At 28.4% G+C, this 55,791-nt stretch overlaps 5 protein-coding genes across 7 annotated transcripts; 2 read left to right on the top strand and 3 right to left on the bottom strand.

The window, feature by feature from the left end:
• Positions 1-5,126: 5,126 nt before the first annotated feature.
• LOC132941776 (phosphoserine phosphatase) lies at positions 5,127-21,021 on the bottom strand. Of its 3 annotated transcripts, none has more exons than XM_061009943.1 (6): positions 20,372-21,021; positions 10,636-10,774; positions 7,101-7,235; positions 6,801-6,946; positions 5,741-5,902; positions 5,127-5,534 (listed from the first exon to the last, which is right to left on the bottom strand). In XM_061009943.1, the coding sequence occupies exons 2-6, from the start codon at positions 10,767-10,769 to the stop codon at positions 5,443-5,445; spliced, it is 669 nt and encodes a 222-aa protein (XP_060865926.1). In that variant the 5' UTR covers positions 10,770-10,774; positions 20,372-21,021; the 3' UTR covers positions 5,127-5,442. The 3 variants fall into 3 exon arrangements, with proteins under 3 accessions (XP_060865926.1, XP_060865924.1, XP_060865925.1); XM_061009941.1 differs by having other exon boundaries at positions 20,367-21,020; XM_061009942.1 differs by having other exon boundaries at positions 20,675-21,020.
• Positions 21,022-27,408: 6,387 nt separating this feature from the next.
• On the bottom strand, positions 27,409-41,998 carry LOC132941532 (mutS protein homolog 4-like). The gene is made up of 18 exons (XM_061009629.1): positions 41,879-41,998; positions 40,015-40,100; positions 38,246-38,648; positions 36,848-36,948; positions 36,629-36,777; positions 36,350-36,540; positions 36,146-36,267; positions 34,336-34,556; positions 34,018-34,209; positions 33,763-33,949; positions 32,856-32,998; positions 32,566-32,669; positions 32,263-32,482; positions 31,864-31,965; positions 31,681-31,794; positions 30,194-30,402; positions 29,296-29,479; positions 27,409-27,840 (listed from the first exon to the last, which is right to left on the bottom strand). Exons 2-18 carry the CDS (start codon positions 40,079-40,081, stop codon positions 27,583-27,585), a joined length of 2,967 nt encoding a protein of 988 aa, XP_060865612.1. The 5' UTR covers positions 40,082-40,100; positions 41,879-41,998; the 3' UTR covers positions 27,409-27,582.
• Positions 41,999-42,245: 247 nt separating this feature from the next.
• LOC132942101 (UDP-N-acetylglucosamine--dolichyl-phosphate N-acetylglucosaminephosphotransferase) lies at positions 42,246-44,909 on the top strand. Its single transcript, XM_061010411.1, has 7 exons — positions 42,246-42,628; positions 42,790-42,910; positions 43,163-43,376; positions 43,459-43,690; positions 43,761-43,949; positions 44,451-44,682; positions 44,743-44,909. Exons 1-7 carry the CDS (start codon positions 42,480-42,482, stop codon positions 44,806-44,808), a joined length of 1,203 nt encoding a protein of 400 aa, XP_060866394.1. The 5' UTR covers positions 42,246-42,479; the 3' UTR covers positions 44,809-44,909.
• Positions 44,910-45,469: 560 nt separating this feature from the next.
• On the top strand, positions 45,470-49,247 carry LOC132942100 (actin-like protein 6B). Its single transcript, XM_061010410.1, has 6 exons — positions 45,470-46,470; positions 46,549-46,815; positions 46,894-47,285; positions 47,356-47,607; positions 48,395-48,574; positions 48,645-49,247. The coding sequence occupies exons 2-6, from the start codon at positions 46,566-46,568 to the stop codon at positions 48,858-48,860; spliced, it is 1,290 nt and encodes a 429-aa protein (XP_060866393.1). The 5' UTR covers positions 45,470-46,470; positions 46,549-46,565; the 3' UTR covers positions 48,861-49,247.
• Positions 49,248-49,456: 209 nt separating this feature from the next.
• LOC132942102 (GATOR1 complex protein NPRL2) lies at positions 49,457-55,221 on the bottom strand. Its single transcript, XM_061010412.1, has 9 exons — positions 54,847-55,221; positions 54,503-54,594; positions 53,734-53,890; positions 52,585-52,714; positions 51,700-51,833; positions 51,519-51,616; positions 51,274-51,404; positions 51,041-51,210; positions 49,457-49,763 (listed from the first exon to the last, which is right to left on the bottom strand). Exons 1-9 carry the CDS (start codon positions 54,934-54,936, stop codon positions 49,599-49,601), a joined length of 1,167 nt encoding a protein of 388 aa, XP_060866395.1. The 5' UTR covers positions 54,937-55,221; the 3' UTR covers positions 49,457-49,598.
• Positions 55,222-55,791: the final 570 nt, after the last annotated feature.

Raw genomic sequence — 55,791 nt, 5'->3', positions numbered from 1 at the left:
AGTAATATCATAAAATATATTTAGTAACATTGTCATTAGGATGGCAGATCGTCTTCGCTCAGAAGTCAGAACCGTTTTTCGTATTCAATGTTTTTATATCATTGAATTCAAATTTAACACATCGATCACAGAGACTGGGTCATTTGCCCCACCTTTTTTTCAGTTATATTTTGATGTTCATTATTAATAATACAAAAAATAGAAACCGATATTGAATTATTCGACATAAACATATATTATTTGTAATCAAAGCAATTTCGTGTAGGTATAATACATTAACATAATACATAGGTTAGGTTAATCTAATTAACCTTATCTAATTTTTATACAAATTTACAATTTACATTTTCATTATTAATAATACATGAACATAATACATGGGTAATCTAATTTTAGATTCTGAGTGAAACGATGAATGTATTGATTTTACAATGATGTGTGTTTTTTTTTTTTGTTTTTTTTTTTATTTTTTTTTTATTTTTTTTTTTATTTTTTATTTTTGTGTCTGTGTACACGATAAGTAGTCGAAATAATGCTTCGATTTTCGACTTCAGTATCTTGTTCGATGGGAAAGTGAATATCGTTGGTGCATTGGGGAGGTCAAAATTTTAATTTCCCAGTAGTTTTCAAAAGCGATGTGAAAAACAAAAGAAAAATTAAGGAAAAACGGGAATTTTTACGCAAAATCGATTTTTAACAAAATCGATTTTGGTTATTGGTGTAACTCTAAAACAAATGACCGTAGATGCATGAAATTTTCACTGGTTGTTTATATTTGCATTTTCTATACACAATACAATTTTGAAAATAATTTGACTTTTTTTGAACTGTTTACGGACATTGTCAGTTTTCAGTTTTTTTAAATTTTTTTTCTATAAATATCAATAAAATTTTATTTGTTGGGTAAAAAAGCTTGAAAATTTAATAGAAGGCTCCTAGGTTATTGTTTCAAAGGCAGATGAAAAAAATTAAAAATCCTTAGTCACAGTTTTTTTTTATACACGTTTAAAGTTCAAATCTTGAAAAAATACGGAAAAATCACGAAAATTTGCAAATTATTTTGAGTTAGAAATTCATAAAAAATTTTCTTTTTAAATCTAAGATTTTAAAATCTAATACAAGATTCCTCATAAGTTTGTCTAACTTTATCAAAAAAAAAATTTCTACAAGAAAGTCAAATTAAATTTTTATGAGCGTTTTAAATTCATATTTTTACAACATTAGATATTCACTCGATTTCTCATGTACCGATTTCCTTATTTTCTTGTAATTCAAAAACGAATAACTGTAGATACATGAAAATTTCACTGAATGTTTATATTAGCATTTCCTATACACCATACAATTTTGAAAATATTTTGACACTTTTTGAGCTGTTTACGGGCATTTTCAGTTTTCAATTTTTTTAGTTTTTTTTTCTATAAATATCAATAAAGTTTTATCTGTTGGGCCAAAAAGTGTAAAAATTTAATACAAGACTCCTGATATATTTTTACAATAGCAGTTGAAAAATATTGAAAATACATAGGCACAGTTTTTTTTTATAAGCATTTAAAGATCAAATTTGGACAGAATTTATCAAATTTATAATTTAATAATTATTTTGTAGTTAAAAATTTATAAAATGTTCAACTTTTATAGCTAAGGATTGAAAATTGAAAACAAGGCTCCACGTAAATAGGTTGTTTATAAATTACTTTATTCACAATAATATCATCAAATATACTTGGTAATATCATAGGCTGACTGACCGTTTTCGCTCAGAATCGTTTTTCTTATACAATGATATTATATCATTGAATTCAAATTTAACACCATCCATTACAGTGACCCACTTGTAACCTACTGTACAGCAGAGCGACATCCACTTATCCACCTTTTTAATAATTACAGTTTACAATAATATTATCTAATCTGCAGTAGCTGTACTGCAGCACAACACACGCCCCAAAAATTTTTTGGTGCGAGACCAAATCGTTCGGCGTCTTTCTTTTATCTTTTTCCCGGTGACCTGCACCGAATCCAGACTCCTCGAACCGGACGGCACATCGCTTTCAAATTCGATTGCCGCAATATTCGGCGTAGAATGGTTATGTGTCGCGATACGATTCACGGCCGCGACGCCGTTAAATTCTGCACGGCTCGTGCAGCCCCCATCGTCCGAATCCACGGATCGACTGCCCGAAGTCGAAGCCATTGATCGGCGTCCATCTTGTGCCATTATATCGGTGATTACCGGGTCCACTATTTCGAGAGGCGAATTCTGAAGCGGCAAGTGCTGCACACAAGCCGCGACCAGCTTCCGGATTATCGACCCCGTAAATCGTTTCACCAAATCGGTCGGCACTTTATTTTCCGCCTCGACCGCCGCTCGAATGTCGGCACAATACGTTGTCTGTAGTCTTTTTGCGGCCATGGCGCCGTAATATTTTGCACGGCTCGAGAATCCCCCGTATAAGTCCATTGGCCGGCTCGACGAAATCAAAGGCATGATGTACGCCGCTCGGCGTTTACGACGAACCGTTTTTCCGACGACCAGCGGCAAGTCCTGCACACGAGCCGCGACCAGCTTCCGGAATATCGATTCCGTTATTTGGTCTACTAAATCGGTCGGCGCCTTCTTTTCCGCCTCGATCGCCGCTTCAATGTTGGCACGATACGTAGTCTGTAGCCGTTTTGCGGCCATGGCGCCGTAATATTTAGCACGGCTCGAGAATCCCTCGTATAAATCCATGGGCCGTTTTAACAAAATCAAAGGCGTCATGTACGCTCGGCGTTTACGTCGAACCGTCTTTCTGGCGACCACCATTGCACGGCTCGTGGTACTGCAGACATCATCCAACACAGACTGGTTTGGCGTATTTGAAGACATAATATCTGTTTTAAAGAGACGAAGGCGCAATCTTTAAACAATAAATTATAAAGTGAAAGACAAATGTTATTTTAATAGTATAGTTGACCGTTCTCATGGAAACTATAAATACATTTGAATATTATGGTTACTCTGTATGGAATACATTTCAATACAAATTTTGCAAGTAAATATATTGGCAAAAAAATTAAATACTGGGTATAAAAGGTGATTTACCAACCATGCTCGCCCCCATATTTTTTCTTTTTAATGGCAATTGACGTTTATATTTATGACATTGGCCTTTGCAGGTTTTGGAAGCAAAAAATAATTTGCAAACATGTCGTTATCAGTTTTAGTCTTATCTCCTTAGGTACTATTGTAGACGTTTGACAGAATGAATCTGATCTGTATTTCTGTATATTGAGTTTCTTAAAATACGAATCAAATTTTTCTTTGGTCTGAACGGGCATAAAGGCCAATGAAAATTAGTCAACAGACGTATACAACGTTTGGATATGTTGTGTGAAATATGATGTATCAAAGGCGTATCCTGCAAGAGCTGCTTCTATATCTAAAAAATATATTAATGTTTAACGACATTTTAAATTAGAAATAATTATTTATATGAAAGAAAATTTTAGGCTGCTATTAGTTAATCGGGCATGTTTGTTGATTTGTATTATTATTTTTTGTCAATATAAATGTATAGAATATAGGTAATACACAAGAAGATCTGATAAGTAGTTCTAGAGTTTAGTCTATATAGTTATAGTCTCTGTATTTATATAGTTAGATAAATATATAAACTGATGTTTGTGGGTAGATTAGACCTCTGGGAAGAAGATAGGTTAATTTACAAAGGGTTGAATTTGTTTTTTTTATTCATCGGATTTCAGTACAGTTAGGTTAGGATAGGATTTTTTATAAATTGATTATATTAATCCATCGTATGTGGAATTAAGTAAAAACGACAAACTTGGTATAACTTTGATACTTTAGAGTTAAATCATACACTTACGTACAAACAGCACGGGGTTAGGTTATACCTCCTAAAAGGTGATGACAGACACAAAAATAAAAAATTAAAAAAAATTAAAAAAAAAAAAATAATAAAATAAAAAACACACATCATTGTAAAATCAATACATTCATCGCTTCGCTCAGAATCTAAAAATAAATAAATAACTTATTTATGGCGAAAATATTTTATAATAAGTTCTTGAGAATTGTACATTTGTGATTATTATTACAATATACCCATATACCGCAATATGGTATGGTATATAACTAGTTGTATGTTTAAATTATGACGTACTAAAAAATAACGAGCGTTCAAAACACCGATCACAAACATAAATTAAACAAATCATGTGTTATAACTTGTAGTGTTACATATAATATATTTATACGATATATTATATTGACACGTACTACGTAGTCCATAATGAGTTATTGTCCAAACACTTTAAATATTATATTTGTAAATTTCAATAACTTCGGCTAATAACGAAGTGTATAATTATAAGTGTGGAATAAGTTAAAAATAACGTTTACAAAAAAAAAATTGTTGAAAATACACGTATAGATGTATACAAATAAATAAGAATAAATAAGCGTAATTAGTAATTACCAGCGAACAAACAAAGACTTTAATCATTTTACGATGCGGTGACACACATAGAGTACGCACCGTTTAAATACTAATTTTTCCCTAATACCTATTATACTTGTTAACTTTCGCCGAGTTACATCGTAAATTGATGACACTGGCTCATCAGATTCAAATACAATATGAACCGTTGACAATGATGTACCCTTATGGCCTATCTACGACGCCGTGTAATAATAATTGGGGTTACCTGTTTACGCCACTTGGGACGAAAAATAGAAGTAAAATATTTTTTATAATAATTATTGTTTAGAAAAAAATATTCAATCTAGTATATGAAAATATATAATATTATGCATATCGGCCATAGAGACATAGGTTGTTTTTTACTCTGAATTGTTTGCACTATTTAATAAATTGTTTATGAACTATACAATCACCAAATTTAATCAAAATTACTTTGTTATAGTAAAAAATGGATTACATATTTTTTCTATAGCTATACAAATAAGGACCAACCTAACATTATACAATAAAGATTTGGTAAATAAATTTAATAATATTAAACCAATATTATTATAGGTTAATGGTTAAATAGAAGAACAAGACATTAAGAAGCCATTTATAGAATGTATGGTTTTCAATAAATAAAATACACCCATAGATAAGTTAATATTTTATTAAACTTTATGTACTAGATGTTAGGTATAAATTATTCATTAAAAATAAAAATATAAAACAATTACATAAGGTTCATATATAAAATAAAAAATATATATAATAATTAAGTATAACTGTTGTGTTTGTTACCTCCAAGTTATAAGAGTAAAATTAATAAGTAAGTACCCATAGGGATTAGTGAGTACAGCTCCTGCAGTACTTGTCGTCTCAAATATTTATAAAGGTACATAGTTATTTAGACACAAAACTTAACAGTTATAATTTATTATTATAACAAATTGTGAAGTCTTTTGAAAAATCACTGGAGAGTATCGATAAGCTCTTGAAAACTTTCGGTGTACCATTTTGACTTCGACTTTACTTCTTCTCGAACAACATTGCCGCCAAACCCTTAACAAAATAATTTTACAATATTGATAAATCTACAAATAAAATTAAGATAAATAATGGTATTTGTTGGAAAATACAATATAAAGTTTGAACAAAAAAAAAACAAACAGAATGTTAAAGAACAAATCAAACATAAATATTGGTGGGCCTGTGATATTATATTAATTTTTCTGTGTTTAATGTAATATAATATTTTGGAAATTTACCAATGAATGCGTCAGCTGGTGGACATGCTTCTAAATCAGTAATTCCATCTCCAATCATAAACAATTTTGTATAACCGTATTTTTCTTTTAACATTTGTATGACTTCAGCTTTACCACCATTCTTTGATGTAGGTTCTTTTTCGTCAAAACCTGCATAGTCTCCTATACATACAAATATTATAAGTAAATATTATAATATACATAATGTTCGTTTTCACCATAAGGTGAAAACGATGATTCTACATAATAATCACGTTTATAGAATCCATCAAGATATAAACATGTGTAACTTATTTGAAGGAAATTAAATTTATTTTACAAGAATTTTAATTTACATAGGTACTAAAGTATTTTTTTTTTTTTTTTATTGATCTTGAGCCCGGCAACTGAGGCCATTAGCTATTTTTTTGTTTTTACTGTAGGTTATTAAGTCGGTAGGGGGAACACGTGTGTGTTGGGTTTGGCAGAATTTTTGATTGGGCACCCGTAGGTATCTGCCATGCCCGGTTGGGGGATGGCGGCACTTGTTCTCCAGACACCGTGACTTGCTCGGAGAAAAATGCCGCCCGTAAAGTATTTTATATGGATTAAAAGCGTCAAAAATGGTAAAATGTAATGTAGGTACCTACATTGTAATCACTGACAAAATAAAACAATATGTATTTGTTGTAGATACTTCATATGAATGAAATAACAATAAATATACAAAATATTGATATATAAGTGATATTATAACAGTAGTATATAAAATGTGGAACCCATGAATGAGAATATGATAAATTAAACGTAAAAAAATTATGCAACGTAGAAACGCAATACAAAATAACAATCAATACAATGCGACACTGAATATGATAAATTAAATAACATGAAAATTATTTAACTAAACTTTATATGCAAAATTCATATAATTTATTTCAAAATATAAAAGTTTCAATATTACCCAAAAAAATCTAAATCAAAAATATATTTCATATTTTTTAATTAGATATCAAAATATTTATGTGTGTTTGTTCATATTTAAATAGAATATGTTAACATGGGTACATATTATTCTCACCGTTTAAAAAAAACTTTAATTTATTGGCGTGGATGTGTTGTAGTGGAATGCTTAGTTCGATAGCTATTGGTCCGATGAGGCCACGGAATCCGCCAGATATCAAGTACACGGGAATGTTCTTCTGTTGCAATAATTCAACAAGTTCCCTATAGATGATAAATATTATCATTTAATACTCAATAAATGATTAACTTTAAAGTGGCTAATCTTGACTAACCGTACAAATTCAATTAAAAAAAATACGCCTAAACCATACAATTGTTTAATTTTTTTTTTGTATATTTAATTGATTTAATTTACTTAATGCCTGGGGTCAAATTGAACGGACGGTCTTTGATGAAATTTCGAATTTGTTGCAGCGATGGTTTGATTATCTGAAGTCGAGCTGAAAGTGCTTCTCTAAAGTCCATCTTACCTGACATTGCACTGCTTGTCCTGAAATACGAAGTTCATATTAATATTAATAGACATACAAATTACAAATACAAAATAATATAGGTATATTTTGTATAACGTAGTGTCCACATTGTTCTGTGGTATCATGCAAAGAATAAAGATGTGAATTGAGTATGTAATTTAATAATAAAAAAACGTTTCTCATTAGTTGATGTTAGTGGACATAAAAAAAAGTTGTACGTGAATCCACAATAATAATTAATTATGGGCATCTGAAGTAAAAATGTTGACAAATTTCATAAAAATCACAAGAATTGGCAAATTATTTCGAGTTTGAAATTCATAAAAAATTATCTATTCATATATAGACTTTGTAAATTTAATACAAGATTCCCCTTAAGTTTACCTACATTTAACAACAAAAAAAAATAACCGGAAAGTCAAATTTATTTTTTACAAAATTTTGAAATTAGACGTTCGTAAATATTGGTGAATACCAGTAAATAAACAAATTATTCTCATACAACGGTTTTCTTATTTTATCGTTATTCTATTGTATTCTACATCTACGTGACTACGTTTTTTTAGTGTTGAATAGAACAGCAAAAACTTTTAAAAAGGTGGCGACATCTGCTGTACAGTAGGTTACAAGTGGGTCACTGTAATGGATGGTGTTCAATTTATGTTCAATGATATAATCATAGACTTTATACGTATAAGGTCTATGGATATAATATCATTGTATAAGGAAAACGATTCTGAGCGAAAACGGTCAGTCAGCCTATGATATTACTAAATATATTTGATGATAATATTGTGAATAAAGTAATTTATATATTTACCAATTTACGTGGACCCTTGTTTTTTAAATTTTCAATCCTTAGCTATAAAAGTTGAACATTTTATACATTTTTAACTACAAAATAATTATTAAATTTTAAATTTGATAAATTTTGTCAAAATGTGTACTTTAAATGCTTATAAAAAAATTGTGCCTATGTATTTTTAATACTTTTCAACTACTATTGTAACAATAAATCAGGAGCCTTGCATTCAATTTTCACGCTTTTTTACCATACAAATAAAATGATAAAATTGATATTTATAGAAAAAAAAACTAAGAAAATTGAAAACTGACGATGTCCGTAAACAGCTCCAAAAGAGTCAAATTATTTTCAAAATTGTATGGTGTATAGAAAATGCTAATATAAAAATTCAGTGAAATTTTCAAGTATCTACAGTCATTCGTTTTTCATTCGAGAAATCGAGTGAATATCAAATGTTGTAAAAATATGAATTTCAAACGCTCGTAAAAATATAATTTGACTTTCTTATAGACATTTTTTTTTGATAAAGGTAGATAATCTTATAAGGAACCTTGTATTACATTTTAAAATCTTAGATTTAAAAAGAAAAATTTTTATGAATTCTCAACTCAAAATAATTTGGTAATTTTCGTGATTTTTCCATATTTTGTCAATTTTTGAACTTTAAATGCTTATAAAAAAAACTGTGACTAAGGATTTTTAATATTTTTCAAATATCATTGTAACAATATACTAGGAGCCTTGTATTAAATTTTTAAACTTTTTTACCCTACAAATAAAGTTTTATTGACATCCTTAGAAAAAAAGACTAATAAAATTGGAAGCTGAAAATGTTCCTAATTAGTTCAAAACAAAATATTTTGAAAATTATTGTGTATAGAAAATGCTAATATAAATGTCCAGTGAAAATGTCATGTGTATACGTTCATTTGTTTTAGAGTTACACCAAAAACCAAAATCGATTTTGCGTAAACATTCCCGTTTTTCCTTAATTTGTATGTTGTTTTGCCCGGCGCTTTTGGAAACTATTTGAAATTTTAAATTTTGACCTCCTCAATGCACCAACTAAATTCACTTCCCCATCAAACAAGATACTGTTGAAAAAAATCGAAGCAGTTTCACTGCCCTCAAACCGTGATGGCAGACACAAAAAAAAAAATAAAAAATAAAAAAAACAACACAAATCAATACATTCATTGTTCCACTTAGAATCTAAAATGAAAATAAACAGATGGTTTTTTATACGTTATTATATGAGTAATATATTATATTTGTACATTTGAGTATTTCAATGTGTTGTAAAAAATTATTGCATTTTTGCCTCATAGCCGTTTTAACATAATAAAATCGATTACAGCGATACACTCAAATTGTAAACTTTATGAAAACAGTGATAGTTATTTACAATCTTAGACAAATTAATATACCTACCTAATCTACGATATTTTGGAAATGTAAAATTTGAACGACCCTGTATATACTCAAAGGTAAATCTCGTACCGGTACCTATATAGCAATATATGACGTAGGTGCTTATGCCTTTTATACCTATATAATAAAGAAAATGAATGATGAAACCCAAAACTTTTATGTGGCTTCTTGACCTTGAAACTTTAAGGTGCCTCTAATTTTTAAATGATTTATCACATATGCAGATAGGCTTCTTATTGATTAATTTGATGTAATTTATTTTGTAGTATGTATATAATGTCATCGTATGATTTTTAAAGACATGCATGTAACAAATTAATTAAACATCTACCCGATAAACAATGATATAGATACCTAATTATCCAATTAAATTTTAATCAATTACTAGTAATCAAAACCTAATTTAACAATAAAATATTAGTATACGCAAACAGATGAGACTATTAACATATTTTTAATACATATATAACAATGATGATTTATGAGTGCAAGAGTTCAGCTTGATTACCATTGACAACGGTTAGTATTTAATATCAAATACATTATATATCTGCCCAATATTGTTTCATTTAAAAAAGCATGAAAATAATTATAATATAGAACCTAATATTAATTATTATGGTACCACTTTGCATATTAAATTTTATAATAAGGGGAATGATAAACGGTGATTTTCTGTCTTTGTTTAACAAGTCATGCTCAACATATTATAGGAATTTAGTCTTGTTCTATTTCCAACGTACCGATCATTCTTCTAGTGAAGTGATAAGAACTCTGAAAGCAGATGTGAATTTGTCGAAGTCTACTTAGACTTTCCTACATTTTCGATTTTCACTTCTTCAAAAATGAAAATAATATGACAATCTTTTAATTTATACATTTTAAATTTAACTTTTAGGATTTACGAGGGGTAAAATCAAAAATGTGGAATTTTCAATTTTAATTACACTTGACAACAAATTCAAATCGTTCATTAGAATTCTTATCAGTTCACTAGATTACTCGGTACAGTGGAAATAAAACACGCCTAAATGCCTATATATTATGTTGCGCGCGTGTGTTAGACAAAGACAGAATATGTATCACCGCATCATCAAATCCCCTTACAATAAATAATTTTCTAAATATTTATGCCAATAAAGAGATAAAAAAATTTTTAATTTAATAAACAATATTCTTACAATTTTTGAACCTCCGATCCTTTATTGCAAAATTTAGCAACTTCGTCAATTGCTTCCTCTTGAATAACTGTAGAATCCACGTCGAAACAAACTGCATCTGCCTCGCGCCAAAGATCTTTTATTGTATCAGTCATGCTGCCTATAAATAATAAAACCTTAATAAATTTGACACGTTTACATACTTAGGTACATAAATTTAAGTTCTTGTCACGCCTGGACAGACATTTTAATTTTCTATGTCGGTTGAAGCGTTGGAAATTACATTTTCTCGTCCTAATCGGATTAATATTCATGAACGTATCGATACATTTTGTCTAATATATCAAATACTAACTGGTAAGTAGGTTACTCCCTCGCTGTTCTGTGCAACAATTTGGTAAATTTAGATACCGAGAAGGCGAGAACTGTACAAGAACAGTTAATAATTATGGTTCACCACAATATCGATTTATAGGCGGTTTCGGAAGCTGCAGAGGTGTTACAAAAAAATTATGTGTGGAAATAGCTCACTTACCACCCTTGCCACACACTATACCTAGGTACCATTTTCCATTATCTATTTTGCAAAACACAATAAAAGTGGATAAAATATGTTGATACAAAATATATAGTAGCATGTATAAAAATATTTATACCAAAAGAAAAATAACTAAAATAATATTAAAAGAGTTAATTTGTCTAAAATAAAAAGCATTTTCTTGTGGTTCTTCAATAAGGATAACAAGGATAAAATATATCTATATGTTGTATTAAATGAGCATTATTATAATTTAAATATAACACATAAAATAACTATAACACTACATAAGTAAATAACCTCTTAAAAAGTGAACGACACTTGTAAATTATATTTACAAATTAACAGTAAGATTTTAATAGAAGTGTCGATTAGTAAACAAATGTACATGCATATTATGTACTATATAACTATGTAATAACTAATAATGTACTATCTTATTTTAGGAAAACAAATAATATGTTAAATTAAAACATATTAATTCGAATTATTTAGAGTGACAACTGACAATAAACTCTATAATACACGAATCATACGTTCATACCTATTATACCTAATTAAAAATGATTTTTGTTCCACTGCAAGTAGATTTAGTAAAAATCAAAATGATACATTTATTTTCAGACTAATTGAACAAATCAAAGACAATTAATTTACCATTGCTGGTAAATTGCAGCCCAATGTAAAATTTTCTTTTTATAGCTATATTTTGATGATAATTATAATTATTTATACCAGAATAATATATTATTTATACATACTCGATATCTACTGATAAACACAAATAGCTGGTAGTGGGTACCATTGGTAGATATAATACTAAACAATACCTTAATAATAGATAATTGTAATTACTAATTATACAGTGAATACCAGTGGTACCCATAGCCGCATGTGATCCTTTAATAAATTGTATGCGGCCCGCACTAAAACTGAATTTTACATTCTGAAATCCAACATTCTAAAAACTCGAGTAAATAAAATAAAATACTTATATCAAAATGATATTTTTTTACTTTCATAACTTATAATTATTATTATTCAAAGTATAACTAGGAACTAGGAATCTTTACACCCGGGTCCTGGGAAAAAAATACGACTTCGGTCAATATTATGCGCAATTTAAAATTTACTACATGCGGCCCGCAAGTAATTTTCAAAAATAATACTTGGCCCTTTCCAAAATCCTAGTGGGGACTGCTGGTGTAGACAATTAAACGTTAGTTAAAATGTAGGTATATACTATAAACAGTATTGGGCAAGATAATCAGAAAACAGTAACGCGAGACTAGATACTAAGATACTCGATACATTTGAATAAAATTAGTCACAGGGTTTTTAAAAATTAAATTTATTATTGTGGGATGGCGACTTCGTTGAATAATGGGAACGGCAAAGAAAATAATAAAAACATTATCTAATAAGGTACAGATGTACAGTAAAGACGTTAAGTCACATTCAATGTGTATGTATCACAGATTTATGTATTATGATTAGAGCGCGGATTTGTATGCACTTAAAAGTATTGAAATATGCCATATAATATGCAGTAAAAATCATGAAAATATGCAAAAAATATGCAGTAAAAATCATGAAAATATGCAAAAAATATGGAGTCAAAATCATAAAAATATGCAAAAATTTTTTATTTATTTAAAATTTACAATACAATTTATAATAATTAATTACTTAAATAGATACTTCCTAAAAAAAATTTAGGGAATTTCCTGAAAAACTTAATTTATTTTTAAAATGTTATTTATTATTAAAATGAATAATCATGTGCATTTCAAGTTTTTCTTCTGTGAAGCTGTATCGTTTATCGGTTAACATATTTTTAAAAACTGAGAACGAACGTTGGACGTCAATCGTAGTTGTTGGGGAATATTTGAAGCAACTTAGTATTGTCGGGTCTTCATAAAGATCTTCGAGCTGAACGTTTTCGCGGTATGTCGATAACCGACTGACACTGCAAGAACGATTAAGTTTACGTCGTAATCGATTATTTATCTTATAAAGGTTTAAATAAATATATATATACATTATTATTTAGTGACTATGAAATTTAGTTTTAATTTTTCTACTTGACAAAATATTATTTTATACATTTTTTTAAATTTTCGCTTCAATATGCAATAAATTTTGAATTTTGCCAAAATATGCAAAAATATGCAATAACCTTTAAATATGCAGAGATATGCAAAAAAAATTTTCTCCATTAGCTTCAAATTATGATGATTCGTGGAGATAACTGACAACAATCCAAAAATATTAAAAGGAAAAGAATATGCAATTGCATAGAAATCCGCGCTCTAATTATGATTAATCGGTAATGGGTTGAAAAATAATTTCCAACAACCTACAACTCACAGAAAATCACCTGTGACTAGTAAACTTACCTGAATTTGTATTCGTACAATAAATATTAAATTATATTAAACTCCGCGCACTTCGTTGCCAGTAAAAAATGACAACCCTTAAAAAATTGTGATTGTTCAACTTCTTTTTTGGTTTAATTCGCTGCATTAAGTGCAACTCAGCCACCCTGGTAGACAATGTGCGAACATTCAATTTGATGCATGCTTGTACCTGATTTGCCCGAATAACCAATGGAAACAAATAATAAATAAACAGGTGCTAACTTCTACTAATTATTTCTCCTATAACCAATAGCAATCATTTAAAAACAAAAATGTCCACCGTAATCTCAAATCCCTGTTTGAGCAACTCCCCGGGTTGGATCTACCGGGTCCAATTGTGAACTTAAACCTCCAAGGACCCAATGAAGCACACACAAAAAATGTCATCAAAATCTGTGCAGCCGTTTAGTAGGAGTTTAAATACTTACACACGGACAGTAGAAATATATATGTTATATTAAGATATTAAAATAATAGGTTCTTAATTTAATATTAAATATTAATTTTGATAGTAAAAATCAGAATTGTATTAAGTATCCTTCGATAAAATTCTTTTATGAAATAATCGATACATTTACTAAAAATGTATAGCGATACAAGATACTCGATACTTCATAAATTGTATTGAGATACAAGATACAAGATATAATTGTATATAAGATACTTGTATCGAAGGTACTGTCCAACCCTGGGTATCTAATTTAAAGACCTGCAAGGGCCGGCCTTTAAAAAGCCCGGCCCGTAGTGACATTGGACCGGGCCGGGCCTTTGAAATAAAATAAAGGGTTGGACCTGGCTTTTTAAGTCTTGGAATTTTATTCCGGACCGGGCCTGGGCTTTTTTTTCACAATATTTTTTGGACCGGGCCTGAGGATAAAATTGATGGACCGGACCGGGCCGAAAATTTAAGGCCCTTGCAGGTCTATAGTAACTATATATACGGGGAAGAGAATCACTGAAATCTGAAATTACAATTTATATTTTCATAAATTTGAACGTACCTAAAGTATCCAACCAATACTGTCATTCAAATTTATATTAAACATATCAAAGACAATATTGAATATACCTACACGTTCTACACTACATTAGAATATTTAAATCGTATAGTTAAATATAAATATTCTATGACTAATTCCAATTTTAGCAATATTGCCAATACTAATTAATAATTTCAAATTTGATTAATCAAATAATAATATGTTCAAATTATGTTGTATCATTGATTAGATATGCATATGTATATATTAAATATATTTAATAAATGGTTATACGAACATCGTTTGCCGCCTGATGCTCATTAAACATCGACCATTTATTAATTATCATTGAGACACGCTACAGTTAGTCGATATAATATTTATTTAACCTTGATAGTGATAAAAAAAAGTGTATTAATAAGAGGTTGTAAAATTTAATTTAGTCGTTAAATTAAGATGAATAATTAACAATTATTACACATCGGACTACAAACTGCAAGTTCAACATTCGAAAAATGCATACACGGTATATACCTGACTATTAAGTTAACGAGACGAGAATAAACTCTGTATTAAAATGTATATAGGACAACAATATTATCATACTGTCGGTCACTCAAACATTTAAGTTGTTCAAACAAAGCCAAAGCTTTCATTTTGAAGACAAACTTAGTTAATGTATATTATCGTCTATCGAATTCGATTGAAATATGAATCAAGACCACATTGGCAATTAATTTGCGTGTCTTATGTATTTAACGGGAAAATATATCATTATTTAGGAACGTTTTAAACAAAAATAGATTCATAGTAAGTGTTTTAGATTCTGAGCGAAGCGATGAATGTATTGATTTTACAATGATGTGTGTTTTTTTTTTTTTTGTGTCTGTCATCACCTTTTAGGACAGTAAAAGTGCTTGGATTTTCTTCAACAGTACCTTTTCTGATAGGAAAGTGAATCTAGTTGATACTTTGAGGGGTCAAAAGTAAAAGTCTCAGTAGTTTTCAAACGCGACGTGAAAAACAAAAGAAAAATTAAGGAAAAACGGCAATTTTTACGCAAAATTTATTTTCAAGAAAATCGATTTTGGTTTTTGGTGTAACTCTAAAACAAATGACCGTAGGGACATGACATTTTGACTGAATGTTTATAATTGTATTTCCTATACACCATAACATTTTCCAAATATTTTAACTTATTTTAAGCTGTTTACGGACATTTTCAGTTTCCATTTTTTTTAGTTTATTTTTCTATAAATATCAATAAAATTTTATCTGTTGAGTAAAAAAGCTTGAAAAATTAATAGAAGGCTCCTAGGTTATTGTTTCAAAGGCAGATGAAAAAAATTAAAAATCCTTAGTCACAGTTTTTATTTATAAGCATTTAAAGTTCAAATCTTGACAAAATACGGAAAAATCACGAAAATTAACAAATTATTTTAAGTTGAGAATTCAAAAAAAAGGTTTCCTTTTAAATCTAAGATTTTAAAATGTAATACAAGATAATCCATAAGTTTGTCTACCTTTATCAAAAAAAAAATGTCTACAAGAAAGTAAAATTAAATTTTTATGTGCGTTTGAAATTCATATTTTTTCAACATTTGATATTCACTCGATATCTCATGTAACGATTTTCTTATTTTGTTGTAATTAAAAAACGTATGACTGTAGATACTTGAAAATTTCAGTGAGTGTTTGTATTAGCATTTTCTATACACGATAAAATTTTGAAAATAATTTGACTCTTTTTGAGCTGTTTACAAACATTGTCAGTTTTCAATTTTTTTATTTTTTTTCTATAAATATCAATAAAATTTTATTTGTATGGTAAAAAAGCGTGAAAGTTGAATGCGAGGCTCCTGATATAATGTTACAATTGCAGTTGAAAAATATTAAAAATACATAGGCATAATTATTTTTTATAAGCATTTAAAGTTCAAATGTTGACAACATTTATCAAATTTATAATTTAATAATTATTTTGGAATTAAACATTTATAAAATGTTCAACTTTTATAGCTAAGGATTGAAAATTGAAAACAAGGCACTAAAAAAAAATGAAAAAAAAAAAAAAGGTAAATAGGTTATATATAAATTACTTTTTTTACAAAAGATCATAAAATATACACGGTAAAATCATAGGCTGTTTTCGCTTAGAATCGTTTTTCTTATGCAATTATAATTTATATTATATCATTGAATTCAAATTTAACACCATCCATTACAGTGACCTACTTGTACAGCAGAGTGACATCCACTTACCCACCTATTTTTAGATACAATGACTATTATTCATAAAATCGTTCTACCTTCTTGTACAATTTTATTTATTGGATTCTGGAATCAAAGTATTTTAATAAACAAAAGATTCTTACTTTAAATGCGAGTACCTATTGAATATACATAGTACAAACACAAAGAAACAAGCAATCATACATTTTAAGCTAACATAAATTAAATACAACATAAATGAATCGTTATTACTAGATATATTTGTATTTTAAATAAATGAACAATACTAAATGGTATGTCTTTCTTTTACTTATTTCCTTATATAGTGAGAAAATGATTTATTTAAACATGTTAGATATCGTTCGACAATATCGTACTCTTTTGGGGTGAATATAATTTATGTAATAGGTACCTATAATAATTTTTTTTTGTTACACAATTTGCATTTTCTTATCAATAATACTTGAAAATATAATTCAAGAAATTAACTATAGATTATGGTTAATATTTGACTGGGCTAGTAATATATTATTAGAACTTAAATACTTTTCGCTTTCCTCCCACACAATAGACGCATTCTCTGTTTACTTATGCCTCAGCTAGTCAGCCATAATCTACTAACTTCCTATTCTTATGTACTAAATCCTTCAACACTTCCCCCACATAAGACGTGCACACTCCACCGACAGTCCTTCCCTCTTCGATATAAGATTCTTACATATTCCCTACTTCTATTCCTTTAAGATATCTACTCTTATCTGACCATAATCTCCTCCTCCTCACCACCACCACACTATTAAATTTCCCTTTTAATTTAACTTATAACCTGACTTCCTGATCTAAATTAAAAACGATGATCATTATTTCTTTGTAACTTTACTATTTAATAATTGTTAATTCAATTATTATTACGTATTTTCACTATTAACATAATTGGTTTGCCATCACTACTATACTATTTATGATGGCATGTATAAACATTTTAAAAATGTAGATAATACTATAAAACGTATCGGTACCTATTATGAACTTCTGCATACTGCATGTCCATACGTTTTCAACCATAGTCTTATAATTTATTATATAATATAATAATTAATAATATATAATAGGTAAATTATAACAATATAATATAATAATATATAATAAGTCTATGTTTTCAACAATTTAAATAATATGTACTTCTTGTTATACAGCTGACGTGCGTATTACTAAAAATACAAGATTGCAGTACAAAGAGTATAAAGGAAAATACGTCAATACTCGCAATAGTCAATACCATTATGCATTTTAGTATTACATATTATACACACAAAACCAGCACACACCACATTGCAGGTCATAGGGTATCTACCCTTGTTTACCCTCGTTACTTATCCTTACCCGCTCACTTACTTACATACTCCTCGACCCGGGTTATACCTTATGTCACCTTGACTAGTACAATTGAAAAATTTAGAATTAAAATTAAATAGTTTAAATATTTACATAAGAGAGGTCTAAAAATTGGCAAAGTAAATCAGATTGACATGACAAAAACACGAAAAAAAAATTCCACTATTACCGTATTCCGTGTTCAGAATTTTTTTATTATTTACCAAATTAAAGAATAATGTTTGAGAACGCTATGCGCCGTTTCCGTCTTATAAACGCGTAACATGGCGAATCATATGTACTGAATAATCCATTTAACTCTGCTATGATTAATATTAGAGCAAATTGACCTATTATCAAATTTAGAAATGAAAATATTCTCTAGTGAACCTCATAGGTTTTTTTTTATATTTTAATTTTTAAGCAAGTTATGAGTATTTTAAACAACTTAAACAATTCACAATTTTAAAATACTCACATTTGCTTTAAGAGGACGCCACACCCGCATGTGTTGTATCCGTCTTACAAACGCGAAACATACCAAATTTACGCTTAAAAATTATACCTATTACATCGACCTATTACAAAACTTGATGGTAAGAACATTATCTGTGTTTTGTTGGAAGATTTTTTACGATAATTCAGTTTTTAAGTGAGTAATGAGCATTTTTAGTTTAAATTTATTATACACGCTATAACTTACTTAAAAACTGAATTATCGTAAAAAAACTTCCAACAAAACACAGATAATATTCTTACCATTAAGTTTCATAATAGGTCGATTCACTCTTATTTTTAAGCTAACGGCATAAAACTTAAATTTCTGAGCGTAAATTTGGTATGTTACGAGTTTGTAAGACGGAGAAAACACATGCGGGTGTGGCGTCTTCAGAGTTAAATAGATTATACAGAACGTACAATTTGCTATTTTACATTTGTAAGACAGAAACAACGCATGCAGGTGTAGCATCTTCTTAAGTAAAACGATTTTGCTAGTAATTTGTCATTACTCATTAATAACCAGTGACGCCGAAGCCCGAAGTCCATGCTAGATCCAATGCCCGATCTCTTTTTTGAAAAATATTTTTATCTACACATTTTATTTACATCATAACTTTATTATGAGCATGAGTATAGTCAAGCCATGATTGTGACTTGTGAGTAAATGTATATTAGGGTGCCTCTATATTAAATAATTAAGATATTGAGGCCGCAAAGTTTTGAAATTGCCCGACCACATTTTTTTACAAAAACTTCGGCGCCACTGTTAATAACCTAAGCCTCACTGTTAAGTGGTCGAATATTTTCAATAATTTAATATATTATATTATGATACGTGTTAACATTAGGCGCACAGAGGAGAGGGCTTTAGGGACTAAGCCCTCCTCCAATATGTCCATAGCCCCTCCAAACATTTCCTATATTTTGTTTTAAGCTTATTCAATATTATCAAAGTAAGGCTTTAGCCCCCCCCCCCAAATCCCAAACGTTATTTGTGCCTATGTGTGTTAACCACACGGATTAAAATGGAAAATGGTGACAGAGTTAGTACCTTCATTGTGGCTCTTCACATCAGTAATGACATTCCAAAATAATTTTAATATAAATGAGAAGAAATTCGTTATTGTGTTGTTACTATTATATAGGTACAAGACGTGTACAACCATAGTATACTTTTATAAAGACAAAGAAATACGTTATGCTCGTTTGTCAAATCACCTTGTACTATTATAGTCAGTGGCGCGACGAAGGACTTTATTTGAGGCACGAGCCTCAGCTTTAAGGGTGGTGGGTATCCTGGAGCCTAGGAGCATTTCAAATATAGTAAATAATTTATTAAGTACATACTAAGACAGTGAGACTGAGCCAATCATTCTCAGTTACCATTTACGTAAATAAGTACCTAATTATTTATATATAAGTATTTATAATTAATAATATATATTTTTTTGCGCCTCATAAGTTAATGAAGTTCACCACGCCACTGATTATAGTACTACACATAGCACATGTCACATATCATAAACTAAAATAGGTACAATACTGAATACCTATATAACTACGTCTCGTCGATCTTCTCACAAAATGCATGCAAAAATAAAAAATTGAACAAGCACACGTACGTATACTATTGCTTAATATCATTTATCAATATAAAATACGAAGGAAAATAATAAAGTAATATTCATTGAATTTAAAAAAAATCACCTTACGGATTCGCGATATTCGGCGGCAGCGTATGGACGGGCGGTGCAGTGGTGCGCACGTTATTCCGTACCAATAACAAAATAATATTCTATAATATTATAAATTATAATAGCACAACCGGCGGGTTAACGGTACGTTAGTATAAGTAACTACTGACGACAGGTATCGCGTATACGGTTGACGGCGTACGACTGTCGACAAACGTCGGATACGATAAATATAATACACTATATAGCAATATCGCATATGACGATTAACGAGTAGAAAACCTCACTCCGCGTGTACCAATAATAACGTGTAATACCTACCTGTCGTGTGCGGACGACGTCGCACGTGTAGGATTGCTGCACGCGGTACTGCCCAAAAAACGTTTGGTCTCCGTGGTCCACGGTAGAAGTAGTTGGTCGGTGGCGGTCGGACGGCGAAATATTATTGTCGTAGTGGGGCTCGGCAGCCGCGGTTCGTCGAGTTTTCTGTGTACCGGCTAATCGATTTCGGAATAATAAACAGTTATTCAATAATTCAATTCCGAAAATCGTAATCGGTTGTGGCGCGGCGGCAGCTGCTGTGAGCGCTCGTCTGTCCGCCGGGATGGGTGGGAGAGGCGACCGCGCGCGAACGGAATTCGAGAACAGTCGTTCCGTATCGCGTAGGATCGACGGCGTAACGAGGTCGAGTTCAAGACGCCGGCCGATTTCGTCCCGAATCACACACGCGGTGGATCCCGCGCAGTCGCCGTATCGGACCTGTGGGTGGGAGTGGGTGAGAGTGAGAATAAGCGCCGTATGTGAGAAGGCACGATAATGATGATAATAATATGTAATATTGTTGTATAATATTAACGCCTAACGGTATAGGTATAATTTTATTGTGAGTGTACCTACTAGTATAATAGGTTTATATAGTAGCGTATTAATTGTAATTTGTATCACACAATACTACAAAGGTGCTTTAATTATTATATGTTGTAAAGGGTAAATCTTTTAAAATATGTAAACATTCATTTTCTTGAAAAGTATTATCGTTTTTGGACCTAAACTAAAAAGGTTTGGATCTAACCTTTGGAAATATTAATTTTGAATAAATTTAAAGTCCTTAGAAAACAAAATTATATTTTTACTTACTTATATTTTTACGGCAAACGTTTTTAATTTCAATGTTCATATTCCAAAGCGTGAAAGTTTTCTGAGAATTTTAATACTTCTAAAAATAGAATTTCAGAAGACTTCCTAGGTATAGGACAGAGTTAAAGCCTCACTAGATATACAAACACATATGACGTGTATGCACTTAAAAAACCTAAAATATGCTCTAAAAATATATACTTACATTTTTTTTAAATGTTTAATTAATAAATATTAATAAAATAAAATCGCCTAATTTAAATATATTTCAGAATATTCCCAAATGAATAAAAAATATTTTATATCTAAAGATAGTTTCACCTTTTATTTTTATTGATTAGAAATATAGTAATTACATTGATTGCTTGATGAACATTATGAACTTAATTTATTTGTTAATCAATCTGTACATTCTTTTTATGTACATACTACGTGGTATGCACGCGTTGTACGGGTGCCGTTATGGATTGTCGACTGTCGTCCTGATAATAAACATTATTGAAAAAATGTGCAAAAATAACCAAAAATTAATAAATATATCTCAAAAACACCAAAATATGCAAAAATGTGCAACATAAAATTACAGATTGGAATTCGTCGTAACATGAAACAAATTTGTATCTAGTAGGTCTCTTTTTTAGTTTTAACGATTGCGCAAAACAACTATGAAAATACTTGAAGTCATCTGCCCTATAGTAATAAGTAATAAGTATTTAAAATGTAGATAAGCACTGAAGCACTCCAGTAAGCCGACATTTAATTGGGTATAGGTACCACTTCCCTCCGTACACCTAACTTTTAAATAGGTAGGTACCTATTTTTAAAGTTATAATTATAATTAAATAACTAATTAGCTAATCGTTCGAAATTTAAATTTAAACATGGAAATTCTCAAAAAAAAATTGAATTTTGAAATAAGAAGTTAAAATATTATAAAAAAATAGTTATAACTTATAATAATAAAAAAAAAATTTTTAAAAAATGGTAAAATTAAATTTTTCAAATTGTGTAAAAAATATTTTTTAAATGTTAAATTTGTTTGTTAATGATTGTGAAATTTGCTTAACTACTGGTGCACAGTATTGCCAACACTGTTATAACAACTATAGAATATGGACATATATGGTATTAATACTTAGGTATAGGCTATAAAAGTCAATAAGTCATCTATTATAATGCAGTGCACTTATACCGTTTTAATGTCACGTATTATTATGTAGACTTTGGCCACTGGTCACTGGATGCATATTATAGAATATAAAATATAGTCCGCTTCGGCGGAGTAATTTGGTCATGTTTGTGTGGAGGGTTAAAAAATGTACCCCCACCACAAAAACAAAATGTGGTTTGTATTATTGACACCTCTCAGTGCAACCATTCTGATCTACTGATCTGTATAATGTAAACGCATCATAAATAATTACATACTTTTACCATAGTAATACCATAGCGAAATGAATACATTAGAACTTAACTAATATAGTAATATGTAATATATTGTACATCATTCAGTAATTTATTAGTAGGTAAATCACACAAACACTCAATATGACGACATATTGAAATTATACACATCATGAATGAAGGCTGCCAAATCCCGCGCTTGATTAGATACACTTATAAAAAAGTTATATAATTAACTACTAGGTCAAACTGTCAAAATTATATAATACATTTAACTTTATTAAAATTAGAAAAAAACGATTGAAATGACAACGACAGAAAATCAAAATATGGCTACACAATAACCAATCGAAAGATAACTTTTCATGCAATTTATAGGCATTTTATAAATTATAATATAGCTACCGAGCTTAGTGCCAATTGAATGATATTAAAATATTAAATGTTAATATAATATTATACAACAATATTTTCGTTGTTTTTCAAATTATACATCTGGGATCTATAGAAACAAGTAGGTTATAGGTTAACTTTATATTCATAATTCATGAAAATTGCGTAAAAAAACTAATAGGTATCCAAATGTATTTAAATTAAAATCACTAAACTAAAGCTGGGTTTCCACTATATAGTGCGATTTTGTAGAGTTGAATATATAGTAAACTAAGTCTTGTAGGTAATGTGTTACCAACAATCTGTTACCTACCACCTGCGTAATATCATTGTTTATACATATTATTAAACTATAATCAATATTAATAGGTAGATATGTTAGTAGTTTGTTAGTGGCAATGTTTATGTTTAGCCATTTTAGTGAATTACTAGTCAATAATTATTACATTGACTAATTTGGTAAATTAATAACCATATTTTCTAGCAATTTTAAATAATGTTTAACTGTCTCAAGCAGTGGTGAAAATATATTTATTATATTATATTACCTTGTCATTATCATGAATGTCTACAAATGTAATTTATTGTTCTAGCAAATACAAATGATAATTATTATCAATTAGTTAAAATACAAAAGTATGAAACCAGTAGGTATTATACATGTTTGTTTTCTAATTTCAATAAAAATAGACATATTTGACATTTAAAAAAATATTTATAATTTAAATTTTATTATCTTCCTACTACCTAGCAATAATAATGTTATACCTATAACACAAACGAATTTTAATATATATAATAATAATGCTATACCCAGAGGCGTATATGATATTGGCACCCCTTTTTTCTCAATTTCCTTTTACTCATTCTCACAAAAAACTTGTAAGCCCCTTCAAATTAGAAAATTTACTTTTTCTCTCCGTTAAAATTGATACCCCAAAATGTATATTTTTCCCCTTATTGTAATTAATATGCTTCCACTAGTTTAGAAAACACTTGTATTTTATCATTACCAATCTATTCATTCCTAATAAAAAAAGCCAATCTTTATAATTAAATAAAACAAATTATAATTTTAGATTTTAGCCTTTTTTCTAAATTGTACATATGAAAATATAATTAAATACATTACATATATATGTGTGTAGAAATGTAAAAGATATACTAATAAAAGATACTGCAGGTTATCGCTAATATAATAACTCAACTCATCCAATAAAATAAAAAAAATAAATTTTTTTTTTTTGTTATAACTTCACTTTGAAAACAATTTAACCTACAGCTACGGTGCCCCCTTGAGGAACTCAGAATTTGGCGCCCGGGGAAATTGCCTACTGACCCCCCCCCCCCACTCTAAATAAGCCACTGACTATACCTACATATAAAATAAAATAATAATTTGGATGATGACGATGGGTCATTTTAGGTTGGACGTGATCATTTTCGTTATCGTAATATGTAATATAGTATACATAATATATTGTAATATCGACAATGCCTATAGTGAATACATACACTTAGATTACTGCCTAATATTTTATCAAGTCAATGATATAAATTATTACGGATCACCATTATTTCCTACATTGTCTATAGTCTCTAATGGTATTGCCTAGTGATTGTTGACAATATCTGAATTTACATGATTGCCGCTAACAGATATACAAAACACGAAATGGTGTAGTGGAAACCTGGCTTATAAATTATAATTTATAAAACATGATTACACTCAAGTACAGCTTAAACAGTTTAAATATTGAAATATGATATGGTTACAAAATTAATATTTTACATACTATATGTATATTTCTATAAATCAATCAAATATTGAAGAATGATTAATTTATTGGAACTAACACAAATTACTTGATATTACTATATTGATTTTATACTAATAACTATTATAAACTATTATAAAATCATTATTCATTACCTATATAAATTTGATAGAAATAAATAATTTGATACATTTTTGTAACTATAAAACCAAAATAATCGAATGCACATTTTATAGATTCTGAGCGGAGCGATGAATGTATTGATTTTACAATGATGCGTGATTTTTAAAAATAATTTATCGATATTAATTTGTTGTGCACTTGTGCCTGTAATCACTTTTAAAAGCAGTAAAAATGGGGCACCTCCAATATATTTTCAGGTATGAAACTATGAAAGTGTATCTAGTTGGTGCCTTGGTAGGTCAAAGGTAAAAAATGCACAGTGTCTAATTAGTAAACTAGTAAATTACACTGTAAATTAACTTTTCTTTAATAATTGGGAAAAACAGGAATTTTTATGCAAAATCAATTTTAACATAAATGATTTTCTCATTTTGTTGTATTTCAAAACCGAATAATCTTTGGAAAATAATAAATTAATAAACTTTCATTCATAAAAAAATGTTTGCTCAGTCAAAAATTTAGTAAAAGTTAAAAGTTTTTATTGCTGCAATTTAAAAAAAAATGTATAAGCTATTTAAAAATATTAAAGGTACACAATATAGGTACCATTTTTTTAATAAGCATTTGTTCAAATGTTGTCAAAATTCATCATAATTATGGTTATTTGCAAAGTATTTTGTAGTTAAAAATATGTAACAAATATTCAATTTTTTTAGTTAAGAGGTTTCTCCTCTTAAGTAATACTTACTTAAACCCAAAATTCTAATAAATATAAGGATAAGAAAAATTTATAAACATTTGAATTTCAAATTTTGACAACATTTAATATTTAAACAAAGATTAAAAATTTTAGTTATTTTGTTGTAACTAAAAAATATTCGTGGGGGTGGGGAGGGGGGGGTTGAAATGTTTATGTATATTTTATTTTTATTTTTATTTTTAAATGAAATCAACAATCTATACCACTTGGCACAATAAGAAGATGTGAAACAGATTTTATACAAATTATTAAAAAAAAAATACAAGTATCCTTAATAACATTTATACATACATAGCGTGACAATTTTGAGAAAAGCAGCCACCCATTAGTAACACTTTCATTTGCTATATGGTACCTATATCATTGTATTTTACTATACACAATTTTTAAAATATTTAGATTATTGTTAAGAAGGTATTCAAAACCGTTTTTCGTATGCAATACTTTATCACTTAATTCAAATTTAACAGATTCATTACAGTAGCCTACTCAAATATGACGAGCCTACACCGTACTCATATGCTGAACAAGAGAGTGGTTAACAAATCTTTTAAATTTATATTGATGGAAATTATGAAGGTATAAAAAAACAGACCACGCATGCGACTATAATTATATTGTACTATAATATAATAAATAAAATTATTATTAATATATTCAAACAATTTTTTTTTATGTTATAAATTATAATATTGACATTATTTTAGCTACCTACTACAGTTTTTGGTATAACGTAATATTTTAAATACGATCATGATTCATGAAGTATAAATAAATGCTAATGAATACGTCATCTTCATGAATTCAATAATTATCAATCATCTTAAGTGCCTTAACCAAACAAACAATAACCTATACCTGCAGTTTAAAGATTATAATCTATAAAGGTATAGCTGCGGGTAATGTACCTACTACCTATATATTTCATTCTTGTAATTAAATAGATGATAAAAATAATGGAAATTTTTTTTATTTATAATTTAATTAGTAGTATCATAAATTGTATGCACAACTTCAGTTTACATGAACTGAACTACAATCCATAGATAATATTATGTAGATACATGAATAGGACATGCATTTATGTATTCAATACCTACTGTCCTACCTAGTGTGATTGAAGAGCATACTAGTTAGTAGTTACCTACTAGAGTGGATACATGTAATTGAGGTTGTCATAAAAAGAAATAATATTAAAATTAATTGAATTTTATGATGTTACAGTACACACGTGATCAATGGAGAATGTGCGATGAAAATTAAGACTTTTGTTATTGTTCACCTATCAATCACCTACATATTGTTCATACCTACACAAAGAGCTCACGCAAGTTACGCCCCACATGCATTTAATAAATACATTAAAATGATACAAAAATATTTATTTCTTTTGGTAGTAAGTGATAGTAATTACCTAATAAGTAATTTCTATCAAGTTTATTTGAAATAACAATGCAACCAAATATTACCTACCGCTGTACTCTATATTATATAAATACCTATATAATATTTATATTATTTTTAATTAGAACTTAACAGTTTTCTTACTACTTTAACAGTTTAATGTATAATAATATTAAGATATTTTTAAAACATATTACTTTAAAATCTTAAAATATATATATTTCTGTTTATTATATAAAATTATTAGTTGACGATGTTGTGTTATAATCACTTAATCTTTGCGTATACATTTCCTCATCGGAGTCTAAACATTCCATCCATGGGTCAATATTTTTTCTTCTATTTTCTTTTAAATTATTCATCATTTCTGATACTACCGACTGAAAGTTGGATATATTGAGACTTTCTGTATCTTTCATGCTTAACAGCTTTTGAATACAAGTATCCAAAATTAGGTCTGCTTCATTTGATGGATTTTCTGGTAACGCCTATACGTGAGGACCATACAATTACAATAATATTATATTAATAATTACGATATAAAATTGTTTGATTACCATTTTTGTGTACTAAATATAACGTATTCACACGTTATAATATAAAATGTATAATTTTGGTATCTAAGAATAACTGTTTGGGAACTAGTGCAGGGACCACCTAAATTACTCATTCACTTCTGTCTAGAACAGTCAGTCTTAACAGTCGTTAAGTGCACACGTTTTATTTTTGCTCCACATTATTTCGTAAAATTGAATGAGTTCTTACAGTCAGTGGTCATATTATAATTTATATCAACAGAATCGTAGTAATACGACTCTTCAACTTGTATGTATATTACACAACTAAAGATAAACTTGCCCCCTTAGTCTATTACGAAAATCAAAATTTGTTTTGTTAATTTATTTTTATCAAATATATTAAATAATATTAATAATACATTCGATTTAAAATATACAATATATTGCCTATCTGCATATTGCAATCGAAATAGCGGCTGTTTTTATCTCATGGTGGCAAGGATCCGTTATCTCGTTAATTAATTATTATTAATCCGTGATAAATACGACTACTATGCACGAATCACGGAAAAAAGTCCGGTAATACAGTGTAATAGGAAGACCTGACAAAAAAAATAAGAAATTATGCTACTTAAACTTATGACAAAAAATATGAAAATTATATGATTATAGTAAATAATTTAAGAAATATACTCATGCATAACATGTTAGCAAATTCCCAAAAAAAATGTTTTGAAAATTTTATTAAGTACATAAATATTCATCATGCATTATAAAGATTTCTGAGTTTAATTAACTACAGTCATATAAAATATAATATATTTAAAAAAAAAAATTAATTTTTATAATTTTTATCTAGGTCTTGTTATAATATTATGATTTTCTCAGTTTAGTTAACAATCGTCTTAAAAATAATATATTTAAAAAAAAATTACAGTTAGTTTATATTATTAATACTAATAAAATTGGAACGTTTGATTGTGCATCACATTGTATTTTTCCTAACTATATGTACCGGACTTTTTCACCACGGACTTTTTTACCGTTAACTGTAGTAACTAGTAGTAGTGTTATAAAACTACATCTAACACTCAATAATTAAAATATCTAAATCACTTTTGTTTGAAATTTGAATGTGACTATCTTATTTAATTTGATGAAGTTTAGATTCTATTTTGTATCATCGGAATAAATTTAATATTAACCTAGGTATGTCATTTATTAGAATTAAACAGATGATTTTATTTTAATACATTATAATGGTCTATAGAAAATATTAGAGATACATAGAATAACTATAAGCTAAATTTATAATTTATTGTGAATTCTTTATCTTTTAATTCCATTTACGATATATTAAGTTTTTAAATACACTAAAACATTATAACTGTATTGTATTGAATGCAATAAAGCTACTTAACTTACTGTTCTTGTTTGACGTAGACATTTTCCAATTTCTGTAGCATGTTCAATTAAATGTTCTGGCATTTTTACATCTCTAGCCAAGGTTAATCCATAGTCATCAACATCCGTTGCTCCCGGGCATAATTTATACGTATAAGTCAATCCATTCGAAGAATCTCTCGACGGTAATGCCTCCATATGATAACTAGAATAATATATTGTATAATATAGTATAAAAATACAAAACTGTCATTCTATTATTTCAATAGATGAATATAGAAATATAGAATACGCGGGTTGTTCAACAAATATCCAGATTATTGGTAACTAATATTATTACACCAAAATCAACTATAGATAACTTCTAGTATTTTAGTAAGCAATTAAATTAATTATCTCAAACCAGTCATTGACAGACAACAGTGACTGTTCATAGTTAGATGTACCTACATTAGTATATAAAACTGGCCAAGTGAGGGCCACTACATGCAAATTACGTGCAGATTATTACATTTTATCTTTATTTTGGTATTTGGTGCAAATTACAAGTTCTCGGGTGAGCCCTGAGTGAGCTTAAATATCGTGAACAGATGTTACCATTAGTCTTGTTCAAAAAAAGAATAGAAAACGATTGACGATTGAACTTCGAGTATAGGTTGGTATAGGTTGGTATAGGTATCATTCGATTTTAACTGACGAATTGAATATGGAATAGTGGAATACGTATCCTCAAAGTAAGTGTCAATGTTTTTACAGAGGACCAGATGGAACATCGAATCGAGACGGAAGAAGTATGAAAAAATCATTATTTTTTCTTGCGACTTTACGTAATATGTATGGATTCAAATCTAACTACATTTGAAACTACTCATCAAACATTTGAATTAATTAATATGAAAATATATAACTGTTTTGTTACTTTAATACATTGCAGTATAAATCTTGAAGTTTTGTTATCAAAGTACTGTGTGTAGCAAAAAATATAAAAGCACAGGATTGCATTATGTGTTCACAAATTGCCCATGCTAAAGTTGATCCTTCTTCGCAAGAAGTAGCTCGACATAATTCATCAATAATTACTAAACTATGTTTTGTCAGTGAAGGAAGTATGCCATTTAATTCTTTTATCTAAAAAATACAGTTTCAATATAATATTGATTCATTATAGGAAAATATGTCTAAAATTCTCATCGCAATTCCATAATAAATGATTACATTTCATGGAATTATAAAATAGTTAATGTTTACCATGATATCAAAAATATAATTACAACAATTACAACAATATTACTCTAATAGACGACATTAAAATTACGTCAATTACGAACTGTATTTAAATATTTTATTTATTTCTTTAAAGTTATGTAACTTTACTCATTTATTATTAAACTAAACAATTTAGTATTTACCAGTATAGTTTTTAATAACAAAATTATTAACCCATAATAATATAATCACTTAGTAATAACTAATAACTAAATAGTTATAGTATATACGAATATACATAATATAATATTTAATCAATAATACTATTATTATTATTTGTTTATTCCTACATAGGTACCAGAAAATAATTGTTTGCCTTAAATTATGATTATAACAAAGCAAAGATATGTATTTGTTGTTAATGCCTTTGTAATAAATTATCAGGTATCAAGATAAAATAACATAATGCGACCGTCGACCATATACTAAGGCACTAATACACTATAATAACCAAAAACATGATATTTCTTTTAATTGCTTTATAATTAATATTAAGATAGTTTTGATTTATGACATATAATGAAATATGCCAATATCCACAGGTATAGTATTATAAACGCTGATACTAGATATTCATAATGTCAAACAAGCATAACTGACAACTGTGACTACACTCTACAATTAAATATATACATATATACAATATACATAGCATAAACACATACACAAAAATTATAAATATATAGTAAAAATACTAAAGTTGTATTAATCAAAGGAAGTGAAAGTACAAGTTAATTAATAATTAGTTAAACAATACAAGTTACAACTAATTACAGGCGCGGATTCGGGGGAAGGGCTATTGGTGCTGGGGAACCCCCTGGCGTCTAAGCCACCAATAAAACCAATTTGTATTAATAATTAAGTAATTTAAAATAGAAAGGTGTAACCATTTTTTTTTTTTGAGCACCCCTTGTTAAAATCTTCTAGACCGTGCCTGTAGACTATATAAATAAATATGCAATGACACAAAATACAAAAATGTTTGGATATATTGTATGTATGACTCGTATAAGGTTATTACAATAAGTGTTCTCTTATTTATTTGTATTTCCTTATTCCTAACCTTCCATTGTTATGCAAAATTAATTTGTTTAATTTTACATTAAAATATACAATGAATATTAAAGATATAATAAATACCTCTAAAACCCAAGTGGACGCATTCGATTCTATGCTGTCTCCAAAACCAATTCTCGTAAACAACCGATCGCATATACGAAATTGAGCAAATGTTGCAGGCACAAAACATCCGATCTGGAATTTTAAATTTAATAAAATAGGCTGGTTACTTTAAAGTTTAAATCATTTTTTGTCTTAACCTACCTGAGCAATAATTTGTAATAATGCCACTTGACGTATATAAATGCTTTTCCCGCCCATATTAGGTCCAGTTATGATGTTTAAATTCTTATCAGTTGAAGCAAACTACAATCATAAATAAAATCTAGAATTACATAAATGTTCATCAAAAGGTAAAGATATGTACGACCATTTATTATAAATACTATTTATAATCAATAATACGACGTACGTCGGTCGTCGAACCTAGAAGAAAAAACTTTACTATAATTATAAAGATTAAATACTTTGAAACACGTACTTTGCTCGTATATTTTATTTAATATAAAAATATTAATATTTTAATGTTTAATTATTAATTTTCTCTTATTTAACTTCTATATATTTTGTACAATAATTAATTTAATTTTTGTTAAAACTTACAATATCGTTATCAACTGTTACAACCGAATTAATAATATCTAATATTGGATGTCTAGAACTTTTGATATCCATGTATTGTCCAAATGTTGGTCTAGTTAATCCAGAACGCATACTATATTGGGCGAATGAAAATATTAGATCTAAATCGGCAATACCATTACACAAATCATATATACAACTAATATACTTTCTTAGCTCTTTTAGCATTTCATTTAATATTCTAAATAAAATAAATATTTATACATTTTAATTTGATTTAAGTAAAAATGTTAACATTTAAAATTATAAGCTCATTTAGCTTACGCATTAGTCAATATTTCCACTTCATTTAACGCTTGAGTAAGACGGATGTTTAGTACTAATAAATCTTCTGTTGTAAATTTTACAATATTTTTTACGCATTCAACCTACAAACATTTAATTTGTTGGTATAAGTATACTGGAAAGACAATTAATTTGGTATTTGGTACACATAATATAATATTTATAGGTAATAGGTATTTATTATTTAATTATTGTAACTGATTAGTTAGGTACCTATATTATGTTAAAATTATTTATTTATTTAACGCAATATTAAGCAATTAACTTACATTTTTACAAATACTCGGAGGATGTTTGACATTGAAATTTTTAATATTCTTTAATTCTACCTGTACATGAAAACCTCTTTTACATGTATTTTGTGGAATCAAATATTCCGTTTCTAATTGTACACCTAAAAGTTTTACTTTATCTAAAACAGTAAATTGTATTTATATACAAACGATACATCAATAGTATAATATATTCAATATTTAGTATTGGGCATTGGCGTGGTAATCAGAAGAAGGTTTTGGGAGGTTATCCCCTCTATGTCTTTTAAGCCCCTCTAAAAACGAATACAAAAATAAATTGGAATTTTTTTCCTTATAAATATTTCCAAAATATACCTACCTATTATAAAAGTATTACATAGATTATTTTCTTAGTAAAAGTGGTTAATTTAAAAAATCAAAAAACCCGAACAAAAACAAGAGAAAATTAAGGGAAGACGGGAATTGTTCATGCAAAAACCGTTTATAAACAAAATAGATTATGGTTTTTGGTGTAACTCAAAAACAAATACCCATAGATACTTTAAATTTTCATAAAATAATTATACTAATATAATATTGATCGGTAATATTAGTTTGACTCTTTTTGAGAACCAATAAATAAATAAATTACTATAGTATTGTAGAAATATAAATAAATCATAAAATATACTTAGTAATATAGCATATAACAGACCATTTTCGCTCAGAATCGTTTTTCATAGGTATATGATTTAGGAACAATTGAATTCAAATGTAACACAATATAGATTACAGTGACTATTACTCAATAACGAGATACACTCGACAAAGCGGACAGCGATTACTTACTTTTTAATAGGATTTAGGTAGTTTCAGCCCCCCCCCCCCCCATACCATCTCCCTCCAATAATTTTTCAACCTTTGTATACAGCTATATAAATACCATGAAATTCTTCAATTAATTCACTATAAATGGTACGAGCAACGTCTAGTAAATGATTTAAATTTGATTTAACAGCAAAACATCTTTGAAACTGAGATTGTGAAAATCCTTTTGATCTAGTAGACTCTTTATTTATAGTAATCTCAATTATTTCTAACATTTTTGAATATCCAGAATTGGATAATGTCTAAAAAAGGGACAGTAATATTCGTTATAAAACCCATTTGTCTTTTTTTAGTTTAATCCCAAACAAACCTTGCGTATTGAGGAAATGTATTCAGATTTAAATGGTTCTAAAATATCCACAAGAGCTGGTAATGCTTCTAATGTAGTTTTCAACAACAATGTATAATTTCCTTGTAACTTAGATAACTGTTGAGTATTTTTAGAAACTTTTGTACATAACCAATATAATTGTTCGACGTCAGTGAATTTTTGGATTACGTTCTAAAATAAAAATTTCGTAATCATAATAATGTGTAAATACTTACTTATAAACTGATGTTATTAATAATAAATGATAATATATATATATATTTTTAAATGAACATTGTAATTATAGTAATTAATTACTCGAAGTAAAATAAAGTTTTGTTCTGGGCTGCTTAAAATTTCTTCTACAGCTTCTTGGCGATTATGTATCAACCGAATATCGCTAGATGGCTGAAGGATAGAAGATCGGAGTCTTCTTTGACCTCCAATAGTAGCACACCGGTTTAAAACTTCAAACAGTGTATTTTTGGAATTTAATGAACTATTTAATACTAGTTCTAATCTCAAAGCCGTATTTGCATCTACATATGTGAAACCAAAAATGTATATGTTTTTACTTCTACAATATTTTTAAAAATGAATCTACTCAACAGAAATCGCCAATGGGCTTAATAAGAAATTCCCAACTCTTAACAGTTATCAGTGACATATCGAAAACAGTAGGTATTTAACATAAAATAGACGTAAAATTGCATCGAATATTTATTATACTTTATGGGCCATTTTTACAAACTATTAATATTGATATTAATAACTACAGTTTTCAAATCACTATAGATCCCATGGACCATATCTTATAAACCCATTACTATGGACCTTTTATCCTTATAGAACACAAAGTTAAATAACTCAAAAACCATTCGTACGAATTTTGATTTTCATACGTCAACATTTCAGAAAAATGATAAATAATAATAATAGCAGACACCGAGGTCGAGTCTCCAAGACCTCGTTAATATAAACAGAACGACACCCAAAGAGTGAAAAGAGCGATAGGTGAAGAGGAAACGTTACAGTTGGTGGAGGCGCCGGGCACAAAAATTTACAAAATAATAGTATAATTAGGTAATTTAGGTACATGCGTATATACCAAAAATGTTATAAAAGTTAAAAATAAAAATAATAATAAAACTGTCCGAACGAAATATAAATTATACAAATTATAATGTGTATTTACGTATTTACGTCAAAAAATCATTATAGATAATTATTATTGTAATAATCATAAAATATGTAGATATGTTAGTTAAGTTATGGTATAATATTTTTAACTATGAACTAAAATTATGTAATACAATTTGTAGATATTCTAACTATTAAGTCTAATATAAACCCATTATCATAACTATTTATATCGTTCTCCAACAGCATCTTTTTTCATTTTACATTTTTGAGTATATTTGGTAGAAATATTATTTAGTTTTCCATAAACAAGGCTGAACACTGGCGGAGTTTCCAAATACCCATTACAATTAAGAAAATAAAACTGGCGGAATTTACATCAGGCCTTTTCCGGGCTTTTCATTACCTACCTTTTTATCTGACCGATATTCTAGCGGAGTTTACAATCACCCCTAAAGTTACAGAAAAATGTTCTGCTCCGAAGTATGAAATTGTAAATTTATATTGTCATTAAAAAAGTAACAAACCAAAAATTGATAACGATATAAAATAGAAAAAATTACTAATATTTTTCCAAAATGTAATTTATGTAAAAAAAATAATATATTTATATTTAATAAAAGAATCGCACGGTACAACTGTACTGTTTGGTCTAGACTCTATATAGATATAAAATTCAGCAACTGAAATGTAAAAATTTAAATAAAATTCTGGTTTCTCTATGAAGCTTTGAAGTTTTGCAAGATTGAATAATTAAATCAAATTTGCAAAGTTGGGTAACTATATTAATAAGTAGTTATATTAGATAAAAGTTACAGGGAGGAAACCTGAACCAACGACGTATTAAGTAATTTTTTCATAAACTAATATAAGCAGCCAGGCTTTGTATCTATATGTATAGTATATTAGTATTAATACAATATATATTATAATAGTGTTCAGCGCCCAAAGGTAGAAATGTATAACAAAATAAATTAATACAATTTACCAAGAAACATGGACTTTTCAACTCCTTCGTATTCTATTCGCAGTGTACTTGAAGAAAAAATCACATTATGGTTAAACTCGATGTGTTTTAATAATGCTGCCGCAGCAGAAACTGCGTAAAATCTGTAAAATAAATTGTGATAGGTAGGTATAACAAATATTAGAAAATATAATATGTAGACTTTAATAAAAAAATATTTCTCACTTTGGCAACACCTGTTCTAATGTAGAAATGCATTCTGGTATAATAGAATTTTTTAAGTAAAGTTTACCTTCATATTCAGAAAAATGTTTTCGAGATGCAGTAAGTATAGTGCTTAATGGAAACTGACTTTTAATAGTATTGTACAACATTGTACCTTGCATCTGATCCATAAATGTATGTGGAACTAAAATCTATAAAACACGTAAATACAAATAATACTTTGTACCTACTTTTTTAATCAACTAATTATAAATAATTTATAACTGTTGAAAAAAATACCTCTGCGGGATTAAGAATATTTATTTTATTAATTGTGTTCATATACGTTTGAGTATCACTAATTTGACATAAGATCAATACTGGTCTTTTTAAATCAATTGCTGCCAATCCGATTTCACCTTGAGCGGAACCTCTTCCCTCAGTTAAAACTATAAACAGTTTGAAAATACTTTTTTATCATAACTTTCTACACTAAGTTGAACATAAAACATGTTTTACCTAATACAACACTGTTTGCCATTTCACTTTTACTATCAATTTTCTTTGCAAGTGGTGGATTACGGGATTTGTTTCGCACAACAGCTGAAACCGCCGAAACACTAAAAGTATAACAACCACCATTTCAAAAAATAGCTTTCATAATATATTTTAATTTATAGAAGGTACTAAATGTCTACATATTATACGAAGCTATTTTAGTAAAATAAAATACAACAAATATCCATGTAGCTTGCTATTCATAATTCAACATTCAACATTGTCTCAATAATTAGTAAGCAATTTGTAAGTTCAGCCGTTTAAACTTATCCGCAAAAGTTTATATTGTGGCTAACTATTTCAAAACCTGGTTGCTGTCATTTCCGAATTGTGCCACAATGTTGAATGTTGAATGAAAATTAAAAACTGTCAAGTCATCTCTCCCTTATTATACCTTGTAAAAGTAAGCTGTACGTAATTTATTCGAACTTTTACTGTGCTAAATTTTGTTACACAATCTAAAGTATTTGTAAGCACAAGTTCATAGTTAGTAAAGATACTGTTTCCCTGCAGCGTCAAACACTGGAACAGCACTGCCGCATCAGACGACACATGCAGACTCTGCTGCAGGGAAAACGTACCTTTATAAGGTAAACCCCAGCAAAACTTTTTGTTGGCAATTTATAATTAATCGTCCAAATTCTTGCTAAATGAGGGCTAATTATTATATATCAGTTTAGGAAATTATTTGAAAATTCTGAAAATCAATCTGAAAATATTTGCAAATTATATGCAAAATACTTAATACTATATGATTTCCAATAAATTCATCTTAGTGGAATAAGAAATTTCACGCACATCAAGTTTATTGTTCTGTAGGTGTCTTATCGTACATACTGTGGAAGCATATTTTCCACATTCAACAATAGATGTTATAGAATATGTTAAGCATGAATAGCTCTAAAAAAGTCCAAAGTAAAAAAGTTCTAAGCTTTAAAAGTCTGGGGTAAAAAAGTCCGGTATATAACAATATTTAAAATAATAAATTTAAAACAAATTTACATAATACAAATATATTATAATGATTTCTCGGTTTAATTAACTATTAACTATCGTCATATAAAATATAATATATTTTAAAAAGAAAATTTAATTTTTATAATTTTTATCTAGGTCTTAAGCCGGTGATTTAATCTAATATTATAATTTCTCAGTTTAATTAACTATCATCATAAAAATAATGTATTTATAAAAAAATTAAAGTTAGTTACAACTTATATTATTAATACTAATAAAATTGGAACGTTTGATTGTGCATACAATCTAATTTTTCCTTTTTTCCTTCCGAACTTTTTACGATTCGGACTTTATTACCTCGGAGTTTTTGGTAGTCTACCGTTAAGCATCATTATTCATTACCTACAGGCTGGTGTCGTTGCAAAAGATTTAGGCTTTATAAGTTGACGGGGTGTGCTGTTGACCACAAAATCTTCAAGTTTTTGACTAACATCGTATTCTGGTACGTAAATGCGGTGATTGGCCACCGTATTCGGAATATCAAAATTGTCGCTTTGGATTGTTTGTCTAGGCGCTGACAATGACTGAGTGTATTCAATATCCGAAGTTTCTGCAGGTAATCCACCATCATTTACTCCGAAATATCTGCTGTCAGGCGTCATTAAATCAGACCTACACATCGAACGAGAGTGCACTCCGCTGCTATCAATAACCAAATTTGTCGATTGGTGATTCGTATTATTTGTAAAATTTTTGGGCAATTGACTTGTTTTATACCGTGATAAGTTGTATTGGCCAAGTCTTCCTGTTTGAACGAAAATGAAAAATAATACTGCATATTACTGCTGTAATACTATCTACAGCTTATGTATTGTACAATAATAACAAAATTAAAATAAAAAAGGTGGGAAAGTGGGTGTCGCTTTGCTGTACAGTAGGTTATAAGTGGATCACTGTAATGGATGGTATTAAATTAGAATACAATCATATAATAAAATTGTACCTATACGAAAAACGATTCTGAGCGAAGACGGTCAGTCAGCCTACTATATATTACTAAGTATATTAGATGATATTTTTGTGAATAAAGTAATTTATTAATCTATTTACGTGAAACCTTGTTTTAAATTTTCAATCATTAGCTATAAAAGTTGAAAATTGTATATATTTTTAACTACAAAATAATATTTACATTTCAAATTTGATAAATTTTGTCAAAATTCGAACTTTAAATGCTTATCAAAAAAATGTGTGCCTATAAATATTTTTTAACTGCTATTGTAACAATATATCAGGAGCCTAATCAGAGCTCTGCACGGTCCGTTTTCTTATAGACCGAACCGGACTGATTATTTTTAACAGAGACCAGGACTGGACCGGATCTATAAAATAAAAATGAAGTCAGACCGGACCGGACTGATTTATTTTATTTAACAAAAACCAGGGCCGGACCGGACCGGACTGTTACATTTGAACAAATACCAGGACCGGATCGGCCCAGACCGATAAAATAAAAATGAAGCCGTATTACAAAAACAAACCGATAGGATATCCCAGAAAAATTAAAAATCATTTATATTTATTTTTGAATCCGATAATAGTTAACAATATTACTAATCATTCCAGGAATAAATGTTATCATTTTATTAGCAGAAAGAAAAGAATTCGGAGATTAAATGACTTAATTCATAATTGTAATTACATTTTTTTAATCGTTAAAATTGTGAAAATGACCTGCTAAGTTAAATCTATGCTAAATTAAACATGTCAGGAAACGTTTTTAAACCCGCCAGTGTATGACACCAGAATATGATTAAACAGAAATAGAACTAAGCTGGGCTGAAGAAAAATGTTGTATGAGTATACCTATAAGGTAAGGTAATATACACCATATTGATATTATAAAATAATGACCACTTTGAAAATTTATAGAAACGCAGGTTAAGATCGTTATTAGGATACGTGGTTAAATTTTTTTGAAAAAATGTTTCTATTATTCGTAAATTGTGCAAATCAGTTGTGTTTTTGTGCACAAATGGGCTGTAAAAAAGGTAAATGTGTGCAAATGAATTGTAGCCGGTTTTTTCTTATTCCATACAACAATGGATCATACAATCACATTATTGGGAATATAATATAATACTTATATTATACGAATTGATAATATTTACTTATTTGAAAATCATTCTCCGTTGTTTTTCGATGAGTACCTGTTTTATTCTTATGCACCACGTTCATTTTTAATATTTATTTTCACCTGTAGAATAGTTAATAGATTAAGTATTATTTAGTAAACAGAAATATTGTAGATTTAGAACCATATTAGATACAGGTACGTAATTTCAGTATTTAATGAATAATGATACCTATAAAATATGCTATAAGAAAAGTAAAATACGGTGTAGTTATATAATTTGGGTATATTGTATAGCAGCATTTCTTAAACTTTTTTACCCGTGGAACCTTTTTTTTAAGTTCACTTTTATCGTGGAACCCTACTTTTTTTTAGCTTTCAACAGTAAGTCATTATACCTTGACAATTAGAACCATACTAACCACACTTTGTTTCAATAGTTTTAATGTGTCATTTTATGTAAGAATTATTTGCAATAATAATTATAATAATTTCATTTAATAATAATGTGTACACACTATTCAAAAAATATTTTGAATAATAGACAATAACAGGACTTCTAAATTTTAATTTTAATGAGATGAGTGAAATTACTTTTTATCAAGCCTGAACATAAACGAGTTAAAAAGTTAAAAGTAAAGTTAATTTTAACTTTTTAAAATTTGATTTTCATTAACTTAATTTTTAACTAAACTTATTTTAATTGATATAAACTTAATAAATAACGAATTACTTTTAATCAAATTCAAGTTAAGTTAATTTAAAAATAATTAAATAATAAATATAATAAAAATAAAAATTATTATTGATGTTGCACATTACATAACCATTTACTAGAATAGGAAATTAGAAATATAGTTAAATTAATTTTTTGTTCAATTAACCAGAATTCTTCAAGAAAAATAACTTAATTAAATAGTAAATACATGTTACAGCAGCAAAGCCATTTAGGTATATATTATATTATAATATTTTAATATTAAAAAAAAAATTATTATAACTTAACTGAGTTAAAAAAAAATTAGCTTAACTGTTATTTTTAAACTTTTTAAAATGTTTTCCATCGACTTAACTTAACTCAGTTAAAAAGTATCATTAACTTGCCCAGGCTTGCTTTTTATTATTACAAATATTCTTAATATTGGGCTTTATTTATGAAAGTTGTATTCCTCATATGAGGCTCGGCATCAATTCTGTTGCGGTATTTTGTTTTTGTTGGTACATAGGTGGTGAACCCCGTTTCACACATTTTATTCGTGGTTATAAAATGTAAAAGTACCAACACGGCCATTTGTGACAATTAAGGATATTCATCTTTTGAAATACACAAACATTTAACACAGAGATCGATTTAAAATTTTGAAAAAAAGCAATTAAGTTTCGCGGAACCTTGGGGTTCCGCATAACACCGTTTAAGAAACGCTGCTGTATAGTAATAACACAGAATAGATTACATAAGTTATAAGTAATAAATAATAACTTATAATAATATCAGTGTGGCAAATACTACCTAATAGTATAATTGCATATTCGCAGAATATAATATGGCGGGTTAATCCAGTAAAAATCCAGAGTTAATCCAGATTCCAGAGTATAAATATAAATATAAGATGACGTTGGATTTGTCTCATTCTGACAGGCACTGTGTGCACCGTGCAGGGAAAATTGAAAAACAGCTGGTGTAACCATGTAGGTCACCCTTGCTCTATGAGACATCTCTTGCCGATGATATTTTTGTTTTATTTTATTTTGAAGTTATCGACCGCCGAAAACTCATTACCATTATTTAATTTTTTCAACATCTCCCCGACCGGGACAACAACTAAAGACCCGAACAGCAATTAAACCCGCCCCGTAATAGTAGACAATTACCTATTAAACATAAACTAATAAAGGCTTACCTTAAACAACAAAAAAGAATATATTTAATTTGTGTTGGAACTTGTGAAACTGATTAATCTGTATGAAAAATGACTGGTTACATCTGAATGACAAACAAATTTTCTTTATAAATCGTGAACAAATGTGATTGATATTGACAAAATAATTCTTTATTAGCTTCTAAATTAGCGCGAAACTATATGTTATATTCTACACCATGAAAAATCGTATTGTCATCGATTATCAAATTCATCCATGAACATTATACAATCATGATAATATTATGATAACCGCTCTTACCATTTTCTCTTATCACCACGATTTAAGATATACCTAAATCTTAAATCGTGCTTATCACTCACGGGCACCCGGGTATCTACTATCTAGTCTTTAATTTTTATTACTTATTTTATTTAAGTAAATATGATATTAAGATTTTGAATAATAAATATTTTTATTTAAAGAATTATCATAAACAATAATCACAGTCTATTTTAAATTAGATTATTTATTAATTTTATAATTTACACGTAACATGTCATATGACGTGTATTTTTATTTCTTGGATAATGTTAAGTGAATGTATTTAGTCATAATACTATTAAAATTTACATTTAAATCATGGAAACTCTTTATATAATTTCTATTAATATTATACTTAGCGTATTTGCCTTTTTTTTTACTTATAACATTATACCACATTTAAAATCTATGTTTATTGGTGCTAATTTATACGGAAAAGATTTAAATAAAAAATCTGAGAATAAAATGTAAGTTCAAAATAACATATTATTTGTAATACTTATTTAATATTTTTACTTGATTTTAATTCATTATTATTAAAAACTATTTTTATTTATATTTAATATTTATACATTTAATATCTGTATGATTAATAATACTTCAATAACCTGATATTATTTTGATTTAGACCTGAAGCTTTTGGAGTAGTGACAGGATGTACATTTCTGATCACAATCTTTGTATTGATACCTGTTATATTTGGGCGGCACATGTTACAAAATGATACAACTCTATTTCCACACAGTGAAGTAATTTTTCCATTCTTTATTTTAAATAAAATATTCTGATATTAGACATTTAAATAAAAACAGTTTGGTCTTGAACATTTTGGTATTTAAAAAAATATATTTCAATATTTTAGGGTTTATTTAAACAATTATCATAGGTAAGACAAGAGTTAATATGTATCTTAATTACTTATTAACTAAAATATTTAAATGATACCCAGAAATATTTTTTCAATAATACAAGAAATCAGTTGTTTTATTATTTTTTTTCAGTTTGTAGAAATGCTAGCTGCTTTGTTGTCAATTTGCTGTATGCTTCTATTGGGATTTGCAGATGATGTTCTGAACTTACGATGGCGACATAAACTATTATTACCAACTATTGCTTCTTTACCTTTACTTGTTGTTTATTACATAAATTTCAACTCTACAACAATTATTGTACCTAAACCTTTCAGAGATATTTTTGGAGTATCTGTGAACTTAGGTAAGTCTTACATTTTAATTTGTATGTATTTATGTTGGTTGTTACTTACTTATTTCAATGTTTTATTTTATGAATTCTACAGGTTTACTCTACTATGTGTACATGGGTATGCTAGCTGTATTTTGTACAAATGCTATTAATATATTAGCCGGAATAAATGGTTTGGAAACTGGACAGAGTCTCATTATTGCAATATCTATTGTAATTTTTAATTTAATTGAACTATCTGGGGATTGTGGTCAAGCACATTTATTTTCATTGCATTTTATTATACCGTTTATATCTGTTACTTTTGCCTTATTAAAATATAACTGGCAAGTAAACAATTAGCTGTTATAAATATTTCTGTTAGTAGCCATAATCAAAAATGTATTTATGTTTCAGGTATCCTTCCGAGGTGTTTGTTGGTGATACTTATTGTTATTTCGCTGGTATGACTTTTGCAGTAGTTGGGATTCTTGGTCATTTTAGCAAAACTATGTTATTGTTTTTCCTACCACAAATATTCAATTTTTTGTACTCAATTCCCCAGTTATTCCATTTCATAAACTGCCCAAGGCATCGTATTCCAAGGTATGAAATAAATATTAATAATACAGCTTGTGACAAAAAAAATCTGTGATTTGTGAAGCTAATATAAATCAAACCAAATTAAATATCTAAAAATAAATTTTATAAATTACAACATTAATTAATGCCATTTTATAACAATTATTGGTGGACCACGCAGTCTCTTGGTGGTTGTCTATGGTTCTACGCGTTATTTCGGATGAGATGGCATTGACTTCCTGGGTTATTATCTCCTTGAGACTTCAGTACACTTGAAGTCTTAAGATAGCCTTTTTAAGAAAAAAATAACATTGGTTTAAATCTGGCCAATGTGGCCATGGAAAGAAACAATTTGGCTAGAAAACATTTCCCATAAAATGCTGAACGAACTGTATCTGATAAATATTAACAATGATATTGATAAACCTTTTCAATCAGGGAGTTCTTTTTGCCGCACTCTGTACAATACACCCATTGGCCATTAGGCATTAATTAATAAAACAAATAAAAATTTTGGACTTGTAGATTGGACAAATATGGAACACTATCGCCAAGTTATGCTGAGTGCAATAATAATAATATTTCACCAATTGGAAAAATGTGTTTGAAAGTATTTTCAATTTTTAATATTATTAATATTGAAGAGAAAGCTGATGGAATTATTAAATGTAACAATCTAACACTTATTAATCTATGTCTACTTAAAATGGGACCAACTAATGAGAAAACATTGACTATAACATTGTTAATCGTTCAAGTGAGTTTTGATTATAACAATACTATAAGTACACATTTGTTACATTTTTTTTTTTTTCAGTTTGTTTGCAGTTTATTTGCATTTATTATACGTTACCCATTAGCATCATTATTTTATGATGTCTAATAATATTGTTTGCAATATTTACTGAATGGGCCATATAAATTGAATTTGGAAATTTTTTTGTAAACATGAACAAAATTACTAGAATAAATTGTTACTATTTATTTATTATTAAAAAACGTCAATTAACTATAAAATATTCCTGTAAATAAACAATTACGATTTTGATATTTATTTAGTTGGATTGGATCAGCAAGTTACTATGAACATTATTGTGACCCATTACTCCATTGAAGGTAACAATAATTCATAAGAAACTGATCACCAATGAAATAATTGTAAAATTGACAAGTCTGAAAAAGAATTTTTATTTAAAAAATGAATACAAGGTTATTTTTATAATCTGCCATAGTTATTTATTCTATTGAAGGATGATTGATAATTATTACACTATGATGTTATTGCTCTTAAAGGTTAACTTGTTATAACTTCTATTTTGGAATATTGAGTATTTTTGTAGTCAATTTTTCACTTCTGCTTTTTTTTTGTCTATTGTGACATGTAAAACTAATCAATTGCGTTGCTACATCACATTTATAATTATTTCTAAATATTATTTGATCAACCTCATGTAGTTATGGTGTTATGTCCTCAATAAACATGTTAACCCTAGAGCACACGTTTCACGGTCAAAAGACTGTGCTTTTAGATTTTTGTTCATTGTTTCAAAAATACAAAATATTAACATAATCCAATCTAGGTGGCTAGGTACCTTCTAATTAGGTGATAAACTAAACTTAGATACAACTCTTAACACTTAATACGATATGATGTCAGTAATATATAAGTGTTCTAAGTTCATTACCTATTAATATACGGTCAAAAAGACTGCATGATCGTAAAAAATCAATTGTGGGTTATTTTCAAATTGTTTCTAATAATTGCTGCTTGCTTGATAAGCGAAATTGATACTTATATTTTCATTGTGACTAGTGATATTGCTAGTTGACTATGATTTTCGCCATACTGTTTAGTTAAAAAACGGTGTGCGTGTATTTTCATGAATATTTTAAATACGTGTGATCTAGGGTTAATATGTTATGTCCCTGGCTAAATGCCTAAATGTATTGTATATTTAGTCATGGTTATGTCCATTTGCGCAAATAGGGAGGGACTTAGTCCCCCCCAAATTTCGGTTAAGTCCCCCCCCCCCATTTCAAAATCTAGTAATTTGTACTAATTTTATATTCTCTGATACTAAGCAATATGGTCTATGGGGAGGGGGGCTTGAGTCTCCACAAAAAAGTTGGTCAATTTGCGCCTATGGGTAAGTCCCTTGTCTATCATAAACATATTTACATGATATGTATATAAATTATACTGTCTAGTATCTAGTCCGTGTCCATATACATAGAATCCCGCCAAAACATTTAAAAAAAAAACTATTTGAAATATTATAAACTAGAAGGGGCAGTGGATTCTAGCGCTCAAATCGATTCCATCTCACGCTTTATATTTGGTTGCACTGCAAAGTATAAACAAAAACCGGCGTCTCGTATTATCTGTCTCCCACAACAAACTAGTAACTACAACTGGCTTTTGTAGTTCTATATACTAATCTATCACATATTTACATCATTGATCATCATAGTAACATTATGTACTGATATAGGTATTTAGCGGGGTATTTAGTATTTTGCTTTATTCGCCTTAGTTCTCAACGCGGTATGAGACTTCATTAACTTAGTCCAGACTCAGTGTAATATTCAAGTAAAAATCATTAATTATTAAAATTTGCTGTAGTACAACATTCATTAAACATGAATAGCGGCATGCTATATGGTGGAGACGAAATTGGGGCTTTGGTGTTCGACTTGGGGTCGCAATCATTTCGAATCGGTTATGCCCAAGAAGACACACCAAAAGCAGAAATACCAGCAGTGGTCGGTGTCTCGAGTGATGGTACAGCAGACACTAGTATGTTAGAACCTGGTGCTAAACAAAGCAATCGCATCAACGAAAACACCAAACATTTCATCGACGTTAACTCATTGTGTGTCCCTCGGAAAGGTACTTGATAGTGCATTGATATAAATACTTATGATATATTAAGTAATTGTATTTCTTAATAAAGTATTATGTTTTTAGGTATGGAAGTTGTAAGCTATATGAAAGACGGCATGATCGACGATTGGGATTTATTTGAGAAAATATTGGATTACTCTTACTCAAAATGCTTACAAACAGAATCACAATATCATCCGGTATTATTTACCGAGTCACCATTGAATATTAGATCTAAAAGAGAGAAATTGGTAGAATTAATGTTTGAAAAGTATAATGTGCCAGCCACTTTTCTTGGAAAAAATGCTGTATTAGCTGCATTCTCTTGTGGTCGTTCTACTGGTATTGTGGTAGACAGCGGAGCAACACATACTTCTGCCATCCCTGTACATGATGGTTATGTTATACCTAGTGCTATTGTCAAATCACCTTTAGGTGGAGACTTCATTAGTATGCAATGTAGACAGTTCCTAAAAGTTAGTATATTATAATATGACAGCATTTGTTTCATATTTTTAATTTATTTTTTGATTTCCTCTTTTACAGGATAATGAAATTGAAGTAGTTCCACATTATATGGTTGCACAGAAAGAACAGGTTAAAGAAAAAGACAAGCCAGTATGGACAAAGAAACATACACTCCCGGAAGTAACAACTTCGTGGCATAATTATATGTGCAAAGCAGTTATTCAAGACTTAAAGCATTCTATATTGCAAGTATCTGAAGGTCCATATGATGAGAGAATAATTTCAGCTCTTCCGACTTCTCATTTTGAGTTTCCTAATGGCTACAATCAAGTAATAATTTATGAGTTATTAGTAGAGTAATTACCTATATTAAACATTTTAAAAAGCATGTGTGTGGTGTCCTCTTTAAACACAAATATTTTAAATTTTTAATTGAGCTGAAAACAAAAAGTATAAGCCATATTCTAAATATTCTTTTTACCGGGAGTGGCTGGCAACACACAGGTACAGATTTATGGAAAAGGTGACATGACAATTACCCCCCACCCTTGGGATTTTTAAAAAATTGTTTTAATTTACTTAATTTCACGATGTAGATCATTGAGCACACATTAAGCATAATAATACTCAAAGAAATTCCAAAAAATTACTTGGGAAATAAGCTACATTCATTCCTAAGTTTTAATGCGTATACCGCTACACAGAATTATTTAAAGAATCGGCCTTTTTAGCGCTCCTGGTGGCCAATACCTAATCAGAGATCGGAAGTGACCACACCGTACTATCTGCATCGTGAAATTAAAAAATTAAAAAAAAATGTTTTGACCATAACTTACAAATTAAGCATGCAAAACATGCATTTTGGAGAAAAAAATCCTTAAAACGCTTGAGAGCTGAACTGCATTTATGCCAAACTTAAAGTTGTATACGTTTGGATTTAAAACTCAATATTTTTGTGTAGGTACTCAGTACTCATAAAAGTCAGATTTATAAACTATAACTAAGATAACAATAATTGTTAATCAATGTTTGTTCAGAGTATTGTAAAATAAATAAAAATAAAATGCAGTACAATTAGTTTATACTGACAATTCATACAGCATTATTTTATATTTAGGAATTTGGCAATGAAAGATTCAAAATACCAGAAGCTTTATTTGATCCGAGTGCTAGTATGGGTGGTTCTATGTTGGGCGTGAGTCATATTGTTACCACAAGTGTTGGAATGTGTGATGTGGATGTAAGGCCAGCCTTATACAATAACGTTATTGTCACTGGAGGAAATTCGTTTTTACAAGTAAATTATTGATTGAATTGAGAGTTAAATTGGAAAACATAATTAATCACTGGCATTTATAAATCCTAAGGGTTTCCCCGAAAGATTAAACCGGGATCTTTCAGCTCGTATACCAGCTAGCATGAGATTAAAATTGATAGCACCCAATGGATCCACTGAAAGGAGATTTGGTGCTTGGATTGGTGGTTCAATATTAGCATCTATTGGAACTTTTCAACAAATGTGGATTAGTCATCAAGAATTCAAAGAAGGAGGTAAAAGTCAAATTGATCGCAAGTGCCCATAATCGATTATTATTTATTATTTTATATAATACAAATTTCATATACAACCAATTTTCTACATTTACTTGTAATTTTGTAGTATGTATTTTATACTTTCTTTCATATATAATATTGGATGTCTTATTTGACGATTACACTCTTTTTTTGAAGTTAATTGTGTTAAAAAAATAGAATCTAAATTTAATGTTTGGATCCAAAGACCTTATCTGATGTGTTAACAAAAAAAAAAAATGGATAAGCTGTAATATTTTTTTTTCATAATGTGTGTTACATGTGTATATATGTATAATATATATTAAATATATAATGTTTAAAATCAAAATTGTTACGGAGATACATCATAGGTGTCCAATCTTCAAGATGACAAATATATTTTAATTTAATTTTGGTACTGCTTACAGTTCAAATAACTAAATATGTTCATACATTTAATTACTACATAATCTTCAATTTTTAAGTGAATTTTTTTAGGTATTGAATTTATTATACTGTATGACTGCCAATTGATAAACAAATCCATATTTTATATTATATTTGTATGTTGTAGACATCAATACATTATTGAATAAATATGTTTAATCAATGTAAACAAAAAAAAAATTAATTCAATTTTCTTATATTTTTTTGAGTATACCAAACAATAATAAATAATTTACAATAATATTATATACATTTAATTTCTATTTACAATGAAAATTCTTTTTTTTTACTTAACATATTTTTAACATAACAGTTTTAAGTTATTTCCATACTGATACTATTCTTATATCCCTTTCAATTTCTTCATCCAAATGATATACATCTGAGTTTGTAAAACAGCTAATTATATTGAGTGAGTTTAGGCCATTATAGTAGCTCCCCATATATGTTTTTTCAACATCTTTTTCTTTTAATACCACAGGATACTAAAACAAAATAAATTTGTTGAAAAGATAAAATCATTGCATCTGAACAATAATTCTGTGCACATATTTCAAGATTGGCAGTTTTTAATACTTAGTTAAAAATTGATTATTTAAAGAAAAAAAAGGTGATATGTTCTTATAATATATCATTAACCTTAAAAATATGACAATCTAGTAAAATAACAAATACCTACCACCAAACTCATAACATACAATTAGTTTCAAGATAAAATGTACAATAGAAGCAGCTTATTAGGAACACTTTTGGAGCGAAGTGAAGTGTGTTAATTCATTTATTATTTCTAATAAGCGATTGGTTTTACTTATTATGAAAAAAATTTATGATTTTAAAAAAAGTAGATCCAATGAAAAAAAATAATTATGTTATGTAAAATATATATTTATTGATATTGTTTTCCTCTGTTCATACTGGCACAATGAGTTTAAAACCACGTTTGTGCCGCACTTAAATAGGTTTCCCCTGCTCTATGTGTGCTTCAATGAAATAAGCAAAATTATAATTGGATAAGTGGAATTTGGTATCGATCGTAACAACACAAGATAATGTTCATTGTAATTAGTTGGTACATTGGGTAATGCCAAATTACCGGATGTGGTCGTCGAAATTGGCTTTAATTGTTTCAATAACGTGATTGTATTAATTATCCATTTTCCTAACGTTTTCCTTAAGCGACTTCTATTGTATTTCTTATTCGTGTCAGGCGCATAGTATAACAGTAATAATAATAATGATATAAGTTGTATAGTGTAAAATAAAATAAATAAAAAAAATTAACTTTTAGATAAACATTCCACAATATTAATAAATAAGGTAAAATAGATAATAAACGTTATTGGTGGATTATATTATTTCTGCCCAGATGCGGGCTACGTTAATTCCTTGGCTTGTGCCTTTGTGAATGTCTTCTGAGGTGCAGGTTTGGGAGCAAACTGTGCATGTGATAATGTGTTGCATTGTCTGTTCTTCTCCACATATGCACAACGTGTCTGTGCAGTCCCCATTTTATTAGATTGTCTTTCGTTCGTCCAATTCCTGTCCTGAGTGTTTAGTGTTCGCCAAACCGGCCATGTTTCATTATGACCAGATGGGAGCGACTCGTTTGGCACCCAGCTGGAGGTACAAGGAAGAAATATGCGGTGTCCCCTAGTAACGGTGTTTTCGAAACACCGGCTAATTCTTCCAAACCCAGGCGCAACCTATCTCTCAGTATTGTATTTCTTATGAGTTAGAATATTAAATAAAATATGTAATTTACCTTTCTCAACTGGCGAATGTAGCCGTTGGCAAGACCATAGAGTACTAAATTTCTTTCATCAATATTTATTGAGACTGGATTAAACCTTAAACAGACATCAATAAACCGTGATCCTTGTCTCATTGCAGAGAACACAGTAAATATGTCCTTGAATGTGGCTTTTGGTCCACCTACAAGAGAATATAGTTATTAACATACATTTAATATCAAATAAAATTTTTAAATTAACTAACTAGGTCGTGATATAGCACTAATTGCTTCATCATAACGACTTTTATTCCTTGCAAGTTGTCCAATTTTAGTAGTACATACATACATGTTACTATAACGAAATAGGTCTACTAATGAAACAGCATTACAATAACTAAAAAAATAAAAATAACAAATTAAAACAAAATATTCTAATACGTTGTGTCAACTGAACAGCTGAATAATTGTTAAGTGTTACAAATAATATTAAATAATTTTAATATATTACACTAAATTTTGAATACATGCAGCAACCACTTCAATATCCAATTTAGAAAGTTCGGAAATTTTGCATACATGATTTACTCCATCAATAAAAGGAGCTACCTGAAAACCACAGGGACTTATAATATTTAATTACATAACTTTTACAACAATATAACACATTGCAATTTGAAGAATATACTTACTTGTCTGGTAGTTAAATCCCACTGTTCATCTAAAAGATCTATTTCAGATACTGGTAACGGAACATCAAAATCCAATGGAGTAGGTGGATTACATGAAACTTCAATGACATTTAAATAAATAATTGACTGCCGTGCTATAAAAATCATAATTAGTAATATGAGAGATACGTTTATCAATGCTAATATGATTAATCCCATAAGTGTGCAAAGCGTAATTAGGGTCACTGTCGCCTGTAAACATTTTTTTTTGTGTCCACGATTTTATGGGAATATATATGTATATATTAACCTAGGCATTAAAATGTAGAACAATACAATTGTTATAGTGGTTCTAAATTAACCGTTAATGTTTGGAAAAAATATACCAGTTATACAACATTTGTAGGGTACCCATAGTGATCAATGGTGCAACTACAGGAGTGCAGGATCCCTGAAGCACCCCCAACTTTAATTTAAGTATACCAAGTTCCTTGTCTTTATAATTTAAAAATCCTGCCTAGTTTTAACAAATATAATTTTATCTTTTAAAAATGTACTATCAGGTTTTTTTCTTATCTTGCATTCTAATTGTATCAAGCTACATTAGCTAACACCAGGAGTTCAGCAACATGTGAACGTAGTTTTTCATCAATGCAAGAATAAAAAATTTGCTAAGAAGCAGTATGGTTACAGCATACTGGCCCTCCTGAATAGTTGTTGCGATATAACTTAAATTGAATACTTATTTTATCTATGGCTACCCTGCCAACCATGTCACTTAATACTATGATGAATCCTATTTAGTATTTAGTAAAATCTATGAAGTGAAAAAAATACAAAAACAAACTTCCAAAAATAAGTATTTTAATAAAGTTAAAAAATTGTATAAATACTAAATAGTATTACCTATCAATGTACATCTTTTGTACAGGTTTAAATCATCCATTACTTTACTCATAAGACATAATAATTCTTCTTGAGTCTTTTCCGATTGGTCACTTTTAGAAAGAAAATTATCTTCTATTTCTAAGTTTAACTGCAGAACATAGTAAAAATTAGTATTTTGTGTATTTATTAAAATATGAGTTCTATATTAAGAACCAGCACAAATGAATAATGCATTTATAGTTAAGGGACAGTTTTCATAACAACTTTGAAAGCAGAATATTTTTCTGAATATTTTAATACATAAAAATTGAATTTAGAATGAGTAGTTTATGGGTTGGAAGCAAATATAGATGAGCGGAGTAGTGGATCAACATTTTGCGGGGTAACCGCGTTACACTCCACTCATCTAAACTTTAAATACTTACCTATAAGTTATAACTCATAAACTACTCATTCTAAATTTGATAATACAGAAATACATAGAAAAATATTCTGCTTTGGAATATAAAATGAAAACTGTATGTAGTCATTCAAAAAAGTAAAAAATGTGAAGGATAAAAAATATTTAAAAATATATACAGTAAAACCTTGATTATCCGAACGAATTAGGACTGCACCAAGTTCAGAAACGCGAAAATTTGAATACTGAGACTAGATATATATATTTAATATGTTAATACATACATATTACATAATATTATTAGATATATTGATATTTATATATTATTATTGGGCCCCCATACGAACATGTTCAGTGGTGCCCATTATCTTCTTGAAGAATAAATAAAAAATTAAAAAAAATAAATTATTATTAATATTGAATTATTACATACATTAATTTATTATACATGTCTACATGAGTACGTGTGCAAGTACAACAACGCTTATTGATGTTTGGATACGTATATTGCATTTGATATTTGTTTAGATAATAGAGGTTCAGATAATGCTAAGTTCTACTGTATATTTTTTAAAAATGTTGTTTTTTTAACAACTAGAAATCATGTAAAATAGATTTTAAAATTTATACTTTTTCAAATAAATAGTGTTCAATGATAAAAGAATCACCTGGTATTGTGATTTATCTATCGCTGGGGGGGGGGGGCAATTAATATGACTTATTTTCATTTGCTAGTCCTGAATAAAACTAAAGATAAAGGCACATACCAAAAAAGAAGATAATTTTTTTACAATGGGTTCATAATGTAATGTATGAGAATTATGATCACAAACAAAGCACAAATTAAAATAGTATGCATTACGAAGATATTTTTGGTCATTAATTTGTATTGGATAACCCAAAATTTTGTTGTCCCTTGTTGTTCTAGAACAAAGTATTCAAATTAGAAATACTTTAAAATTAGTTTTAAAAATGGTATACCATCATAATGTCGCAGTAAAAATGTTGTTATATAACTGATATTGAAAGTGATGGAATATTCCTTGTATATAATTATTGTCAATGATCTTTTTTCAAAATCATCACAATTTCTTTTCAGTTAATTTTAGAATCGTTGTATTTTTTATTGGTTCTAAGCAAGCAGTATATTGTATTATTTCGAAACTATTTAAGCTTTCTTCTTAACTTTGTTTAAGGCATTAATAAAAACCCAGATTGATGGATGGCAACAATTCAACACACTTAGTGGCACCAAACAAGTACTTCAGGTAGTTCAATAGAACTGCCTTAAAAATTGAGTGGGTAAAATAATTAGTCAAGGCCGTTACACAGTTGTTTGAAAGGGTGAATCAAAACATTTGAACTGCCCGTTTTAATTTCATTCAGCACCACAAAACACACATATTAAAACAATAATGCTAACCCTCAATTGAATATTAGTAAGTTAAAATTGTATTATATTTTAATATTTTTTACGCAACATTATGACATGGTACTTTAAAAAACAATTAAAATATATTTCAGTTAACTACTTACATGGTAATTATAAATTTTTGAAGTTGGCCTTTTGGTATCATGTAAACACTGACTGTCTCAAATGTATCCTTGCTCATAAAATCCTTTGGCACCTATCAGACACAACATTTAAATAATAAATAATTTTATGAGGAATTGTTTTTAACTCATGAAAATTGTTACAAGTAAATAGTAATCAACTAAATTTTCACATTCTGCTACAACCAACTGAACATACACATATTATACTATAAGGTTCTTGTTACCAATACAATTCTAACAAAAATAAGTGCCCAAGGTATTTAGAAATATTATTTATACGACATTTTTTACCCTAGATGAATAAAATATTAATTAATATTTACCTGACACAAAATTTTTGGTCCAGCGGTGTGATGAAAGTGGCAAACAAAAATACATTTTATGGGATTATCATAGGGATCTAATGGTTCCATTTATGGAGATTGGAGAATAACCGATTATAATTTTAAAGAAATTGTTACAATATTATGTATAACTACTAAATACTTATTTATATACACATAATGTAAAATGTAAATAAATTTAAAAATCGTTTAAATCATAGACATTATACTGTAAGTTATTACTAATTACTGTCTTGTGGAGTTGTGGTTTAAATATCTATACTCTGTAGTCTGTTGTGCCATTGAATGTGGTCAAACTTAAATATTGTTAACGGGATAATAGCAGTTGTCGAAAAATTGATAAGAGATTTTTTTCTGATTCAGTTTGAAGCACGATTTAAGTGGTTTGAAGTATGGCCAACGTTTGATAACAAAATGTTTGTAGCATTATCATAATCAAAAAAGAAAACGTATCATTAATGTATTTATGTATTCGTCTCACGATGTAGTCGTAGCCATGGCTAAATAAATTTATTTAAAAATATTATTTTTTGTAAAATAATGATGAAATCACTTGTATATTACCATCACAAGCAAGGTATTTCTGTATTTAATCAACAGCTGTTTCCATAATATTACGTGATTTTAACGAAATTATGATATTTTTCCTTATTTTTGCTAAAATATTGTGATGTTTCCATATGCTTTATTGAAATTATCATATTTTTACTTATTTTAGAAAGATTTCTGTATTTACACACAGACAGCTATGTTTTTATCAAAATTAGCATATTTTAACGTATTTATTCACATTGATGTGTATATTTTTAGGTTTCAGCATAAATTCTACCTACGTATTAAACGAAAAAATGAGTAAATGATATATGAATATAGGTACTATATTGCATTTAATTGTTGTATACTGCATATTATCATTGTATCAGT

This window comes from Metopolophium dirhodum, chromosome 3 (assembly GCF_019925205.1).
Source record: "Metopolophium dirhodum isolate CAU chromosome 3, ASM1992520v1, whole genome shotgun sequence".
Taxonomy (NCBI): domain Eukaryota; kingdom Metazoa; phylum Arthropoda; class Insecta; order Hemiptera; family Aphididae; genus Metopolophium; species Metopolophium dirhodum.
The sequence above is the reverse complement of the archived record's forward strand: the minus strand, read 5'-3'. Positions and strand labels throughout refer to the sequence as shown.

What these genes read in the sequence shown, in the direction of transcription:
- LOC132941532 (XM_061009629.1), bottom strand. Translation starts at nt 40,081, where the DNA reads ATGAACGTGGTGCATAAGAATAAAACAGGTACTCATCGAAAAACAACG. An exon ending in GCAACGACACCAGCCTGTAG is followed by an intron (nt 36,949 to 38,245) that starts GTAATGAATAAT and finishes TTATACTTTTAG; the next exon opens with TGTTTCGGCGGTTTCAGCTG. An exon ending in CGTCCACTTGGGTTTTAGAG is followed by an intron (nt 30,403 to 31,680) that starts GTATTTATTATA and finishes TGTATTTTTTAG; the next exon opens with ATAAAAGAATTAAATGGCAT.
- LOC132941776 (XM_061009943.1), bottom strand. Translation starts at nt 10,769, where the DNA reads ATGACTGATACAATAAAAGATCTTTGGCGCGAGGCAGATGCAGTTTGT. An exon ending in GGATCGGAGGTTCAAAAATT is followed by an intron (nt 7,236 to 10,635) that starts GTAAGAATATTG and finishes TTCGTATTTCAG; the next exon opens with GACAAGCAGTGCAATGTCAG. An exon ending in ACCAGCTGACGCATTCATTG is followed by an intron (nt 5,535 to 5,740) that starts GTAAATTTCCAA and finishes TATTTTGTTAAG; the next exon opens with GGTTTGGCGGCAATGTTGTT.
- LOC132942101 (XM_061010411.1), top strand. Translation starts at nt 42,480, where the DNA reads ATGGAAACTCTTTATATAATTTCTATTAATATTATACTTAGCGTATTT. An exon ending in TGGAGTATCTGTGAACTTAG is followed by an intron (nt 43,377 to 43,458) that starts GTAAGTCTTACA and finishes TGAATTCTACAG; the next exon opens with GTTTACTCTACTATGTGTAC. An exon ending in GCCTTATTAAAATATAACTG is followed by an intron (nt 43,691 to 43,760) that starts GCAAGTAAACAA and finishes TTTATGTTTCAG; the next exon opens with GTATCCTTCCGAGGTGTTTG.
- LOC132942102 (XM_061010412.1), bottom strand. Translation starts at nt 54,936, where the DNA reads ATGGAACCATTAGATCCCTATGATAATCCCATAAAATGTATTTTTGTT. An exon ending in AAAAATTATCTTCTTTTTTG is followed by an intron (nt 52,715 to 53,733) that starts GTATGTGCCTTT and finishes TATGTTCTGCAG; the next exon opens with TTAAACTTAGAAATAGAAGA. An exon ending in CAAAAGATGTACATTGATAG is followed by an intron (nt 51,834 to 52,584) that starts GTAATACTATTT and finishes TGATTTTTATAG; the next exon opens with CACGGCAGTCAATTATTTAT.
- LOC132942100 (XM_061010410.1), top strand. Translation starts at nt 46,566, where the DNA reads ATGAATAGCGGCATGCTATATGGTGGAGACGAAATTGGGGCTTTGGTG. An exon ending in AATGTAGACAGTTCCTAAAA is followed by an intron (nt 47,286 to 47,355) that starts GTTAGTATATTA and finishes CCTCTTTTACAG; the next exon opens with GATAATGAAATTGAAGTAGT. An exon ending in TTCCTAATGGCTACAATCAA is followed by an intron (nt 47,608 to 48,394) that starts GTAATAATTTAT and finishes TTTTATATTTAG; the next exon opens with GAATTTGGCAATGAAAGATT.